Source organism: Lactuca serriola, chromosome 5 (assembly GCF_051521515.1).
Source record: "Lactuca serriola cultivar US96UC23 chromosome 5, Lser_US96UC23_V15, whole genome shotgun sequence".
Classification (NCBI taxonomy): domain Eukaryota; kingdom Viridiplantae; phylum Streptophyta; class Magnoliopsida; order Asterales; family Asteraceae; genus Lactuca; species Lactuca serriola.
Genome location: NC_136412.1, coordinates 324,509,285 through 324,581,373, shown reverse-complemented (window position 1 = coordinate 324,581,373; position 72,089 = coordinate 324,509,285). Strand labels below are relative to the sequence as shown.

General features: G+C 36.5%; 3 protein-coding genes across 3 annotated transcripts; 1 reads left to right on the top strand and 2 right to left on the bottom strand.

Moving 5' to 3' along the window:
- The first annotated feature begins 37,526 nt into the window (after positions 1-37,526).
- LOC145055136 (zinc ion binding protein) lies at positions 37,527-40,581 on the top strand. The gene is made up of 8 exons (XM_079003428.1): positions 37,527-37,659; positions 38,430-38,840; positions 38,931-39,174; positions 39,250-39,395; positions 39,497-39,584; positions 39,677-39,823; positions 39,891-40,040; positions 40,145-40,581. Exons 2-8 carry the CDS (start codon positions 38,443-38,445, stop codon positions 40,199-40,201), a joined length of 1,230 nt encoding a protein of 409 aa, XP_078859554.1. The 5' UTR covers positions 37,527-37,659; positions 38,430-38,442; the 3' UTR covers positions 40,202-40,581.
- A 1,071-nt stretch (positions 40,582-41,652) lies between these two features.
- NUDX23 (nudix hydrolase homolog 23) lies at positions 41,653-43,737 on the bottom strand. The gene is made up of 7 exons (XM_079003426.1): positions 43,316-43,737; positions 42,891-43,022; positions 42,715-42,791; positions 42,447-42,582; positions 42,186-42,326; positions 42,041-42,099; positions 41,653-41,906 (listed from the first exon to the last, which is right to left on the bottom strand). The coding sequence occupies exons 1-7, from the start codon at positions 43,568-43,570 to the stop codon at positions 41,846-41,848; spliced, it is 861 nt and encodes a 286-aa protein (XP_078859552.1). The 5' UTR covers positions 43,571-43,737; the 3' UTR covers positions 41,653-41,845.
- A 6,238-nt stretch (positions 43,738-49,975) lies between these two features.
- Positions 49,976-52,474, bottom strand: LOC145055134 (uncharacterized). The gene is made up of 7 exons (XM_079003425.1): positions 52,246-52,474; positions 51,666-51,695; positions 51,412-51,504; positions 51,202-51,325; positions 50,826-51,117; positions 50,636-50,690; positions 49,976-50,266 (listed from the first exon to the last, which is right to left on the bottom strand). Exons 1-7 carry the CDS (start codon positions 52,363-52,365, stop codon positions 50,192-50,194), a joined length of 789 nt encoding a protein of 262 aa, XP_078859551.1. The 5' UTR covers positions 52,366-52,474; the 3' UTR covers positions 49,976-50,191.
- Between the last annotated feature and the right edge of the window lie 19,615 nt (positions 52,475-72,089).

Sequence of the window (72,089 nt, the reverse complement as noted above, 5' to 3'; positions counted from 1 at the left end):
AAAATAAAGTAAAAAAGCCAATGGAGTCTAAATGATAGTTGTAGAGCATAATCTCACCTTCGCGTCGATATAAAGAACGTCGAAAACGGAATTCATATGCGAAAGATATGAATTTCTGAAGTTCGGGGCGCGAAACCCCAAAACTGTTAGAGACCACGACGTGGCAAGCAGTGCCACGACGTGGCAAGTCTCCTGACACCTCCGGGAGTCTCCCAGATGCAACTTGCGATGACGTATGCAGTGACGACCAAGCCCACCACGTGGAAAAAGGGTGCCATGACGTGGCAAGGGCCAAATTTGCCCTATAAATAGATTTGAAGGGTCAGCCGACTATGGTTGCTCCATCCCTTCTCTCCCACTCCCGATACACCCTCTAAGCCCTATTTTAACCCCCCAAAGCCCCGGTATCATCCCGAGACCCGAAGAGAGTCCCGAAGCACCGAAGATCCCGAGAAGAAAAGAGTTTCCGAGCCGAAGCTCTGCCCGCGAGAAGTCCGGTGTGTGAAGAGATCACAGTTTCACCGAAGGATACTACTTCTACAAGTCATAGTGCTACCCGGTTATCTTCTGATCAAGTGAGTGTGTGGTCACTTTCTTCTAACGCATAAATATTAAGTATTTGCTATGAAATACGTGCTATGTGTATAATATAAAGATGTTTATATGTGTGAGTGTGTGGTCACTTTCTTCTAACGCATAAATATTAAGTATTTGCTATGAAATACGTGCTATGTGTATAATATAAAGATGTTTATATGTGTGAGTGTGTGGTCACTTTCTTCTAACACATAAATATTAATTATTTGCTATGAAATACGTGTTATGTGTTTATATATTGTTGTTTATTTGAGATGTTGGTGGAATACATGAACTATATAGGTTTTAATGAGTTAAACTATATATGTATTTTGTAACTACAAATATGTTGGGTAGGACATGGGTAGATGAGATCCGTGAGTATGGATCAGATCAAGAGGTTAGTTTTAGATCCGTGAGTATAGATTAGATCAAGAGATTGGATTTAGATCCGAGAATATGGAATAGGAAAAGAGATAAACTTGTTATTAATCCGGGAGTATGGATTAAGACATAGTAAATTGTCCCTAGTCCGGGAGTATGGATTGGGCACAGTTTAGATCCGGGAGTATGGATCAGAACAGGATTTAGGTATAGTAGATTGTCCCTAGTCCGGGAGTATGGATTAGGCACAGTTGTAGATCCGGGAGTATGGATCAGACCAATAGGTAAACTTGTTATTAATCCGGGAGTATGGATTAAGACATAGTTAATTATCCCTAGTCTGGGAGTATGGATTGGGCACAGTTTTAGATCCGGGAATATGGATCAGACCAAGAGATTAGTTTAGATCCGGGAGTATGGATTAGACCAAGAGGTTAGTTTTAGGTCCGAGAGTATGGATCGGGTGGAGAGATTAGTTTAGATCTGTGAGTAGGGATCAGATAAAGAGGAAAAGTTTAGATACGAGAGTTTAGATCGTGGCGTTGTGACGATCGATGGGGTGGGATAAGAGTTGCTTTTATATGGTGAAATTGTATAATTTTGGATGTTCTATGTATATTTATATAATATAACATTGTGGGATGAAAACCCTATATGCTCACCAGGCTCCCAAGCCTGACCCACTCAGTTTCCTTTGTATCACAGGTATCGATACGAAGATATATTTCACGGAGAGATTAAAGGAGATGTAAAATCTTTAGTGTAAATAATGTAAGTTCTGTTTATGCTTATATGTCTGTATCGAAACACGACATCCCGAGGTTTTATTATTAAATGAAAATACATTCTCTTTGAGAAATGTTTTGATAAGTTATTATCATATCTTGTTTTGGGAACAAATTCTGCAACCGTTTTCTTTAAAAGATTACTCTGATTTTAAAAACAAAGCATAAACAAACCGGTCTTTTCTGGCTGTGAAATTGGGGATGTCACAACATTAGTTACCCTAGGACCTATTCCTGTTAAAAAGATACATATGAGAATATATATATATATATATATATATACACACACACACACACACATATGTGAAGGCAAATTGAGTTAACTTACCAACATGAATATGTATGTTAATGTGCCTTGGGATACTTCCAATTCCAATAGGACTATATGCCCCAGGATTTGCATTTGCATGACTATCAAAAACAGAATTGGTTTGTAGAGGAAAGGGTTGCAAGGAGATTGTGGAATCCGAATTTATTGTACAAAATCCTCACATTTTCCTCATGACCACGACTGTGTATAATAAAAGAATGCATAAGGTAAAACCACATAGTCACATACAATAATAGAATAAAGCAACTTTACAGAAAGAGAGAAGAACAAAAATAATGTACATGTGGAAAAGTCAACTTAACAACATTTGTAGGTTGATTAGTAGAAGCCAAAAGTCTAGCCCACATCCTATCTGTCAACTTAACAACATTTGTAGCCTCGGTAACACGCTGCAATTATAATTGTAAATTATAAATATTAATTAGCAATAATACTAATATAATTAATGGAAATATGAGAAAGTAAGAGTGTTTAATTACCTATATTGGAATATATGCATGTCTGCTATTGACAGATCCAACTATAAAACCAGAAAACCCTGCCATGGCCCCATGAACTGCACTTTGAGCAAGAAGTGTACAGGAGATGTTATCATATGCATTGCTTGGAATAGCCCGTAGCATGTATGTTGGATATCCAAGGGTACAATCTTCATTTCATCTCATTCACCCACTTTACCCATTCATTCAGTCATTTATATATTCAAGTGTACCTATATATTTCATGTTTATGGTTGTTTTCTTGACTGTTGCAAAATGGTTTTTAATTTTCTGGGTCAACCATTGACTAATATCAATAAGTAGTTTATTTCCAAATGCATCTCTCTCTCTCTCCCTCTCTCCCTCTCTTCAACTGCATTCACACTATCAGAAACATATTCTTGGCCTGTGCCTTCAGCCAACACAATCACCACATACCCGTTCTCTTTAAGTCTTTGTTGAATGAACTCAAAAAGACCACCTTGCCCTTCTAGATAGAATGGAGACTCTGGAATCAAGGAGCAATCATGTTTTACAATTACAATAACACCTATTAATTATTATTAACATATCTATCTTATTCTTACATTACAGATTAATAAAACTAATAATATTACAAATTTGTTATTTAGTTACCACATCTCGACTTGCCAATGTGGCAAACATGGAAATGAATCCTGAAAAAGGTCAAACAAGTTTGGAAGAATAAATAAGTGAGAAAAAATTCACTTTTTAACGATTTATTATTTCATGAGGAGATTGAAGATTGATACTTTCCACTGTATCGACCCATAAGTTTGACTATTGCAACTCCATTTTCAACACTTTCCACTTCCACATGCGCAACATTTATTTCTCTTTGAGCTTCCTCTACAACAATATCAAACCCAAAATATTTTTCGATTACCTGAAAACAATTAGGTATTATTAATATTATTATTAATGAAAAAAGTGTATGGCCTTAGCAAGAGGGGTGTTCATAGGTATAGACAAGATCATATCAATCACATCCACAATTTTATGAAGAGCAAGATGATCATCCCATTTGCTTAGAAGGTGACGAATCCGATTTTGGAGATTCATAATTGGATCCACCATCTTGGCCAACATGGAAGCATTTGAATCCTATATCACCAAGAGAAATTAACAACTAAAAAGTAAAAGATATAATCTAACAGAAAAAAATGAAATAGAACACAAGACCTTGTAGAAATTGTAAGAATTGTTTGGTAGATGAGAAGACACTGATTTCTGATCATGCTCCAAGGAAAGGCGTAGTATATGTTCTGGAATAAGCTTGGAGTCCAAATTCGAACATAATAAGCCCTCCATATCTGAAAATAGTAATAATAATATGAGGTTTGTAATTGTGTATCTTAAAAAGGAAACCCTAATAGCAGAGAAAATCACAAGAGACTCACGATAGTGAAAGAAGGTTTAAAATCAGAACTCAAAATCTGTGATTCTAAATTCATGATAGGCACTGTTTTATTTCCAATTCCATTTCCCCCCATATTGTCTGTGATAGTAGGAACTCACTGGAGGGAAGCTTATAATGCTTATGGAAGTCTTAACAGAACCTTTCGCCTCTTCACCATCATTTATGTTTTTCTCTTCTACTTATATGGACATCTATTTCATCATCATCACACCATGAGCAGCCCTAAAAAACCAAAAAAAATACAAAATTAGCAGACTAAGAAAAAATAACCTCAGCAAATGTTGTACCTGGGATTCAAAAACACAAACCCAATGTTTCGTTCTTTAATCTTGTGGTATGATGTGCTGGTGGTATAATGGTGCTTTATTGGTGGCGGTGGTCAACTAGAGAGAAGACGAAGGGTGGTGGGTGCATGGGTGGTTGTCGAGCAGTAGGGGGTAAAGAGAGAGAGAGAGAGAGAGAGAGAGAGAGAGAGAGCGAGAGAGAAAATGAGAGAAAGAGAGAAAGAGAAATAGACTTGTAGTTGGTCGTGTATTACCTGCATCAAATCGAAATTGAGGAAATGTTGATTTCATAAGATGACTTTGAAATCACAATATGTATATGGATGTCCACAAATCTGTTGCTAAAACCTAGCACAATTGTTTCAGCCAACATCGACTTCATCGTAGTCGCCGCCTCAGCGCCGTCGGCACTTTCAGGAACCGACGCATCTTTAACCTCGAAAACATCAGATTCACGCTTCCTAGGTTAAGAGAAACATCGAATTGAAGGCAATCTACGATTAAGTCGACGACTGTTGTTGAGAAGTGTCGAGATAAAGATAAAGTAGGGCTTGTAAACCAAAACATACCTTAATCGTAACTAGGGCTTGTAACGTTGAACGGTTGTTGCAGTCTTCGGTGAGGTGAGGTGAGCCCGAGCTCGCCGGTAAAAAGGGATGAGACGAAGTCACTGGTGGAAAGAGATGAGCCGAGGTCGCCGATGGAAATAGATGAGCTGAGTGTGACATCCTCATTTTCACGGCCAGAAAAGACCGATTTTGTTTATGCTTTATAAAAATCAGAGTACCTCTTTTAATAAAAATGTTGCGGAATTTGTTCCCAATAAAACGTGATAAATACGTTATCAAAGCATTTCCGAAGAAAAGTATTTTTATTCATTTTAAAACATTTGGGATGTCATCGTCAATACAGAAACATAAGCATAAACAGAACTTACATTCATTATCACTAGTGATTTATATCTCCTTAATCTCTCAGTGTAATGTGACTTCATATCAACACCTGTGATATAAATAAACTGAGTGGGTCAGGTTCGGAAACCTGGTGAGTACATAGGGATTTCAATCCTACAATGTTATACCATATATATAGTTTAAAACTCACAAAATATACAATTTCACCATGTATATAAACAACTCTTATCCCACCCCGTCGATCCTCACAACGAGACTATCCATACTCTCGGACCTATGATTAGCCGTTTTACCTAATCCATACTCCCGGATCATAAATGAACGACTTTACCTAATCCATACTCTCGGACTAGGGACGAATGACTAATCCATACTCTCGGATTAATGATGAATGATTATGTCTAATCCATACTCTCGGACTAGGGACAATGATTATGTCTAATCCATGCTCCCGGATCAATGACATATACTAAGGTTTTATTCTCTGAGTATAATTCACTCGTACTCGTAAGAAAACACTACCCAATATTCCTCATAATTAATTTAGGTTTACTCTTTATCCTAAATCAACATATATAATCATGTATGTTCTTTAACAAGTATTTCAGGCAACATCAAATAATTCGCACATAAACATATATTTAATACTTCAATCAATACTTGTATTAAAATCATGTTCATGAAAGGGACTATGCACTCACTTGAAAAGGTGGTGATTCCGAACTCAGACAACGCTTCGCTTCTTAAAAATAATTACCTTCGACGAAACCTAGTATTATTATCACTAGAGTTTAGTCTATTATTCGCCGAGACTAATTAATAGTCTAGCTATTATTACTATTATATAAGTATCAAACAATACTTATATAACCCATAATAATAGCCCAAGTACTTATTATAAGTTCCTAATAACGTTACTATAATTAAATAAACGATATATTAAAAATAGCGTAGGCGTAGCTCACTTACAGCGGGTTTTATAGAAAATCGGGTTTTGCTTGGAGCAGCGTTCCCGAGCTGAAAAGCTCTTCTTCTCGGAGCCGTCGAGCACTCCGGGGCTTCCGCCTCGTGCTAGGGAGGTTCCTTAGGCCTTTCGGGGGGTTTCGGGACTAGAGAGAGGTTCTAGAGAGAGAGTAAAGAGAAGAATGAATGAGAAATGTGTGAAGGAAATGAGGGTGGGAGAGGTTCTATTTATAGGGTGAAAATTGGCTGAACTTGGTGCCACATGTCACCATCTAGTGGCAAGACTTGGGGAGAAAGCAATGACCAAGATTGTGCCACATCACCCATTTTCGTACAGCACACTTCCGACTTCTAAAATTCGTAACTTTCACATACGACTTCCGTTTTTGACGTTCTTTATATCCACGCGTAGGTAAAAATAAGATCTACAACTTTGATTTTGACTACGTTGGCTAATTCTCGACCGATCTCAAATTTAACAGTACGAGGAGATTATACTGTTAAATGTCCGCGTAAAATTTATAACTGTACATACGAACTATGTTTTCATCTGTCTTTTTACCGTTGAGTGCCTATTAATGAGACCTTCAATTCTCATTTAGGTCGCGTAGGCCAAAAACCGCTCGAACTAAAATTCGAGTTTCGGACCGTGCACTCTTATGCCAAATTTTAGAAAATTCATAACTTCCTCATACGAAGTCAGATTTGGGCGTTCTTTTTTTTGTATGTTCTCGGTTTAACATATACTACAACTTTTATTTGGATCGATAAGGCTAAAATGCCCTTTATCAAAAATTCACTATTTACGTCTCCCGGTGCCGTGCCGATTTTGCCGTAAAACTTCGACGGGCCATAACTTCTTCGTTATAACTCGGATTTCGGCGTTCTTTATATGTACGGAACCCTTGAGACATATTATAAAACTTGGTTAAGATTATTTATTCTAAATGATCTTTTGTCGAAAAGTCCTTTTCGACCCCTATTATCTCTAAATTTTGACTAGCCCGGATCTACAGGCGTTACACTGAGGTCGCTGACAACAGGTGAGGTGAGGTAACGAATGTTACAAAGAGCACTCCTTGAAAAAGCCCTAGATAATGGTCCCTGCAATTTTATGATAAGAGAAATAGTCCGGACACGCGCGTTCATTTTAAAAATTATAAAGCGACATGCTCACACGACACACTATTTTTAAAAGGTGCCCTTCATGTTTTTTTTCCGTTTTGACACTAATTTTAGGGCACACAAAAATGTGTGACCTAAATTCTTCAAATTTTAGAGGAGATGACATTATTTTTAGGACGCAGACTTTTGCGTATCGTAAATCACTACGTGTCATGGTTTGCACGTCGTAAAAGACTGTTTTTCTAGTAGTGTTTTCACACCACCACCATAGCTAGGGTGTTTTCCTGAAATACGAATGGGAGACGGTCTAGTTACTTTATTATTAATGCATTACTCAATTGTCTAGGAGGCTTTCTTGACTCTTTCTTGCCATTAAACAATAAACTATCCCTCCATTTATGCTTTCTATGTAAGAATTGTCTATGACCAACATAAGCTATCTTGCTGGTTATAGAACATAAGAGTGTGTCTTTGTTATAAGTAGCACAAGCTTTATAACCTTGACCACTCCATCCAGACAAGCTGCTACTGGCAGGGTAATCATTAATAGTTTACAATAGTGTTGCATGCATTGTGAATACAGTGTTGGTTGATGCATCTCGCATTTGGACTCCATCCCCCCATAACATTTTCAACTCGTCCACCAAAGGCCTCAAGAAAACATCAATGTCCTTCACAGGTGCTTTAGGGCTAGGAATTAGCAAAGTCGACATGAAAAAAGATTCTTTCATACACAGCCATGGTGGTGTATTGTATGTTATCAATACTACCGACCACATACTATAAGGCTGATTCATGTTGTTGAATGGATTAAAGCCATCAGCAGCCAAACCCAAGCGGGCGTTTCTAGGTTCTTTGGCAAACTTTGGATATCTCTTATCAAATTCCTGTCATGCTTTCGCATCAACCGGATGATACATCTTACCATCATTTGAACACCCAGTAATATGCCAAATCATATCTTTTGTTGTGAATCTTGAACTATACCTTCGACGAAGCCTGGCAGTCAAAGGAAAATAATGTAACACTTTTTTTGGCATTTTCTTCCCTTTTGTGTTTTTGTCAACCCACCTGCTCTCCTTACAAACAGGATAATTTTGCGTTGAATCGTTCTCTTTCCAAATCAGAGCACAATCATTAACGCAAGAATGGATATATTGATATCCCAACCAAATCTTTCTCAACTTCGTTATAGCGTCATAGTATTAAGTTGGAATTTTCTTTCAAGAATGCAACTCTTAAAAACTCTAAAAGTTGGTCAAATGAACTGTCTATCCACCTGTTGATGACTTTAATGTGCATCAGTTTTTCTAGGAAGTTTAAGTAAGACATCTAACTACAACCAGGGTATAACTCGGTATTGGCTTCTTCAAACAATGCATGAAACTCTAGGTCATAACCAGTTGCTTCTTGGCTTATATTTTCTATATGTGGATATTCATCTTCCATAATATCATCCATTACATCAAACATCTCTTCATGTGGATTTTCCTCTGCCACAACTCTAGTAGTACGGAATCAATCCCGGAGGGAAAACATCATAGTAAAAGGTTGAAGAAGTAGACGAGGGAAACGGTGGGCAATAAACGATCGAATCTTACCTATCGCCTTACAGGTACCGGCGATTTCGCCTCAGCTCACGAGACGAACGGTGTTTCTGTGGGTGCGAGTGACTCATTTGGAAAGGGTTTTCAATTTGGCGAAACCCTATAGGGACGATAAGTCGTCCCTATAGTTGCCCATTAAAACGACGCCGCATGGGTTTTTGATATATACACATTAAATATATATATATATATATATATATATATATATATATATATATATATATATATATATATTAAATTTATGTATGTTTCGGACGATATGTCGTCCTTACATCTTTTTCGGATACCCGCGAATTATTTTTTGTTCCTGCTCAAACTACATAAACGATTTATCGTCGCTTTAGGTTTGGAAGTCAAACTAAATTTGTCAACTCTATAGTGACGACTTGTCAACCCTATATGCTCCTCTATGGCGACAAAATTTGTCTTCCGTATAACTTTCGTCGTTGTAGACTCATATTCTTGTAGTGGCATGATTTATCAAAAGGATATAAAGGAATTGAAAGGAAAACTATGGAATCAAGCTTTTCAATGTTTTTCAAGTATGGAATCATCAATTCCAACACTTGGAATGGATGGATGTATTACTTCAATATCAATTAAGATGTATAAGATGAGAATAAGAGTTGTTAAGTGGTTTACAATGATGTTTGATGAGAACCTTAGTCATTAAGATCTTAATGGCTAACTAGGATGCTTGGATGACATTTTTATTTTGAACGGTAGAAGATTGATAAAATAAAAACTATCAAGGAGCTAGAAAGAATCCATTACAACATAATAGAAGCTAAAACGGGATTATAGAGCCAGGGGCTCCAACCTAACTTAGCTTTACTACTTCTATTAAAAATCCAGAAAAACGATATATCAATAATATCATCAAAAAGAATGGATTTCCTAGGATTAGTCGTTCCAAAAACTATGGGATTACGAAAATTCGACAAACACCTGAAAGTCGTTAAAATAACCGCATCCAAATCCTTGCGTTGACCTTCCTTCATTTTAATCGAATCAACCCAAGAACAAAGAGAAGGAATAGTCAATTGATCAGGCAATTACACATTCCACCAAATAGAGATTCGTCTCTAAATATCATTTAGCTCCATACACCCAACGAAAATATGGTCAATCGTCTCCATGGCATCGTGAAAAACTGGACATCCACATCAATACCCCTATGCGATAATCTCTCCCATGTAGGAATACCAAGATGATTGATTCTCCATATAAGAATATTAATCTTAATAGGGACCCAATTATTCCATCTTGTCTCCAAACCAGTCACATCAAGCATACTACTGTCAATAAAATCTCGATCCGACGAAACAGAGAAAGTATCAGAAACATCACCGTTCCAACCCAATCTATCAGGTCTAGGTTGAAGCTGAAGATCCTGCATAATAAACATAAAATCTTCCCACCGAGTCTGTTCAATTCCTCCCCTAGGCAACCGGTGAAAGGTATCAGGACCCCAACCAATGGAAAAATGATCTCTAACAATCTCCAATTTATAGTTATCCAAAGCATAAATCCTCTAAAAGGTATCTGCAAGAGGTAAATCACTCACCCATCTATCCTTCCCGAAGGACGAATAAGCCCCATCCCCCACTCTAATAGGACACATAAACATTATGTCAATATCACGGTCACGCAAACTAGAAAGCATACGGATAATATTATTCCAAGGCCCATTGAAAGAACTGCGAGGATTTAAAGAAAAACAACCACCATCCGAACCATAAATAGCTTTAACTACTCTCACCCACAATGGATCTGGATGATGAAAGAATCTCCACCTCCATTTAAAAATCATAGCCCTGTTAAAAGCAAACAAGATACCAACTCCTAGGCCTCCAACACATTTAGAGGCCAAGATTTTATCCCATCTAATCCAATGCAACCGCCTCTCATCCAAATCAGCACCCCCCCCCCCCCAAAAAAAAATTGGCTCTAATAGACTCCAAGGATCTAAGAACTGTGATCTGAGTAGGAAAGACCGACATCAAATAACTACCTACAAAACCAAGAACTGACTTAATCAAGGTTAGACGACCACCCACCGAAAGACATTTAGCCTTCCACCCTGCTAATTTGGAACGAAATCTATCTACAATGGAAGACCACCCATTAACACATGACATATTTTGACCCACTAGAACCCCAAGATGTATAAAAGGAATAGACTCAGAAGCACAACCCATATAACTAGCCATATTCGAAATCTGGGAGGAAGAGACCCCAACTCCAACCAATTTGCTTTTTTGCAAATTAATTTTTAAGCCGGAAGCCATATAGAAACATCTCAAAATACGGGCCAAATGAGTCGCATTATCTAAACTCCAGGGAGAAAGCAAAACTACATCATCCGCATACAGGAGATGAGAAATCTCAATTCCACTAATAGAGATCCCTTTGAAAGCATTAGACATTCGATCCCTCTCTAAAGCCACATGTAAGCCCTCCATAGCTAAAATAAAAAGTAAAGGAGACAAAGGGTCTCCCTGCCTCAAGCCTCTCTGAATCTGGAACTCTTTAGTAGGGGAACCGATAACCAAAACCAAAGCTCATGCAGATCTCAATAACTCTAAAATCCACCCACACCATTTAGGACCAAAATCCATAATCTGCATGATCTCAATAAGATAGTCCCATGAAAGTGAATCATATGCCTTTTCAAAATCAACTTTAAAAACCATGAGAGGATTTTTCGAACCCTTGCACCAAGAAACCACCTCATTAAGAAAAAAAGGCCCATCTAAAATTTCTCTACCCTTAATGAAGGCAGACTGGTCCAAACTCACCACTGACCCGCTAACCTTAGCTAACCTATTAGCCAACAGTTTGCCAACAATTTTATAGTGGCAACATATTAAACTAATAGGTCTAAAATCTTTGACATTCTTCGGATCCCTGACTTTAGGGATGACAGTAAAGAAAGAGGCATTGCACCCCACCCCAATGGAATATCCGAATGGCAATAGAAATGAGTAACAAAATCCACCACATCATTCGCAATAAGATCCCATTACCTCTTAATGAACCCAAAAGAAAAACCATCAGGACCGGGAGCTTTCGAAGAGCCACAATCCCAAACCGTCCGTTTAATTTCCTCACAGGACAAAGGCGCAAGGATGAATTGAATCTGAGAATCCAAAAGAATAGAAAATGAGTAGCATCAGTCTTTGGTCTCAACCCTTGCTGACGAGAAAAAATATCTTTATAGTAAGACTGAAATTCCTCTTTAACCATAACCGGATCATCCACCCACACCCCATCAATAAACACACCCTGAATGGCCAACTAACGTCTCTTTCGATTAACCGTTCCATGAAAGAAACTTGAATTTTCAACACCCTCAATACCCCATTGGATATTAGCTTTTTGAGCTACGTCAACAAGAGCTAAGTGATCTAAATCCTTAATCTCTTTCTGTGTGAATTTTGTTGCTCTCGTAAAATAGTTGAGCCATTATCATTCATGAGCTGCATATTGATATCTTCTACTAAATCTTGTAACTCCCTTCGTTTTATACACCTCTGATCTCGGGAAGAGGAGTTCCAATCCCTGATGTTAGATTTAAGAAATTGAAGTTTTTTCTTGAAAATAACCCAGGGATTAGAAGAATCAATCCCCCTCAACCAAGAATAAAAAACTAGCAGGTCAAACCCATCCAAATCAAATCAAGAGTGAAAAATACGAAAAAGGTAAGGGCCATAATCGACTCTGTGCTCCAGAAGAAGAATAGGGCGATGATCAGGAATCTTTTTTTCCAAAACCATACCGGAAATATATGGAAAAGCATTCATAACACCATCACTAACCAAAAATCTATCCAACTTTCTAAACTTAGAACCCCCTTGTGACTCCATGTAAATCTAGGCCCTCCCATCGAAATATCAATCAAATCAAGTTGATCAATGAATTGGTTAAAAGATCTAGCCGTGACGAGATTGAACTGGAACCCCAATCTCTCCGAATCATCCCGAACAACATTAAAGTCTCCCATTAAGACACACTCTCCCTGAAATGAATTAATCATATGATGAAGACGATCCCAAAGAATTCTCTTAAATTCGGCATCTTGAGGAGCATACACCAAAGAAAACATAACCTCCAAATTTTTTCTCAACCACCTGGCTTCAACTGCAACAAAATAACCAGAAATAATCACCCTTTTCTTAGAAATGTAATCGGGATCCCAAATAGAAATGATGCCACCCGAGGCTCCCCGAGAAGGAGAGAAAGCATGAGAAAATGACACGTTGTCCCAAAAAGACCGAATCGCAACCAAGTCCACCACCTCCATTTTAGATTCTTGTATAGCTAAAAAGTTAACCTTATGTTTTTGACATAGAGATTTAACCCACACCCATTTATCACCACAACCCGCTCCTTGTAAATTTATAGAAAGACAATTCATGGATTAACTTGTCTTTGCACGTATCCTTCAACTATTTCTTTCACTCGATCTAAACAACCATCCATATTATACCCCATTGCTCTTCCAATATCAAATGTTTTTTTAAATCTCATCAAGAAACGAATTATTGTTAATTGATCCTTCGGAGACCCCACCTTTACCCACCAAATTAGAAAAACCCAGAGGATGTGTTAACTCGTCTTCCGAATCCATAACCCCCGACATGCGGCCAAACCCACCCGAGAAACCAATCGGAATTGCACCATTTCGTTTTTATGTTTTTTGACCTCCTGTATGTGATGAGGTTGAGTGAACCGAGGCTGAAGAATTAACGTGACCAGCAGCAACAAAAGTTGAATCAACAACATCAACGACAGTAGCAGGAAAGGCTGCTGGTGCTGGAATTTTCATGACAGCACATGCTTTAGCGACATCAGGGGCTGTTATGGGAGGAGGTACACAACTCACATTAGCATCATACAACTCATCAAAATTATTGGAATTTGGATTTTGTGAAGAAAAATTCCCATTATGCCCCTCCAAGGTATTGTTTTTTATTTCCCCATCTTTATATCCATTAACATCAAGATTTCTCTCATCTTTTTCTAAATTTTTCATAGTGTCATAAATGCCAAACGGGTCTTCCGAGATGTCATCTTTATCTTGCATAGGATTTATTTCATCATCTTCTTCAAACGGGCCATGTATCTCACGATTTTTAGAGGTGGTCTTCGGGAATTCAGATGTAATAGACAGGATCCACCCTGGAGCCTCTTTGATACGAATCATAAAGATACGGTCATCAATTCGAACCTTAATCACATCCGCAATGATATCTTGGCAAGAGGTCAAGATACAAATCTAGTTCTTATAAATATCTTCGCCAAGGTCGTCTTCTAGATGAGCAATTGTACCCCCACTTAGCAACAATTTTTCTGAAAGCATCTTTACTCCATGCACGTAAAGGCAATCCTTCAACATCAACCCAAACAAGTCTTTCCGGTGGCATGAAATCCCTATCCCATTTTCTTTTTTCCACGAACCATTGATACAATAATTTACTAGCCAAGAAATTTTTACATGCTTCTCTATTTTTGAATTCAAACATTACCCATAAACTGCCAACATGACGGATATCAAAGTCCTCAAATCCTTCATCAAAACAAAGCATTCGAATAATCGGAAAAGTGGAATAATCTCTAACTTTAACAAAGCATGCACATTTATTATTTTCCACAACAAAGTCCCCTGAAGTGAGAGTCAATACCTCCTTATTTACAATCTTATTTTGTTGTGAATTGACTGAACCTTTAACTATACTAGCATATGAGTTATCCGGGGAATGTCGTTTTTCAGATATAGGAGGAACTTGTTGCGAGGAAGGAGCAAATTTAATATGCCTCGGGGTTCTAGGAATTACAGCAAATAGTTTATGGTATCCAAAGCAAATGTCACAAAGTTATTTGATCATCAATTCATTGTTACACTCACCCAAAAATCTAACAAAGCCAAAACATTTACCCAATTGTGACCTATTATTTGAAATAAACACATCAACCACTTTTCCAATGCGATTACAGGCACGCCACAAATTAGAAGAAATTATATAGTCTAGAAAATTGGTCACGTAAAAGGAAGTTGCATTAGGGCTTACATGATAATTTCTCACAGTAGGGTTTCTGTCATGCGTTCTTGATTCAATTTTTCTGTTAAAGGTAGATCGACTTTTGCTCCAGGAATCATTAGGCTGCCAACGATTGGCATACACAGTGAAGATCAATTGGTCGGCGCTTAGATGACATTTTAAGTTTTCTTATAGATTTTATGATATCTATGGATCTTAATGTTAAGTCATAATGAAGAAATGACTTAATTTAGTATTCAAGAGGTTAATAACCTTTATTAAGTCCATAATAACTTTGTGGTGAAGTTTGGTGGCCATTTGAGGTCTAGAAAACATTTTACAAAGCTTTTAACAAAAAATTTACAAAATATATGTATAGCAAGGCTGACACGAGGAGTGTCAAAATAGGCATAATTGACATGGGGTCGTGTCAAGTATCCTATTAAGAGTAATTCTTTCATGGAAAACCTAGTAAATGACCTCCAATTTCCCTCAAACTTTATATATAAGCTATTAGGGAGTAAATAAGCTTGTGGAGAAGGCCTAAAGGATAAAAACCTTAAAAGGGTATTATGGTCTTTTGACAACCTCATGATGTTGATATTAGGTGATTGAATTGGGTAGAGATCAAGTGGTTAAACTTAAGTAAAGAATATCTTTGGTGCTTCAAGTTTAGGACTTAAGGTGAGTACACTTACATTGAAACATTTGTCCCCACAATATGAGTATCTTATATGTGTTTCCCTTTTTCGTGAAATATGTATAAAATATGTTATTTGCTTGATATTATGGTTTATTATTCGGGGGCGTCCTTTTGAGCTAAAGACATGCTTTTGAAAATGGATTTCCATTGTAGGGGTTAAACTCACTCTTACGTATAATGGCTATAACTGCCCTTATGGTTTTCATTGTAAATTACCGGGAGTATACATCCTTTATTATTGATTTTGTATTTTGAAACTGTCTAGCATATACTTGATTGCTAGCTGCCTGTATGTAAATTATTTGTGCATTCATGAAATTATATTTTCAAAAATGCTTTTGGTTGATATAAAGCTAAAAATGCTTATTTTGAGAAAAGAGATTTTGGCATCTGACTTGTTCCATACATGTATATCATTTTAGGATGGGTGTGACTTTGAGGTCCCGGGTACCCAATGGACAACTGTTTTGTGACAACCCGAAACTTTTCCCGTTATCTTGAACCAAACTCCGTTAATAAAATTTGAATTTTATCGGATTTCCGTCAAATTCCTTGGTTTGGAAAAGTTATTACATTATATATATATAAGATTAGGTACAAGTCGGAACCAGAAATCACACGAAAACTCGAATTTTTCTCGAAAAATCATCATGTTTGCGGCCAGAATGAGTTTACGGCCATAAACCCGTGTACGGTTGGCGTCAGGTGGACCCCACCACCGACCATACCCCCAGTCTATAAATACATGACCCCCCACCTTCATTTGAAACTTCTTGGCCGAAAACTCTCTCATTCTCTCTCTAGAACTTCCGACCGTAAACACCAAAAACGCCTCTTTTCTTATGAAAATCATCAAAAATCGTCCTTTGGGGTCGATTGGTAGCATCTGGCACACATTTTCTTCGAAATCAAACACCTTTGTTCTTGAGTTTATGACCATACACACTTCAAACCTTCAAAGGCCGTAAACTCTTCGGAAAAACAGTTCAAGGCCGTAAACCCTGTTCACGACCGTAAACCCCCCATTCACGGTCGTACACATCTCCTAAGTGGTGAAAAACCTGTTTCCTCGATTCAGTCAAGTCCCGGTAACATTCCTTAACTGAAAGCAAGTATTTTTCTAACACTTTAACTAATGAAATCGCTAATTTAGATACATATATGTATTTAATTGTTATTAGGATTCCGTTAAGCGCCACGTACAACAACTCGAGGGTCTTCGTTTCCAGTTCAGCGCTTGCACACGACGAACAGTGAGTTCATACCGCTACGCTTTTATGGTTTTTATACGTTTTCAGGGGGAATACAAGCCAAACACAAATGATTTTGTGAACGGAAACAAAAAGGTTTTCAACCAGTTTAAAACTTATGCAATTGATTCAGTCCAACGATTTTCATAAAATATACAAATATTTTATTCCCTTTTGTATTATGCGGAGCATAAGGGACACTTTCAAATCATAATTGCATGATTTTCAGAACAAATCACGAACTAAGAACATAACTTTTCAGACAAAATATAATAGGTATAGTTTGGGGAATACATTACCAGTTTTACCAATACGAACTACTTACTTGGTCAATTACATAAACTATGACAGATTTAGTTTACGATATTCATTACTACGTTCAGATAACAAGAGTATAACCCTAAATAATTATTTTACGTATATTTATTTATACTCTACTAAGTATACAAACGATTTCATATATGAGAAGACGATACATAACAACATGTAAACTAGTTAATATAGGATTGTGAGACATCTCTTCAATTGTACCCTTCGAGGTACTGGTTAAATCCTAAACATTTAGTATATCCAGAGTCTCCTAGAGGGAGAGCGTGAGATTTGTGAATAGATCTATTCGGGACAGACAATCTCACACCAAAACTGCTGGCTACAGTTAGGCAGGCATGCATGGGGTGACAAATATCATACCATACGACACCTGAAGAAACGTCGCTGAGGTCACCAGTCATATCAAGCATGGTTATACTTTGTTTACGGGATTTCATTCTTCACTGGTTTTATTTTAAATAATAGAACTACTACACATGACACTGGAGGGTTTCTAGGGATACAATACATGGTTTTATTTTAAGTAATAAAGCTACTATACATACTGGTGGTAGCCAGGGTTTTCAAATAGAACATACACTACATACTGGTGGTAGCTAGGGTTTTCAAACAGAACATACTATACATATAGTAACAAACAAACATGTTAGAAAATATTGGATTTTCTTGGGAAACATGCATACATTTTTTAGATTTATTAACAGGTTTTCACTACAAAACATGCTTATGAACTCACTAGCTTTATGCTGATACTCTTTCAAAACTGCTTGTATTCTCAGAAAATCAGTAGACAGGTACCTCGTGGAGTTTTGGGAAGACGAAGCGTGTAGAGTCACATCTTTTTCTTTTGATTATACTTTTGATGTATAAAAACAAGAATAAAAAAGATGTAAATATTCATATTATATTGTAATGGTTGTGTTTACTTTGATTACTATGATGCAATTATTGTGATACTATACATGACGTCCTCCACCCCCGAACGTTTCCGCCGTTTCGGTTTGGGGGTGTGACATGTTTGTCGCTTGTTATTTGTTTGTGAGTAAATTTCTAGATAATCCCCACGTTCACAAGTAGAGGCCCACTACCCCTCGTGTGGCCTAGGTTGGATGCCCCCCCAGTGCCTTGTTTGTGGGTGTAAGGGCGACTTGACAATTTCTTTTGTCGTGCGTTCTTCACACCCGACCATCATTATTTTGTTGTCGGATGTGAGTACAAAAGTTGGCTATCTATCATGAGTAATTTGCATCCGATATTTGTTGTGAGCTGGAATTTGAGATTGACAAGGGGTTGGAAATAGTTGCATGCATTACATCTTACATATTGTGATTGATCTTGTTTTAACCATTTGAATATTATGGGACTTATTTGTCTCTTTTTGGAAACTAAATTGTTTAAAATATATCTCTTGGGAAATTAAGACCATTATTTTGGTTTTGAGCTAATATACTCAAATTGTATATACTTTGATAGTTTAAAAACCTAGAACTTTTGTAAACCGGATTTTTACCTCTGTTATAGCTCACATGAGTAGTTATTGGTTTATTTGATTTCTTTTGGATCTTGATTATTGTAAGGTGCTACCCAAGGTACACTCACTTGGTATGGTTTATTTGACAGTGACGTTTGTATGGAAATTATCATAAATGACAATACACTTTGTTAAAAGTTAAATTTTGCCCCAAATTGAATATTGATGTTTTGTTGTTTTGAGAAGGTATGAGTTTGTACATTTGTGTATGAGTTGAGTGTTCACTCATACCCAGTCGATATAATGTCAAATCCCGAGATTGTACTCATCAGGCTCCACATAGCCTAACCAACTTGTTGATAAATCTTTACAGATTAGTAGATATTTTCAGAAGCTTAGGAGACTCATAAGCTTTTGATATTTAGAAGACCTTTGGTTTGTAATGTTTTCTTAAACGTTGTTTTGATATCTGTTGTGACACTATCGCAAGAAATGTTTTTATTAAACCAATAAATGTTTTGTTGGAAATTTTTAATTGGGACCGTTATCCGCGTTTGAACTCTATAAAATATTTTAAATTAAACTTTGGGATCGTTTTTCCACAAACTAAAACTCTGATATTATTTTGAAATATTTTATTAAATATTATTTCAAATAGACCCATGTGAGGGGTGTTATACTTACAAAGGGCATTATTGTATTGTATTTTCTCTATTTAACATATATATGGTATTATCCTATTATAATCTTATTATATATTTTCTTTGTGTGGCTTATGATCTTGTATTATAATAATATTATTATATTATCTCTATCTAATGTTATCTAACTATAATTTTACTATATTCTTTATATAATCTTATTATATTTTATTTACTAGATTAAGTATATTATTTTACTAATAACCATAATGTTTTAATTTTTGTCTAGTAGAGGGTCTTGTTTTATTATTAATTTTATTGTATTCTTTTTGTTTGACATATAATATTATCTTACCGTAATCTTATTCTACCCTCTCTATCTAAAATGTGGTATTATCTTATTATAATATTAATTTATTATCTCTATCTCACAGAGAGTATTAGTGTATTATCTCTTTCTAAGTCTCTAATAGTGAGTATTATCTTGATGTAATTATATTGTGTTTTGGAAAAAGGTATTTTCTTATTGTTATCTTATTATATTCTCTTTGTTAAATAGATTATATTATCTTATTGTGATATATTTGTATGGAAAAACGTATTTTTATAAATGTAACCATACTTTATTATATCTGTTCTTTTATGTTAAAAAACAATGACTTCATTATTAATATAACTAAAAATATAAGGACTAACTTGAAGATTATATGCTAAAATTCAATATTATTGTCTAAAATCCCAAATGTGTAAACGATTGTTGAGTGTTTTTTTTTTGGCTTTTCATGTAAAGAATTGTTGGTTATTGGAGTTTCTCATATTAACCTCAACTATTTTTTTATAAGCCATTACATTTTTTTTATTTGGCTCTTTTAATTAGCATGCATGCCCGTAATCTTCAAGTTTTATATAACTTTTTCGAAAAAAACCTCAAAAAAAATTGAAAAAAAACCGATTCCTCACATTTAAAGGATGCTTGGAGATTATAGCATGTGAAAAACAATGGTCGAAGCTGCCTTGATATTGTAGAGCGTTTAGAGTTCGAAAGCTGGCTGTTTGATGCTTAATTAAAACAAACTTATATGCCAAGCCAACTTAGACAAATGATCTTCTCTATAATTTCCAAGCATCTTATAAATAAATTTTGATATATATTTTGCTAACAAGAATCAAACATATGAATTATTATGCAATTTACCAACAAGAATTCAGTGACTAAAAGCAACCTTAGGATTTTACATAAAGATTTTCCTAATTGACTTTCATATAGAAAAATGATCATAGTATCCAATCAAAGATTATTAGTTTTACAATGAAGGTAACCTACTTCGGATGCTTCGAAGCTCCCATAGACAAAGTAAATTGTATGTGTTCGGCTACTAATTATTGGTTTCACCGAGATATATATGCTAAGTATAACGAGCACCTCTAAAGGCCACCGGGGCTTCCAAGAAAACCGCAATACTTGCATTCAAGTGAATTCGGCCGGCTTCTTCAACGTTGCGAAAACAAATTAGAGAAAGAAAACATTCTCATTTGATTAGATGGATCCATACCCATTATTCATTAAACACGGTAGAAATTTAATACACGAGTTGCACAAACACGAACGAAACTCACCAAATAAAATTCAAATAGAAAGAAATGGTTCTAATATTAATTTGATTTACGAACTCATTCCTTCGAAAACCGCCTGTATTATTTCCTGCGTCACACTACCGACTAAACCTTCAACGGCATGCCCAGCCATGTTATTGACTAAACCAGTTTGCCTTGAAGGCTGCACATACTGAGGAACACCCATTGTTGGTGTAGCTTGGTAGTGGCTCACTTGTGGTTGAGGATGTTGATATTGTGGTGTCTGGGAGTAATATGGTTGACTATGTGCATGTGGCTGTGGCGGCGGAGTTGGGTGTTGTGGTGGTGATGAGAAGTACTGGTGAGTGTCATAAGAAGGTAGACTTGTAGACTTCAGTAGTACTTGAGGATACTGTGCCGGCGACGGAGATGAGTAAAATATTTGGATGGGTGGTGGTGCCGGAGTTGGGGATGGTGGTGGACGTGGTGTTGAGGAATGGTGAGGAAGACTAGTGGACTTTGGTAGTACTGATCGAGAAGTGGTTGTTCTAGCTTTGGCACACTTCATATGAGCATCAAACTCACATAAACCACATCGGTAGAGCCACTGGTTCGAGCCAGGTTCCTTACAGATATCACAACTGAACGCTTGGTTTTCGTAAGGTGGTTTAAAACAAAGGCTAAGTTTGTGATCATCATGGGCGACATGGTCTATCAAGAGCGGCATAGAAGCACAAACGACATGCAAATCAAGTTGACAATCGGGGCAATGGTACGAGAACCCTTTCCCTTGAGATCCACATGCGTTACATTTGAAAACGCCTTCTGGATATGCGGGAGAAGATAAAAGAGCAAGATTATGTTGTTGATCGCTCTTGTGTTTTAATGTTCGAGGAAGATTTGAACATGTTTTATGAAGGTAGAAATTGCATGAGACACAAGAATAAACCGATCCACAAACGCTCTGATTACATGCTTGACATGTGGTTTGACTTGCGATCTGAGCTTGCACTTGTTGAAGTTTCAAGGGGTGTTCGTGGCTGAAATGGTTTATCATGGAATCATTCTCGAGCTTTCCCATTTTTTATGAAAGTTTATTGCCTAATTGTATGAATAGAAACTAGATATAAACACCTCATGGCAATTCTTTCAGCGAAGTTTGCTTCCTTATCAGATTTGTATTTTTATATAAAACAGATTTGTATAATTTCTTGGAAAGTTAAGATGATGTGACATGTATAATATTTCCTATAGCTAGTTGTGAGAAGTTTTCATATGGTCAAATAGATAAGTTAACTATATCAATTTATGATATCAATAATTATCGTATTTTTGTGGATTTATTAAGCAATGCAGATTCGAATTCAAGATCATTCGGCTATTTTTTAACGCTCATGTAAACTAATTGAATTGAATTAATTTCCATCAAGGTATCCGCGTTATATAATGGAAACATATCTAAACGACGCATATTAAAACTTTAGATCATATTTTTGTGGCTATTTTTTGGGAGTTGATACGTATACAACAATTTTTCTCAATACACAACAATTTGTGCTTTAAAATGTTGTATTATACAACTATATAATGCATGAATTGTTGTGTATGACAAAAAACTGTTGTGTACGAATCATTTCCTATTTTTAACGCTAATGTAAACTAATTGAATTGAATTAATTTACATCAACGTATCCACATTACATAGTGAAACATATGTAACCGACGCATATTAAAACTTTAGATCATCTCTCTCTCGTTACATATTCAACACTTGGGGTTACTTGTGATATTATGTGTTGTCAAATTTTGAAAAATCATGCTACTCGTTGTGGTTACAACCTATCACGGTGCCACATCAACATCAATGTTTTTTTTTTCTCCACGCTCCTAAAGAAGATGGTGTTGCTCCATGACCACTCCGTTGTGAGATCAAGAAAGAAGAAAAAATACAGAAAAAATGAGAGAAGATATAAAGTCCCAAAAATAAGACTAAAAAATTTCATTTTTAAATTAATAAAACCAGTATTCCATAAACATTATCATAAAAATCCAAATGAAACAAATGTATCAATCATCATATCATGTCAGAGTAAGTCAAGAAAATGCGGAACGAGGTGGGTGTGTGTTCTGCAATCATCCCGAGCGCTTCCATTTGAAAACCGAAGTACCTGAAACATAAACTGAAAATCGTAAGCACAAAGATTAGTGAGTTTTCCAAATACCACATATCCTACATATATTTGTCATGGGCTACCCACATGGTCTTTTAGTTGAAATGTCATGGGCTACCCCTATGGTCTTTTAGTTGAAATGTCAAGGGCTACCCCCATGGTCTTTTACTTGAAATGTCATAGGCTACCCCCATGGTCTGACATCCAAGTATCATAGGTTACCCCCACAGTCTTTCCTTAAAATGCCATGGACTATCCCCATGGTCTGACATCCAAGTGTCATGGGCTACCCCCATGGTCTTTCATACAAATGGCACGGGCTACCCCCGACGTCTTCCAAGCAAGTATCACAAAGATAACTAGCATTACACAAAACAAGTAATGGGCTGACATTGGTGCCTTCGACCCAATGATATAGTGAGAAAACTCACCTCATATAGCTAAAACCCACAGATACTCTCTGACTACAGATCCGCTAATAATCACGTGCTATCAATTATCCAAAATAACATCAAATTAATAATTGGGTCACGACTCAGAGTCCCAACTAGAGTAAAAGACCTTTTTACCCTTCCTTACGCTTTGCCCAAGGCCCAAGCCCAAAACAATAATCCAAAGGCCCAACTTCCATATAAACGCCCAAGGAGTCTAATAGCCCAACAAGGCCCAAACTATAAAAACCCAACAATGGCCCAAGCCTCAAAAGCCCAAAACGACTCTCTGGGGAGTACGTATAGCGTACTAGAAATGTACGCCCCGGGTACTTGAACATAAAGCACGATGTACAACAGCCTAATGCAGAATCCTCAAATTACATTGAGCGTACCTCCTCGTACTCCCATCGTACTAGTTAGGAGTCTAAAAACCCATATTTTGCTCTTAATGGGTTAAGTCAAGATGTCCCAAAACATAGATTTGGTCCATATCCAAGGTCTTAACCAATAGAGTTTCCAACTTTACTCACAAACACGACTTAATGGGACTCAACACTTAAAGAATGAACTAAATAAGAGCTTAATACATGCATGGACCAAAGTCTTTCATAAAGTTTCCATTTGTATGAACAAAGGACCTTATTGAAGCTTAGATCTAACATCCACTACTTCTGGAGTAGATCAAAAGCTCACCTTTTCATCAAGGGACTCAACAATGCCAAAGAACTCCATAAAATAGTTCCAACCACAAAGATCATCAAGGTCAAAGCTTTTTACCTTTGGAAGCTTGCAAATGGAAAGATACTCCTAAATCTAGAAGCTCAAGCCACACCTCCAAATGATTTTCTTCTTCTTCTTCTCAAGACACCCATCAAGCACATACCAAGCTCAAAATCACCAAATTGCACTTAGGGTTCGGTTCTAGGGTTAAAATGGGTGGAGACTGAAGGTATTAAGATTTTGTGAAGAGGAAATGAGCTTAAATAGGGTCCAAAATCCTAAAATAGGGTTTGCATGAACCTGGAGTATGCCCTGCGTACTCCCAGTATGCTTAGTATACTCCTCTCAATGATCGCGATCCATCTCCTTCGTACGCCTAACGTACACCGAGGTATGCCCAACATACTTACCTTCACATCAGCACGCCCCGCGTACTCCCTATGTACGCCCTGCATACTAGGGTTTTGCCTTAAACCTTGCAACCTTCCAAAGACCATCACTCCTTCGTTATAAGCCCGATTTTGACGATCGTTATATTCACGAAGAGGTTATGAGATGCTTTACACTTCTATCAACTCATATTTGCTTTAAGATTTCCTAAACAAAAATCCAATTTCCATAAAGGCCCGAGCTGACACTTTACCAAAATGCTCCATGGCTCCAAAACATAAACCGAACACCCGGATCATCTAAATAATGTCACCCACACCCAACTGGGAAACGGTTCGGGATAGGGCGTTATAGAATAAGGGTGCACGTTGAGGGATTGTGAAATAAGTATTGACTATCTATCTTTTGACTAAAAAAAGATAAGGAGTCATTTGTTTTAGGATCGAGAATATAGCCTTCAAAACACCATAAACATACTCAATAGCATAAGATAAGGAGTCATTTGCCAAGGATCGAGAATCTTGTCTTCAAAACACCATAAACATACTCAATAACATTTTTGAGTTGTGTGTGAGCATGATTGAATCTCCCTTACTTAGTTAACATAAGACGTCATCGAAAATTGGATAACTGATACCTCGTGTTACGATAAGGAGTCATAAATCCACAGGCGTTGGTGTATGTAGCATCACAATTCATAAAGGTGATATTTATATTTAAACGTGAGTGTCATAACTATTATATAAAGGAAATAGATAAATACAAGGTTAAATGCAACTTCTTCCAAAGCTCTTAAATCATGTGTTATTCCCTTCTAACCGGCCTATATCACAGTCACAAATTTCTAATACATTTTAAAACCATTCATCTTTTCCTATTCCTTTATAACGAGTATGTTGATCAACGGACATGACTAAATATACAATAGCTCCATCTAATACACATATATCTTCGGAAAATATTTTTTGAAATCATTTACCCTTTTATTTGGTTCCTTGTTCTTTTAAACGACGAATGACTTTAAACTTACACCTGCGGGGCTCTTGAATTTCAAGGTTCCTTTTGAATGCGGTCAATTTCGTCAAAGTCATTTAAAGTATAGGGATGCAAATCCTGATAAAGATGAAAGTGTAGAAGTTAGACCCAACCATCAAAGCTAGTCAAAGTCCCCCCATCGAATAATTGAGTGCAAATATTAGGGTATGGTAATGAAAATTTTCTCAAAGCTTTAACATATTTATGCAACTACCTAGAAAAATTATATAATTTTATTAAAACATAATAATAATTTTTGTTTATAATGAAACTATCTTTATTTCTACTTTCCTCTATTCTTCGTCCAGATTAAAGGTGCTTATATTTCAGTTTTGTTTTTTAACTTCACCCAAGATCCAAACTTTGGTGTTAAGTAGCAACGACGGTTCTTCATTTGTTTTTTTTTATCCGTAATAAAATTATTTTTATTATTCAATACTAGGTTAGAGACTGTTTATAAGATAGATAATGAAAGTAAATTGATAAAATAAAAAATTTAAAAATTTTAATACTAGACTATATTGAAGTATGATTGTAAATATAAGATAGGACTAACATCATAAAAGTCCTAAGTTTTTAACGCGTAATTAAAAAAAGCTTTGTTTTTCATTATTGTTATGACCACAACTTTTTTGTAGAATTATCACTCTAGCTCACTTAACAGTTTCATGGTTAACTCTGTTATCTTTTTTTTTTTTTTTTTTTTTGCAAAATCAATCCTAAAATTGATTTTAAAATTCAAATTTGGTACCTATAGTTTGCAAAAAAAATTGCACCACATGTTTTTTTAACTTTTTTTTCTTTTTTATATACTTTTTTTATACATATACTTTTTTTTTATTTTCGTTATTTTTATACATACTTTTTTTATTTTCGTTTTTTAACTTTATTTTTCAAGAATTTGATTTTTTATTTTTTACCTTTTGTTTTCTATATTTTTTTTTCAAATTTAGTTATTTATGATTTTTCTAATGTTCTTATTTATTTTGATTCAAGTAAATAAACTTGAAATCAGTTTAAAATATTATAACAAGTTTTTTTTATAGAGACCAACTATTATTATATCTTTTATTCTTTCTTTTAGTCTGTTATCAAATTGAAAAATATTATCTTGAATTTAAACTATTGGTATCACATATAAAACCATTATTTATTTTACAAGTTCTATCACACACTGAAGCATTAGTTCTCAATAAACAAGCTGTTTTTTTTTAACTTTTATATTTTTGCAACATAAATATATTAACACTAAAGAACAAAAAAAATAAAAAGAAAATACATTGGAATGACTTTTCTTCACTTGAATAAAAATAAAAAAATTACAAAAACTATAAATTACCAAAATTGTAATATACTCTATTATATTAATATATATTATATTTTTGAAAAAGATCAAGAAAAAGTTAAAAATACGAAAAAATGAAAACAAATAATACGAAAAAAATGCATAATTTAAATGTATGAAAAAAATTAAAATATAATACGAAAACAAATATGGAAAACACTAAAAAATACTAAAAGTGTAAAATATATGAATATATTAGAGTAAATAAAAAAATAGAAATAAAGAAAGTATATATATATATATATATATATATATATATATATATATATATATATATTAAACGAAAATAAATAAAATATAAAAAAAACAAAAAATAAAGTTAAAAAACCATGTAGTGTAATTTTTTGTAAACTACAGAGACCAAATTTAAACTTTAAACTCAATTTTATGATTGATTTTTCAAAAAAAAAAGATAATGAAGTTAACTATGAAGCTCGTTAAGTAAGCTAGAATGATAATTTTGCGAAAAAGTTATGGTCATAACAATAATAAAAAAATGATAACGCTTTTTCTAATTACGCGTTAAAAACTTAGAACTTTTATGATATTAGTCCATATAAGATACTATTGTACTTTAATAAATGAGATTTCAATAATTTATAATTTTATTTTATTTTATTTATTTTTTAACAGAAGATAGTTAAGATGATTGTAAAATAATATGATAAAAAAATATCTTCTGATTAATAGATCTAAAAAAATAATTAGTTACTTCAACAAATTATTTTATATGATTTGGGTAGAATTATGTCTTCTAAGTGTAGCAAGAGATCAATATGGTTTTGTAAAAAAAATTTTGTGTCATTTTAATGGTATAAAATTGCAATAAGATGCATATGAGACTATATCTTTTTATCAACGATGCCCCTAAATGTTAATGATTATCGATTTGCATACTCTTAAATATATGTCGCTTTATTTAATTTCATAACAAATATTTAATGATCTAGTGATGGAAAAGAAATAACAGAGATGAAGAATAAACAATAAAATTGGAAGAAAATGACCTTCATTCGATCGAAAAGAAATAATAGCAAAATTTTCAAAAAGGATATAAATCATTAAAAAATACATGCAAAACCTAATATCATATCTCAATTAATCCTTCATTATTTTTAGTATTTAATATTTTTTTTTTTCTGTATCACAAAGCCAACTCAAGGTTATGAGAGAAAATCAAAGAATATAAGGAGTATAGAGAAGAAAGTAGAAAAAGATGTACAATACATTTTAAAATTTTAATTAATTGTTTTTATATTTATATATTTTTAAAATATTAAATGTGAATAAATTTTTAAGAATGTCACCTGAAATCATTAGAATCATATTCTAAAAAGATGTCACTTGGTACTTAGGACCCGTTTGATAGTTGCTGATTGAGAAAGTGCTGACTGGGAAAGATCTGTTTGGGTAAAAAATCATGATTGAGTAAGAAATCATGATGTTTGATTGTACATCTGACTAAATGTGTTGACTGATTAAAATGATCATTTTACCCTGCTACTCTACACTGTGATGGAAGAAATGGTTGAAGAGTTATAAAAACATACATTTTTAAGCACAAATTTGATTTAACGTTTAGAACAAAACATACATATAATATTTTTGTACCCAAAATACCTCTTCTACCTTTTGACGGTGTTTAAACGTGGATCTAGCTAATCCCACTACGTGTGTAATCATGATAACAAATGGGGAAGCAATCAAAGTTTATGAAAATTTGTCTTTTCAAAGTTCATATGATATGGCAGTTTATATCATACCATGGTCAAAAATATGGAATCCCATTAAGTGAAACATACTCTTTAAACATCTCAGACCACCCAAAAACAAGTTCAATGGCAATTTTAATTTCTGTTTGTGTTAAACCGAAGATGTATAGGATACACATTGATTTAAAACTGCAGTCCAAATACACAAATGGACAAAAAATATCATCTACATTTTAATTTCTGTTTTTATCAAATACACATATTGGGAATATGTTGACCTTTTATGGTCAAATAAGACCTTTTTCAAAGAACATAAATGTAGTGGGTTAAATTACCAAACAGCTTTAACAAAAACAAAGCTTTAATCTTAAAAAAGAACATAAATGTATGACCCATTTCATTGCTAAATTCATAATTAAAGAAAACATTAACCCATGAACAAAATACAAGTTAAAACCTGAGAGAAATATGTTGTTTTGGAAATTGAAGCGGTCGCCGGTTTCAGAAGTTGTGTCTTCAGAAGCCCTGTGCCTTACCTCAATTTCATGAAATCGATTTTATGAATCCAATCCATACAATCGATTAAAGAAGAAGACGATTGTTGGTGTTAGAAGGAACTGATCAATCAGTTGAAGAAGATAGCGAACATGGGTCAAGGGGGCAAGGGTAAACTGCGTCTATTTTTTTTTCTAGCGGACCGAATCAGATGCCGAGTTAGATGCCGAAATTTGGATCAACAAACACTTTTTGCTGACCGAGTCAGCCAAAAACATCTGACCGATTCGGGTCAGACGCATATCAAACAGGGTGATTTTTATTTATTAAGTAATATATATTTTACCTTTACTTTTCCGAGAGTTTGATTTCAAATTATTGTCTTATTGTCTATTAATTATAACTTCATACAAACATGCTTAAATAAAGTTTTTTTTTTCTACACCTTCTAGCTGAAAACTAATCATAAACCTCTTTTGTGTGATTCAATAATATATATAGTTATATACCAATAATTTCAAAAACATTTTAGCAAACTCAAAAGCATTTTAGCAACATTTTAACAAAATTAGAAGCATTTCAACAAATTCAACAACATTTCATAGCTTGCCAAATAAGAGGATGCTGAGTCATTTAGATGTGTGAAAAATGTTAAAGCAAACACTGTGAATCGATCATCTAATCGTTTCAAAGCCTATCTCTTAAAGGAACCATTAAGAGGGTACTAAGCATCCCCTTATAGTTTAAAAAGGAAGGAAAAAGAACCCACTCCAACCATCTCTCTCTTACTACCACTAATACCATGAACACCACCTCCTCGACATGTTTTCGACAACCACTAAAACCAAAACTAGTTTTTTCCCCTTTTGTATGCTTTCTGTTCAACGATAGTATTTTTTATTTCAGTTTAAACAACTAGGTAGTTTTTAATTGGTAAGAGACGATGAGTGTTTACCTTTCTTTATATTACATCCCACCATACAAACAAACAACATGAGTAAGTATCTGCTTCATAAAATCAAAATTCATAAGAAGTTGGAGGCAGGTGCAAACTCCATTACATTAAAAGAAACCTCAAACGAAGTTCCAATTTCATTAAACACCAAAAACTATGATGAACAGTATTAAAAAGTGAATTACGATGAATAATTTGATCCGCGATAGTTGTGTCTTCTACAAAGTCTTTTACAATTATCAAATCAACAACCATGGATTGAAAATAGCTCTAATATCATGTGAAAAAACATATACAAACAAAGTAAATACATCGATTTATAAAAAAAATTGTATAAAAAAACCAAGGTTGTAAAAATCGTTCGACGTTAGCTAGTCGGTGGACTGGAGTCAAGGGATTAATCGGCTAGGCGGAGATTAATCGAGGGATTAATCGGGACCATTAATTGCTAACTTGTTAGATTTTAACAAATTAAAAATGACTAATATCATATAAAAGTTCATAAATATCACTAATATCATAACAAAATAAGTTAATATGATAAATACAACACTAATCGTATCTCAAATAGTTTCTATTGAGATATAATGTGACATCCCCATTTCACGGCCAGAAAAGACCGATTTTGTTTATGCTTTATGAAAATCAGAGTACCTCTTTTAATAAAAATGTTGCAGAATTTATTCCCAGAAAAACACGATAAATACGTTATCAAAGCATTTCCAAAGAAACGTATTTTATTCATTTTAAAACATTTGGGATGTCATCGTCAATACAGAAACATAAGCATAAACAGAACTTACATTCATTTACACTATTGATCTATATCTCCTTAATCTCTCAGTGTAATGTCACTTCATATCGACAACTGTGATATAAATAAACTGAGTGGGTCAGGTTGGGAAACCTGGTGAGTACATATGGTTTTCAACCCACAATAATATAATTATTATGTTTAAACAATCAAACAGTCAACCCAATTACACATCCCCATTATCTTCTTTAGTCTTAAGGATCTACCCTAAGAATTAGCTATTCCTCGTTCATTCATTCCTAAGGATCATCCTAAGGAATCAGCACGAAGTCCATCGTTGCCACGGTTTACACAACGGGTACTAAGTCTGCATAGTCGTCAGGGCTTAGGCACTAAGTCTGCATAGTCGCCAGGGTTTAGGCACTAAGTCTGCATAGTCGCCAGGGTTTAGGCATCAAGTTTGCATGATCACCAAGGTTTAGGTATCAAGTATGCATGATCACCAAGGTTTAGGCATCAAGTCTGCATGATCACCAAGGTTTAGGTACCAAGTCTGCATAGACGCCAGGGTTTAGAGTACACCGGGTGAACACATCGTTCACAACACCTACAGGTTGCGAGTCTGCTAGTGTTCCACTGGACTGTCTAGAATAGTCTGTGGTTGTCATCCATACTCTGCTGAATGATGGGGCCATCATTTGGGAAAGGCTTCTCACATCGTCCACCTCTCACCCTCACCTCGTGGTCTATAACACATCTCAACTCATCATCCAACTCATATTCCATCTATTACATCTACTCATGTTTTACCCCAACATTATCATAGATATAAAATACATATACAGTTTAAATCATTTAAAACATGTATAAATTCGTTCATCTAGCATAGACAGCAAGTACTCAGTTATTTTGCACACATAGCACGTAATTTATACAAAATACTTCATATTTATGTGTAAGATGAAAGTAACTATGCACTCACCTGAGAAGGTGGTGACTCGGTACTCGGAAAGCGCTTCGTTTACTTTAAAATAATTTCTTTCGACGAAACCTAGTATTATTATCGCTAGATTTTAGTCTAATATTTACCGTAACTAATTATTAGTCTTATTATTATTATTATTATATAAGCGTTTAAACAATACTTTCCAACCACTATGTACAGACAAGAGCAGACATAAAACACCGGAGGGCAGGACCATTTTGGCATATAGCACTTCTGAAATCCAACAACCCTATGCGGCCCTTTAAACCAGATTCCTCATACCGCGAGTAGTTAAAAAGATATTATAACGACACTTACATAAGTCATAATAATAGCTCAAATATTTATTATAAATTCATAATAACAATTCTAATTTTAAAAATAAACTATATTTAAAATAGGGTAAGCATAACTTATTTACAAAGGGATTTTAGCTAGGAGTCGGGCTTTGCAGGGGCAGAATTTCGTCACTGAATCTTTCTAAGAAAGATTCGTGCAGCGCTTTGACGCTCACCTTACTATACTAAAACTACAGAAAGAGAAGTCGAATTACGAGGGACATAAATGCTCGGGGGATAAGAAGAGAAAGATTCTTGAATCAAGAGAATGGTGCAAGAAATATGAGAGCCCAAGCCTCTTATTTATAGTAATTGAATTTACAAAAACTACCCTCCATAATTACTAATGTCCTTATAGTTATATAAACGACTAAACACCCCTTCATAATACTATTTTAAATAGATTTAACGATATTTGTACTAAACTAATGTCGAAATAACTCAACATTAGTCTTATAATGACCACATCGTTGATACCTTTCTAATGATATATACATATGTGTATATATATATATATATATATATATATATATATATATATATATATATATATGTACGTATATATGATTTATACTTTATTTTAATACGTAAATATGCTATTATAATTTTTAACTCGTTCATACGAACTCCGTTTTTGACATTATTTATATCCACGTATAGGTGGAGACGTACTCTACAACTTTCATTTAGACTCCGTCGGCTAATTTTGACTTTATTTTTAAAGTTATATTTTTAATAGGCCGGGACATGATTGGTCCGTTAAAATCTCATAACTTCTTCATCCGATGTCTGTTTTCGTCTGTCTTTTTATTGTTACACTACTAATAACGAGATCTTCAATTCTCGTTTAGGTTGTGTCGGCTAAAAACCGCTCAATCTAATACTCGAACTTCGGGTTGTACACCGCTAAAGCGAAACTTCGAAAAATCATAACTTTCTCATACGAAATCAGATTTGGGTGTTCTTTTTATGGACGCTCTCAGATTAACATATTCTACGGCTTTCATCTAGATTACTAAGGCTAAAAGTACTCTATCGTAAATTCACTATTTACGTCTCCTGATGTCGTGCCGGTTCCGTCGCGAAACTTCGACGGGTCATAACTTCTTCGTTATAACTCGGATTTCGGCGCTCTTTATATGTACGGAACCCTTGAGACATATTCTACAACTTGGTCAAGATTATTTATTCTAAATAATCTTTTGTCAAAAAGTCGTTTTCGACCCCTATTATCTCTAAATTGATTAGTCCGGATCTACGGGCGTTACATATAACTTCATCAAAGTGTTAAAATTTCATCGGGTTCTACTGTTCCAGTCATATTATATGTATGGATTAATAGCTAGGCACTCTCTAATCGATCAAGTAGCGCCTATGATTAATCGGAGATTAATAAGGACCTAATCGGGATTTTTACAACACTAAAAAAAACATATAAAAACGAAGAAAAAAATAAAGTTCTAAAAACGGATTTTGAAAAGAAAAAATAATGAAACTGTAAATGGAATTATGAAAATGTTTAGTAAGTAATTATAGGCCAAAAAACTTGAATAACCCTAAATAACTAAAAAATTCAATGACTTTAGCTAATAATAAAATTATATAAAAATATATTGTTGTTAGTTATAGTTTTGGCAAAAGTTAATAACTCAGATAACTTTTAGACAAAACTTCAAAATGGTCCCTATGGTTTTTAAAAATATCAAGTTTAATCCTTAAGTTCAAAAAACATTACAGATGGTCAATGTGGTTTCAAAAATTTTAACATTTCGTCCTTCCGGCTCACTCCGTTAAGTGTTGGCTGTTAACTGAAGGGTATTTTCGTCATTTTACTATGACCAGGACCATTTATGAAACTTTGTCTTATTTATAAAAAAAAAGGAAAAAAGAAAATATAATTTTTTAACATAAAAGGTCTCTTTCTTTCTTTCTTTCTTTCTCTCTCTCTCTCTCTCTCTCTCTCTCTCTCTCTTTTTTTTTTCTCTCTCTCTCTATAACAATCCTCCATCTCCCTCGTTAGTAAAACCACCATTGAGTTGCTGCTATGGGAATGGAATTCCGATTACCAACCACCTTCTTCCTTCCGGTTTTGCCAAGAGAACACCCTCTGCCGCCCACAGCCTCGCCACTACCCTCCTTCCCACTATGGCTGCGTGAAAAACGAGTAAGGAAGAAATTATTGAGTGCACCTCGACTATTACCATGTTTCTCAGTTCCTTTTCACCTCCGACCACCGCCTCACCACTGCAGCTGCCCACCACCCTCTACTCCGTCACTGCCTTCATCGATCAAACCCAACCCAACCCAACTCCCTTCCTTTTTCTTCGTTCTCGTCGACAGGAAAGTAAAATAGGAGGCCTGCGTGAAATAAGACCAAACAACCCATATGTTCGTCATTTCTTCAACGTTTTTTTTTCTTACCCACTTTCAATGACTAGAGCCACTATTAATCATTTTTGTTCTCTTCCCCTGAACAGTTTCAAAAAAGGGATGGTTTGTTGATTTTCTAGTAGCTGTTAACATTTTCTTTTGCAAGAACATAACAGAGGATGCAAATCTGGAACCCCACATCTCCTTTATCCAGCAAAACAAAATTAGAACTCTCGATCTCCATCTACCATCGATTTGGAATGCGCATTCTTCATCAGTTATGTGTGTTTTTGTTATATGGGTCCATCATGTGTGATTTTGTTCATGAAATAAATTTGAAACCTAGATTAGGAAACAATCAATTTACCCATGTTTGGAAACAGTCTCGGAAACAAATGATTTGGAAACAATCGATTTGTTCTCAAAATTAAAACATCAATCTTTATTGATATAGCTGAAAGCACCTAAAACAAGGAAGTGGTAAGGTTGGGGTAGCAGCCAGAAGCAAAGGAGGTATATGAACGCCACTAAAATTAGGCGAGAATATGAATTTTTGGGTTAATCGTGTTTAAAAAGTTAAACAAAAACAAGGAGTTGGGGATGATGGTTTAAAGGTATCAGTTGCAAGAAATATGGAAGTGAATCGGAAAGTTAAGAAGCAGCTCCGTTGCAACTCAAAGTCAAACAATTATTCTTTTGTATTTATGTATTTTCCTTTGGGTTGCAGGCTTGTTAAAGGATAATGGTGGGGGTTTTGAGAGAGAGAGAGAACCTCATAAATGGTCCATGGGTATTGAAATGACGAAAATACCCCTCACTTAACGGTGAAATGTTGACGGAGTGAGTCGGAAGGACCAAATGTTAAAAGTTTTGAAACCACAGGGACCATCTGTGAGGTTTTTTGAGCTTAGGGATTAAACTTGATATTTTTAAAAACTATAGGGACCATTTTTGAAGTTTTGTCTAACTTTTAAAACTTAAAATAAGTCAGATGACTAATTGATCCAAAACTTAAATGATAATAATAACATGACAAAACTTCAAAAATGGTCCCTGTGGTTTCCGAAAATATCAAGTTTAGTCCCTAAGTTCAAAAAACCTCACAAATGGTCCCTGTTGTTTCAAAACTTTTAACAAATGGTCCTTTTCGCTAACTCCGTTAGCTTTTGGCCGTTAAGTAAGGGGTATTTTTGTCATTTCACTACCCAGGGACCATTTATGAGGTTTTGTATAATTTTTTTAAAATAAATAAATAAATAAATAAAATTTAATATGCAAGGGTCCCACCTCCTTCTCTCTCTCTCTCTCTCTCTCTCTCTCTCTCTCTCTTCTTCAAAACTCAAGAACACACATAGTTATGAAAAAAACACACACTTTAACAAAAATCGAAATCATTCAATTCATTCTTAGAGAACTGTATGCGCGTTGAAGAACAAAATATGTTTGAATCCATGATTATATCCAAAAACACACTCAAATCGGTGCAATCAACTTTCCTTCTCAAATGGACCAGGGGCGGATCTCAAGTCCGGTTTATCCACACAAATGGAGCAGCGAATCTACCAACACCCCCCAACACCATCGCTACTTCTTCATCTCCGGTCATGTCTCAGCTTCAAGCTCAGGTCATGACTTCTCGAGCAACTAACATTGACGCCGACAATAGCTTCAAGCTCAGGTCATGAATTCTCGAGCAACTGACATTGAAGCCGACAACGATGACCTTGACTTCCGATTTGCTCATCCCTCTATAAACAGGAGGCCTCCTATTAATGTTTACATCATCGCACATAAACAACCTTATTCTTCAAAATAAGAACCGATGCCTGAACCTCTCTTTCCCTTTCACACAATTTCAAGAACAAAAGTACTTCTCCAAACGCCACCGCCTAACAATCAACCGTTGTCTTCATTCCGATGAATGCTAGGGTTTTAAATGGTGAGGTCGTCGGAGAGTAAGAGAGACGAATTGATTGGTTTCTTGTTCGTCGAGGTGTGGTTTGCAGAGGCGAAGTGGGGTGATTTCCGATCTTTGGTTGAAGTTCGCTTAGGGGTTTGTTTCTTTGAGCTCTATGGTTGGGGTAACAGTGCAGTTGATTTTAGGAGGGTGGAGGTGTTGGATCGATAATACAAGAAAGATCAAATATAAATACACACATTAAATCACACACATAAACCTAGAAAAGACATTCCTCACTTGAATGGGTATTCACATCTCTTTCTGATTCTCAAATAGAGTTGAGTTTACTCAATGTTTATAGGAGCTCTTTCTGATTCTATTTGAAGTTTAGTTTACTCGATGTTTATAGGAGAGAGAGAGAGAGAGAGAGAGAGAGAGAGAGAGAGAGAGAGAGAGAGAGAGAGAGAGAGAGAGAGAGAGAGAGAGAGAGGTGGGACCCTTGCATATTAAATTTTATTTATTTATTTATTTTAAAAAAATTAATACAAAACCTTATAAATGGTCCCTGGGTAGTAAAATGACAAAAATATCCCTTACTTAACGGCCAAAAGCTAACGGAGTTAGCGAAAAAGACCATTTGTTAAAGGTTTTGAAACTACAGGGATCATCTATGAGGTTTTTTGAACTTAGGGACTAAACTTGATATTTTCGAAAACCACAGAAACCATTTTTGAAGTTTTGTCTAATAACATTAAATTGAGCTCGGACCGATGAGCATCACCATTCCCGATTTTTAGTTTTTAGTTTGGAGATTCTTCATCCACATCCTTATCCCAATCATTAGTCAACTTGAGTGTTCCGTATTGGATTCCGTTAGGCATGTTTTTATTTATTTATTTATTTTTTTGCCATCTCCACACACGAGAAGGACCTAAATGTTAAAGTTGGTAGTTTATGGGCTACTTTTGAAGTTTTGTTTAACAAAGGTCATCCATTATACATTATAGAGACGTCGACGTGTTTCCTCTCTCCTATCTTCAAATCCGAAATCGTCTACAAGCTTCACTCTCGTGATTCCATCAATAGCTTGACGAAAAGGCAAATTTCCTGTTCATCACCTCATCAAACGTTGAAATCCCTTTACGCTTGCAGGTTTAATCGCAATCCCTTATCTCCCTTTTGGATTTATAACTTCTTCTTTCTTATCTAATTTAATTGAATCGAAATCAATCTCATGAGAAATCTGTGTAATTGGGGTTTTCAGTTTTAGCTTCAAAATCGATAATTTCTTTTCCAAGTATCTCAATTACGCCTTATCTTTTAGAGTTTCTGCAATTTAACTCAGATTCAATTCACGATACCTAACCTTTTTGGTTAAAGAATTCGTTTTACGGAGATCACATTCGTAATAAACTAGGAGGTTTTTGGGTTTTACCTTTTTCGTTTTGTTTTTGATAAGGCCAATTTAGGAGCTGAAAATTAAGGGTTTATGACAGTTTTGTGAGTGGCGAAAGTTCATGTAATTGTACTTGTATTTAGTTGTTTAAGCCTCTTAGACATTTGCAGTTTACCATGTTGTGAGGAGAAGGAGGTAGGACACTAGGATGTGCGATCAAACAATCACAATAGTCAGTTTTGAGATTTTGGATAAAAATAGATTATGATTATGATCTTTGATTATTTAGAGATAATGCCTCAAGAAAAAATGTAAAATTATATGCCTAGCTTTGATCAACCAATACTATCTTTCAGGATACCAAAAAAGGAGCTGGTTTTCTTATGTCAAGCTAGTACTTTGAGCTTAAGAAGAGAATTAAATTCTGTCACTAATTCACCACCAGAAACAAATCCACAATATACCATTAATCGAATGTGTTTATATTCTTGAATCTTGAGCAATTTCTAATTTTCTTTGTTTACAGAGTTTTGACTAAGATGACACCTGTTGGCCCTTTTGTGAAAGCTGCTCGACCTGATGATGCATCTTCAAAAAAATCCAGTGAAATCCAAAGCAAACATCAGGGAGGATGTCCAATGAGTAAAGAATCCCAAAATAAGCATCAGGGAGGATGCCCAATGAGTAAAGAATCCCAAAATAAGCAGCAGGGATGCCCAATGAGCAAGGAAAACCAAAACAAACAGCAGGGACAAGGATGTCCAATGAGTAAAGTCAAGCAAGATTCCGAAGAGTCTAAATCTAATGTGATTTCCCCAAAATGCCCCTTTGGATATGATTCTCAAACTTTCAAAATCGGCCCATTCAGTTGCCTGATATGCCAAGCCCTACTCTTTGAATGTAGCAGATGTGTTCCTTGTACTCACGTGTTTTGCAAGTAAACATACACCATATACTTTTTCTACAATTTCATGCACGTATATATAGTTAAATACTTATAATTACATTCTTGTTTTGTGTAAAACAGAGCATGCATATCAAAGTTCAATGATTGTCCTCTATGTGGAGCTGACATTGAGAAGATAGAAGCTGATGCAAATCTTCAAAGTGTAGTCGACCGATTTATCGATGGTCATGCTAGAATTAAAAGGTCTCCTGTGGATACAGATGAAAAGGAAAAGGAAAAAGAAATAATTGGTGAGAAGAAAACAGTGATATATGAAGATGTCTCATTGGAAAGAGGTGCTTTCCTTGTTCAACATGCAATGAGAGTAAGTTATTAACTTATTAATTATTACATCTTGTTACTAGTTTCTGTTAAAATTTACATTTTTCTCCTTGTGTAGGCATTTCGTGCTAATAATGTAGAAAGTGCAAAATCAAGACTTAGTTTATGTGCACAAGATATAAGAGAACAACTTGAAGTAGCAGGGAATACATCTGAGTTATGCTCACAGTTAGGAGCTGTTCTTGGTATGCTTGGTGACTGTTGGTATGTGTTATATTATATCTCCAATCTGTTGATTTTTGTCTCTGTTGACCAGTCAAAGTCAAAAGTCAAAGTTATAATGATGATTATATTGAAAACTGTAGTCGTGCAATGGGAGATGGTAATTCTGCAGTTGGATATTTTGATGAGAGTGTGAATTTCCTTTCGAAAGTGGGAACAGATGATCTAGAGGTATAAACAATTTCTTGAATCTGTTTTTTTTTAATGAAGGTAAAATTACGTTTATAACCTTAGTTGAATATATATATATATATGTAATGCAGGTTACACATACACTTTCGGTTTCTTTGAATAAAATTGGGGATCTGAAATATTATGAAGGGGATTTGAAAGCTGCAAGGGATCATTACTTTCGGGCTCTTGATGTTCGTCGAAATGCTATAAAAGATTCTTCAAAAGCTCCATCACAGGTGAGTCCATTAATTATATAATTATATTTGATTCCATTCCGTTTGTTGATTCCAATTCCGATTCCAGGTTCTAGATGTGGCTGTGTCCCTTGCGAAAGTTGCTGATGTGGATAGAAATCTTGATGCTGAGGATACAGCAATTGAAGGGTTTCAAGAAGCCATAAATTTGTTGGAATCTTTGAATATAAAGTCTGAAGAAACTGCACTGGAACAACGGGTAAGTTGTTTCTTTTTAATTTAATGGAAAGTCTTTATATATGTATATATATCATGAAACATGATTTTGATTTTGATCTGATTCTTTGTTTTTAATTATTGCAGCGTGTTTCTGTATTGGAATTCCTAAATGGTCAACTCTCCAAGAAGCAATCCAACTGAGATTGGAATCAGAATGATGCTCCATTTTGCACATCTGAAGAAGCTTTTAAGTGAGTTGATGAATGATGATATGATATGATATGGGTTCTTTTGGACCCTAATACTAATAGTAATATATATGGAGCTAAGTCGGACATTGCCCAATAATAATATCTAGCTCCTCGTTGCTATGCTCTTTTTCTTTTTCTTTTTTTTCTTTTTTTTATAAAAGTGCACTTAAAATGCGTGATGTTTGTTCTTTTGGTCCCTAATATGTTTTAGTGTGATTGCTCATGTAAATAAGCCTGTATAATTGTAAGTTTTCCAAGCTTTTTTGAAACTCAACAACCATATATAGATATATATAAACATATGTAATGTATTAGTTATCTTACTCGTCACATGTCGTGTTTATGTCTACTTATGTGTGATCTAATTTAATGGGGTAAAGATTTAGGGTTTTTTTTTTTTTTAATCCTCGTGAAAATGCTCTGTGGGTAAAATAAAATGTTGGATGGATAAATGTATGTTTGGAGTAAATAATAAATGATATAGAAACAAAAACTTTTCTTGTAGAGCATTTCCAATGGTGGTATTTTTTGTTTTTTAAGTTTTTTGAATTATTTGTAAAAGATTTTTAGAAGTTTTTTACCATTGTAATAATGTTTAAATTACTGCTGGGTTCACCTGTTAATCATTTTTTTGTCCAACCCAATCTAATAAATAAGTTTGCATGTATTGACCTATGTAAATAAAAGAGAATATCATAAAAGCTTTCTAGTTCTAGTTAAGACAACCTTTATGCCACTATAAATTGTTCCATGGTCGTAGTATTTTAGAAATTAGATTTATGATTATGTTTTTCTGATACAATGAATATAATAATATCATAATTAAAAATATTATATATAACGGGAGTTGATAAAATGTTGATAATTGAATCTAACTCAACTCATTTAACTAAATGAGTTGGTCAATCCATATCTTTATAGTAGCCATTTTTTTTATATTTCGGGTAACTTATCGATTAGTTTTACTAAAATTGTGTTTGGCGCGTCACAATTAGCTGATAAGTTAACTTATTTTTCGAATTTTTTTAAGCAATCATGTCTGCAAGATAAAAAATAGCTTATAAGCTATTTTTTTTGGAACTTTTTTAAAATTTTCCAAATATACCTCTTAATTAATTACTATAAAAACACATTTATTTTGAATGTCCTTTTACATCATTTTATATCTTTCAGCTAATTTTTCATCTAGTTTTATCAAACGTCATTTTTTATCAGCTAGCTTTTAAGTTATTAGCTAGTTTTTTATTTAACATCTAGCTTTTTAGCTATCACCTAACTTTTCAGCTAATAGACCAAACATAGCCTAAATATTATCTTTTATCGGCTAGTAGCTAGTTTTCAAGTTATCAGCTAATCCCCCAAACATAACCTTAACAATTAAAAAGTAACTTTGCCAAGAAATTTGAGAAATGGAACTTTACCAATAAAAAGTTTTTAACTTTTTACAATGAACAACACAAGTTTGAAAGAACTTTCAAACTCATAAAATACAGCTTTACATCAAGGGCATCATCATAAACTGAAGACCCAAATCACAATTAGCAACAAAAAAAAAACGAAAATGTTGATCATCTAAATTGCCCTGTGCCTTTCATCAAATCCGTATATGATAATCGATAGTATACGCATGAATTTCCGAAGGACTAGTCCCAGGCCTGTGAAACAACCAAAATCTTAAAATAACATAAAAAGTATTTGTATACACACATAACATGCCAAAAAGATTTTAAAAATTGCTATCTTCCATATATACAATTTCAATAACAAAATCGCAAAATTCAAAAAGTACCTCTTGTTGATGATCCCATAGTGAAACTTCGGTTTTCCAACCTTAATATCTTCAATGTACTACATAAACAGTATGAAAGAAAGAAACCATTGAAGTTACCTAAGTGAAAACAAAAAACACAAACAACAACAACAAGAAAACATACCAAATTTAAGGTAACGAGCATTGATGAAAAGGAAAGAGATTCATAAGGGATATCATCAAGTGCAAAAAGCCGGCATTCTGATGATTCGGGACCCGGTGAAAAATGTGGGGTCAACAACTTCGCCAAGAATATTATATAAGTCTGTCCCAAAAAAAAAAATGTAATCATAGCATTGTACTTTGCAATAATCAATAATGTGTTTTTTTTTTTTTGGTATTTTTGAAAGTTAAAAAAAAAAGGTCATAAAAATTGATGACTCACTTGGCCTATGAGAGGGATGTCTAATTGAGCAAAAGGGGAAAGAACTTCAACTTTAGCTCTGGCTTCTTCCCATGTCTCCCTCACTGCACCCTCAGATGCTGACTCACCATTCTCCATGTACCCAGCTGGAAGTGTCCTGTGGCGCCACATGGCTTAATTTGGTAAGCTATATACGCGTGTTTCTTTTTTGACTTAATACAGAAAGTCAAGGAAATGAGACTTTCCCAATTAAGCCCTAACCTTTTACATCATAAGAAGAAATACGTACCAAAGACCATAAGATGGTTGGATGTTCCTCTTGCATAGCAAAATTTTGTTATCATGCTCAATCAAACAACCTACCACCTGAAAAAAGTTATCATTTTTTGGATTTTAGACAAAGTGTTAAGGTGAATAACGGAAGATAGAAGGTAGTTTTGTGTTTGATTAATATAAGAAGCTTGCCATTTTTGGATTTTCATATGAAATTCTTCCACAAAGGGTGCAAATAGCTCTCTCTTTCTCCTCCCCATCTGGTATATCATATTTTGTTGATCCTCCACACGATTGACAGAAATTTATCTTACGGGAACTGCCCTGCAAAACAACCATGGAAGCTTATGAATTCAAATATGATCATTGAGCAATAAATCAAGATTCTTGAATGATTGAATTGTTTGCTATTGAAACAAGGTAGTGGTTATATGGTTTGATACCCAAATCTATGGATAGAATATGCCAATAAACAATCAAAAACTGTTGGGAAGATGATTAAGACACAATGCACCTTACAATATGCCGACCCAAATTTATGCAACAGGAATTTGTTCAATATTCAAGAGATGATTACCCCCAAAACTGTATTGAAATTCTATGAAAAGAAAACTTACAGTTGATCGGAAAATGGGGGATGAAGATGATGAAGAAGAAGGTGAGGTTACATCTGGGTTTGACTCGGAACGAATTGGAGATGCCCGAAATTGTCGAAAACAACGAGGCGTTCTTGAAGTTGTTAATAAAGGTCTTCTTGAACATGGTTTCGCAGAAATGGAAATGAAAGAGAGCCCAGAATGATTTCCATGAAGTTTTAATCTATGAAAAAGGAACCCTGAAGAGGAACCAAGAAATTGTATGCTTCTGAGCATTATTCAATTGGATGAAAGGTGTTCACATGAAATTTTACGAATTCTTGGGAAGATTGAAGGGGAAATTAAAGAAGTCGATCGTTATGATCGGATTTTAAGCAAGTGCTGAATCCCCTGAATGGATTTTGTTTATCCTTTTGGTGTGTGATTTCCCCCAAATCCAGTTATGGTGAACATTAAATCCCATTTCTGTCCAAAAATTTCGCACTTCAAAGAGTGAACAACAAAATTGGTCCTCGTACTATGCTTCAGTTTTCATGTTTGGTCGTTTTGCCCATCAACTAACATTTAGATCATACAATCTTTATGCCGCAATCGCAACTAGAATAAAAGGTCGAAGAAAATGCAAAGTATTAAAATGTATAAATTTTTATTAATTATTTGTTTTTTAAGGATTAAAATCTACAAAAAAAAATGTTGAAAGTATATAAACCGACGACAACCGGTTGTGTTAATAAAATTGTTTATTTGTAAAAATACAAAAAATATATATGGGTCGAATCTCTATATAAGTTTGAGGGATCTAATGGGGTATTTTTGGTTGACAGAAAATAAAGGAATTTTAATATGAAAGAATGCTTGCAATATGTTATGTCTTTGGTTCCCAGAATTTTTTTTTTTGTTGACATAAGATGAAATTGTTTTCTTATAGGTTTGAAGATTTGTCAAATAAATTGAAAAATAAATTATATAATAAAACTAACATACCTTTTTGTTTACTTTTTTGCAACTTAAATTAGCATTTAAACATATGTTTTTCTTTATTGTGCACATAAGGTAGGTGGAAATGGTGTCACACTTGTCACAATCCACTTAAACGCCAACTAGGATTTGCCACATTGTCTTAATTTTTTGTCGGCGTAGGTTGTCATTCTTGACACATTCCTTTTTCTCGAAAATTATTTAAATTATATTTTAAAATTTCAAACATATTATTTTTAGACAAAACTGCAAATTTAGTCCTTGTGGTTTGCAAAAAACTTTGGATAGGGTCCAAAAAGTTTCCGACTTGCATGGAAGGTCCAAAATCAAGGTTTTTCTGAGTTTTTGGTCCAAAAAAACTTGAAATGACGGTTATACCCTTTTAATTTCTTTTTTATATTTTTTTTATTTTTCAAATACTATTTTAATTTACAAATAAAAAGAAAAGAAATTAATTATCCCCAACACACACATACTCTCTCTCTCTCTCTCTCTCTCTCTCTCTCTCTCTCTCTCTCTCTCTCTCTCTCTCTCTCTCTCTCTCTCTCTCTCTCTCTCTCTCTCTCGGAAACGCAAAGTGAAAGGGGACATCCTTCTTAGTTCTTCATTCATCCCCCATCTGATGCGAACCCTAAACCTTAAATCGATCTATGTATATATACGACTAACTAGATGAAATCCTTTTCATATCTTCATCTCAAACCAAAATTATACAGATAGATATAGCGATATGTATTTAAATCGAATTTCTTTTGATCTGGAAAAAGAAAAGGATGATCAATATGTATGAACAACAACAAGAATGAAGACAAAAAAATACATTAAATCCAGAAATCGACATCAATCCACATTCAACGAATCCACACATATATGGGTTGCTCTGATGAATGCTTTGAGGATAGTTTGATGGGCGGTTGATGCTCCTCCACCACCAGGATCACCGAAGCTTGGATCTGAAGTTGTTGATGTGTCGTCGGTGGTGCTCGTCGATACAACATGTCCAGGTGCCTTAAATCGCTTGATGGACAGATCAAACCAGAAAGCCCTAAAGGAAGAACGATGAAGAAGACCCGATTTTCAATCTCAGAATTGATATTGATTTGAAGTTTTTAAGAACCAAGATGTGCCCCCCTTTCTTTCCCCTCCACACAGGTCCAATAACAATGTTTATTCTCCAAGAAACGTGAAGAACCGATGAATTGGGTCTTCTCCACCTGCAATTTGTGTTCATGTTGAAGGTGGATGAAGATCTGTTATGTTTTTCGGAAAAACCCTAGCATCCGACGCCACCAACCTTTGATCTGTAAGGAATCGGGTCTTCTTCATCTCATGTTTTCCCTTTTTCTTTTCCTAATTGTCAAGTTAAATATAGAAGGGGAAAAAGACGTTGAAGAAGGGAAACAAAGAACGATAAAACCATGGTGCAGAGAGAGAGAGAGAGAGAGAGAGAGAGAGAGAGAGAGAGAGAGAGAGAGAGAGAGAGAGAGAGAGAGAGAGAGAGAGAGAGAGAGAGAATGTGTGTGTTGGGGATAATTAATTTCTTTTCTTTTTATTTGTAAATTAAAATAGTATTTGAAAAAATTTTAAAAATATAAAAAAGAAATTAAAAGGGTATAACCGTCATTTCAAGTTTTTTTGGACCAAAAAAACAGAAAAACCTTGATTTTGGACCTTCCATGCAAGTCGGAAACTTTTTGGACCCTATCCAAAGTTTTTTGAAAACCACAAGGACTAAATTTGTAGTTTTGTCTTATTTTTATAAAACCTAAGGATTCATTAAACTGGAAAATAAACTTACAACAAATAAAAAACAAACATACTATATATTTTAAAAACAGAAGACTAAAAATTAAAAACATCACAAGACCACTAGAAATTCAAAAACAATCATACTGGAAACTTCAACACGTAACCCATTAGAAATTAGAAGACAATGAATTTAAATTTGAACAAATTTTGGTCATTGCCTCACAATTTGCCAAAATTCAACAGACTTGAAACCGTTATTATTTTTAACATGGTAAGCCTTAAGAGCATTCTTTACCAAAGTATTTTTATTTTCACAATTTTCAATTCCATGCATCACCCTATGAAACACGTTAACCCGAGTTGCAAGTGTGTTTGCTTGCCTCCATTTGACATACATTTATTCTTTACGGCGAGATATATGGGCTTGGTGATTGTATATGTTGATGATTCGCATCCAAAAAATAGTCGGAAGGGTGTTATTATGGATTGGATCTTTTGTTACATCAACCCATGAATGAACAAGTAACATCTCTTCTTCATGAGACCAAACATGAGCCATTTTAGTGATGATGTTTTGAAGAAGATGAAAACTAAAAAGGTTAAGAGAATTGAATTAAGAATATTTGAATATGGTGGAGAATGAATAAGGATCATGCTATTCATAGTTGAAGATTGAGGGCTTAAAATTTGAAATTTTGAAAAAAAAAAACGTTTATTTTTTAAATTGGGTATTTTTTGGAAAGAATGTAAATTTTGAAAAATGAATTTGAGTAATAAACGGGTAAACAAAAAAATATATATACCAGCGCTTCACTCTCTCATCGGTAAACCATCGATGAGTTGCTGAGTCGAGCTCGGCATGCCGATGCCTCGGCCCGGTGTTCGCTGAGATCGCCGAGCTCTTTCCCGAGCACACATCGAGCAATCTACTATATAAAGCAAAAAATTTGTATTACAACAGAAGAAATATAAAATGTGCATATGTGCGTGACCCTTTGTGGGCTTGAGTGTATGGGTGTGTGTGGGGATGTATGATTAAAAAAAATGTGCATGTTTTAAGTAAGTAATTTTGAAGGTTGTTTGTGATTATGCACATTTTGGGTCTTCTTAGACTGGAATGAGTGGGAGGGAAGCTTCCCTCACTTTTGGCGGGCCATACCCCTCTTTCACTCACTCTTCTTTCTCTCACCTAAAAGCCAATGAGTGGGTGGGAAGCCCTTCCCTCACTTTTTTTCTAAATAAAATTAATTTTTTTGTTATGAATTATAATTTTTAAATTAATACTAAACATAAAATTTAATTAAAAATAAAAAGCATTTCATTAATTAAAATAAAACTTACATTAAACCTAAAATATAAAAAAGTAGAAAATAAAAAAAAAACACACGTAAACTAAAAATCAAACAAACCACCAACGACCTACGGAAAATATTTTTTCAGAATTTTTTCCCTCTTCTTCATTACGAGCTCGAGAGCAGGTCCCGAGAGATGATCGACGTTTTCCATCAAAAACTTCATATCTTCCATTTCTTGCCTCTCCGCCCGCTCCTTTTTTTTGTTTCTTTTTTTTTTTTTGTCAAAAGTCAAGCGTTCGGAGAAATTTAGATTATATCGATCAAACGACGATGCTATCTTCCGCATTTCGTCAATGTGCATGCTGAAATCAGATGCACTCGAAGAAGTCACTTTTCCCTTTCTCTTCACTTTGTCCCTACCTATTGGGCGTTCAATTTCTTCTAGCTCGAGTTCGTCGTCCTGATTTAAATCTAGACCGACCCGAGCATCGGAGCAGGTTGTGTAACCACTAGAGCCCGTTTTCGTTCGCTTTGATTGTTGGACTCCAAAAATAAAATCCCGCTCGTATTTTTTCCACCTAGGACTTCGGACCAATAATTTCCAACAATCGTGCCACTTGAATGGTTTTCCGACTTCCTCAATGTAAAACTGCAACGCTTCTTGAAGTATTTCTTCGTCGCCTTGGCCGCTTTTTCGTTGGGTTTTTAGGTTCTTGTACAACCCGTTAATTTTTGAAACCCCCTTTGCTATTTCTCGAAACTTCGAATTAAGTTGATGTTTCGTACGGTAGTCGTCACATTTTCCTAGCTCCTCTCGAAATCGCTCTACAATGCGAAACCAAAAATGTTCTCCCAGTTGTGCGTTTCCCTGAATCGAATCTTCAGAAATATCAACCCAAGCTTTGACCAAAACTAGCTCTTCGTGTGGAACCCATGTTGTCGGCTTTTGTCTTCCCGGTTGTGCGACACCATCGCGCACTTGTTTTTTCCCTTTACGTCTTTGTGGTGGTGGTGTTGGTTGAGTTTCGGGAACCATGTCTTCTTTTTCCGCGTCATCCGATTCATCGACAAGTTGGTGGTGGTGTTGGGTTTGGGTTTGAGTTTCAGTTTGAGTTTGGGGTTAGGTTGATTTGGCGATTGGTGATCCGGAAACACAACAAAGTTTGAAAACATTTGCGACGGAATATTTGGAACTTGCATCGGGTAATATTGGCCAACATTTTGGTATTGGAATTGTAGTGGGGATTGAAAGGGAGCACCGAGTTGGGGGCGGTAAACTCTTTGTGGGGATGAATCGATAGCAAAAATGTTTTGAGGAGGGATGTTTATACTCGAACCATGGCTTTTTTCCGTCGATCGGAACTTGGGGTTTGTTTGTCGGGATTCATTTTTTTTTTTGTTGTTGATATAAAGCAGAGAGAATAGAGAATAGTGTGATGTTTTTAAGTTATATGTATATATTTATAGTAGTGGTAAAAGGATTAAAAAAAATAAGAAATAAAAAGAAAAGTAGCGGTTACAGCCACAGAAGAAGAAAAAAAAAACTTTTTACCGTTATTCAACGGTAGTTTTTTCAAAAAAAAAAATTAAAAATGTCGGCCAATCGCAACAAGAGAGAGAGAGAGAGAGAGAGAGAGAGAGAGAGAGTGGGAGAGGCTCCCCTCTCCGTTTCCCGCACACAGCATTCCCGCGCCGACAGTGCGGTGTTCCGCCGGACGGGAAGTTTCCCGCTTCCTTTCCCTGCACCCGCTCCGTCCGGCCTTAGCTAATTTCTTTTTGCTATTGTACTCATTTGGTAATATAAAATCATTTAGCAAAGATCTACAAGAAAAAGTTATTAAAGAAAAGGAAAAAAAATCAAAACGACCATTGAACCAACACCTAATACGCAAACATAACAAAGTCATTACCTAAACGAGAAAAAACCATAGCTAGAAGTGCACAAAAGAACTTTTTCTTTTTTAAATGGATAATACATTGAAGGGTCTTTTAATCACCCAATCAATACAAATTGGTTTGTACGTGATCTATTAGAAATCCATAAGTAGGATAGAGAAACAATGTTTTAAAAAATATCATTATTTCTTGGCTTCTTCGAATGAAAACAAAGTGCATTACGAAATTACAGAGGACAAATCTATCAAACTGAAATTGTTTAATAAAATACTCAAAACCTGTTCAAATATTTCAACCATTTATTATAATTTACAAGACAAAAAAACATGGAATGCATCTGTTATGCATCAACTTATGTCACATAGGCTAGGTAAGGGCAATATGGGAAATGCAATAAATAAAGAGAATCTCATTAGTTCAGGGGCAATTTAGGTATTTTATAGTTTGTTAGGTCAGTTACTCAGTTAGTATAAGAGGGTAGTGAGTATGCGGAGTGAGGTATCAATCTTCTGTGTTAAAATCTGGAATTTATTCCTTGGGAGAGTAGCTATCTCGAATCAGCTAAACTATCATTTGTTCTTGTAATCTTTTGGGTATATTTGAGGTTATCAATCAATATTTGAAGCTGTTGTTGCTTTTTGTGTTATTGAATCTGTTGTTATAACTCAGTTCATAACAGCATCAACATATCTCACAAATGTGTTCTTCAAGCATTGATTAAAAAAGATACATACTACAGATGTTAGGAGACAAATAAAGAGACTTGAGTAACATTCTGCTTTATTTTATTCAGCAATCTTAACAATTGCTAACACAAAAAACTATAATAAATTGTTCAGGGAGAAATTAGTAAATTGTACAATCAACCAAAAGCATATTGTTTGGTGTACAAAAATGAAACACACTAAATAACTAAAAATCAAATGACCACTAAGTGGCATTGGTAATAGAAAAAGTTATTTTTTTATTTTATTTTATTTTAATTAATCGCCAATTTGTCGCATAAAGATTGATATGCAGCACTGCAGACCTTGAATTTCTCTTCTGCAATTGCCTGTTCATGTACACCATTTTTTTTTTATTTAAAAAAAAAAAAAAAAAAAAAAAAAAAAAAAAAAAAAAACTGATTAAAATGGATGTTATAAATATAAATGTAATAAAAGCAACTATGTAAATGTCTTAAACTATTAATTCAAATCCGGGCATGAAATTAATGATAGTTTCTTTGCATCTTGTTATACTGAAAAGTAATTTTCACAAGTTGTATATAAATAAATATCCGTCATAAAAATATATATTCGATTTCATATTTGGAGAGTAAAATGTTTTACATAAAAGACCCTGAAAATTGGGTTTTTTTCGGATTAAATCTCAACTTTATTTATTTTTTCTTAAAAAGCCCTAAAACTAGAATGCATCATACCTTGGAAGAACCCTCATGACGATCTGGATGCCATTTCAATGCACAAACTCGGTATCTGTAAAATTAAAAAAAAAAAAAAAAAAAAAAAAAAAAAAAAAAAATTATAACCTTCTACTTTGGACATTATTCTAATATATGTGATGATAATAAATCTTTATAAAAAAAAGAGGGAGAAGATTGAAAAGCTTACGCATTTTTAACATCTTCAAGGTTTAAAGGGCCAGAACGAGTCAAACCAAGGGTAATCCTGTCTTTTGTCAAATCAGTTTCTAATCTGTTTGACTCAGATGAATACCCATCTTCATCTTCATCTTCAAACTGATGTCTAAAATTCCATGAAGCCCCATGATTATTATAGAAGCCTGATGAGTTTCTTGGTGATTCATCATTTATAAAAGACCAAAAATAGAATCCATTTCCACCAAAAGCAGATCGGAAAATCGTCTCAACATCTTCACCATCTTCATAAAACTGAAACCTTTCTGAAAATTCAAGTAAAAACAACAACTTCAAAGGATATTTTCAATCATGAGGATGACAAGGGCATATATGTCTTTCCCACTTACTTTTGCGGGCCCTAGCCTGGGCTCCCTTACTGTTACCTCGGGTCCCACCGGGTCCACTATGACCTCTAAACCATGAGCTTCCTTGACTTGAAGATGGGTCAAATTCATCATCATCATTCAATCCCTAAATGTATGGAAATGAATCCACAACAACTTTTTAACTGATATTCATGAACTTTATATAAATGTGGGATTTACATTTACAATTACCTGGAAAATGTTTTCTGCAAAAGCACTAGCATTCCTCAGCATTTCATGTTTAGCATAAAACTTTCTTTGTCTTCTTGAATTGAAGTTGGGTCTCTGTAAGTATTTACAAGTATGGAATTTTAACATAGAAGAAAAAAAAAATAAGAGTTTATGATTTAAAAGCGGGTGTTTTGTGCTAAATTCAATAGATGAAAAGGTTACTTAACTCACTAGTGAAATCTAAAAAAAGAAAGGACTATGAACAAAATTCTCACCCTTGAGGAACTTCTATAAAAACTTCCAGCCTGCTCAAATTAGAAAGAAAAAGATGAGAAATAAGTAACCAATAATTCAAATTTACAGTGCTGATTAAAGATGCTTCCTTTATTGACAAGTTTGATGTTAATAAGGGAACAACTCACGCCAAATTAGGTTTAATGAAATTTGAAACTCAATTTCGTATCGCATTTTCCCCCAATATGGCAATCTAGTTGAACAAAACCAATACAATTTCTGATTATATGCAAATAGTTTCCCTATTCTTATGTGGGCGTTGAGAATTAGTTTAATATATCTTCGCATTGACCAATATGCTTAGTTTCCCTATTCTTTTGGTTCTCTAAATGAAGTCAATAATTGTGTATTTTCTCTATTCTTATTTAGGTATCGCAAGATTAGCTTGTTTGCTATTTTTCAAAACCAAATTCACTTATCCCCAAGTTGTATTCAATTCCCTGATTCTTTTACTCCTAAGAAAAACAAAAATTTCGCCAAATAACAAGTAATCCTTGTAATCAAGCAATGTAAATTCAAGCACAGGATATAAATTAAAGAAAGTGAAAGAGAGGGGCTTACAGATTCCCAGTGGGTGCGTCGTCGACGATCGAGGACAGGAGTTGAATGAAAGAAAGCTGTTCTCAGATGTAAATTGGAGTTGTTTAAGTTGATTAGGGCTATTTTCGTTGCCCTGTTCATGTCTGCAATTACATGTACACGGAAAAATGGAGAAGAAAGAAAGAAAGGCGGTGTGTGTATAGGAGGTTAAGGGGGCACAATCGATACTTACCTCGTAATTCTATGGAGGAAAAAAATGGAGCCTAAACTTCAACCATTTGGAAGGCAACCAAAATTACTTCATAGGTTTCTTTTTTACTTTTTAACTTGAAAAGGTATTGTTTATTTATTTTAACTAGATACTTTTAAAATTAAAAATAATCTAAAAATATTTTTATTTTATTTTTGGGATAATAACTTTAACGAACTTTCGATTTTGTTTACATTTAGTCACTAATTTTTTTTTCGTTATTTATTTACCACTGAACTATTGAAACTGTTCACATTTTACCCTTATGACCGGTTGTTACCGGTCATAACGGTAAAATGTGAACATTTTCAGTAGTTCAATGGCAAATAGATAAAAAAAAAATTAGTGACTAAATGTGAATAAAATCGAAAGTTCGTTTCCCTCTAAAATAGTTCAATGACTAAATGGGAACAAATTTCCTCTTGTATTATGTTTTAACAAATTATTTATTTTTGTTAAATTCTAACAACATTTGTTGACGAAGAAATCTATGAAATAAAAAAAAACAAATTCTAGCAACGTTGTATTTTGAAAAAAAAATTAAAATCCTTATTTTTGTAAAATAGTTATTTAAATATGAATTGTTTTTTCTAAAACCTTTTAAAATTATGAGTGACTTTTTTGAAAGAAAAAAAATAGCGCCGTTTAACTATTGAATATGTAGCTGTTTTTTACTAAAAAAATATTTTTGTAAAGGTAATATGGATGGGATGGTTTTGGCGCAACACTTCATAAAACATGTTAACATTTTTACTTAACTTTATATGTCTAGTTAAATAATCATAAATTTCAATAATTATTCAAACTTTTTAAGAAAGTACAATCTCAAATATAAATCAATTATTCGGGTAAATTAAAAATGTCTAAATTCTAAACAAGTTAACTTTCATTTTCGATATCCTTTTTAATAGTAAATATATTAATATAATGTATGTCAATACATGAAGTATGACAACATATATAATGTATCAATCTATGTATGTATTCTTTTTTAAACAACGTATATGGTTTAATGTAGTCAATTTATATGTTGCATAATTTTATAACACAAAATTCATACATATAATATTAGGATAATTTTTAAACATATAATATTGCATAGTTTTATAACATAAAACTTATACATATAATATTGGTTTCATTTTTTGTTTTTTATACCTTTTAGGGGTTTTGTTTTGTTTTTTTATAGATTTCTTCATCAACAAATATTGTTTAAATTTAACAAAAATACATAATTTGCTAAACCATAATACAAGAAGAAAGTTTGTTCACATTTAGTCATTAAACTTTTTTGAGAAGGAAACGAACTTTCGATTTTGTTCACATTTACTCACTAAACTTTTTTTTCTTTATCTATTTGTCACTGAACTATTGAAACTGTTCCTATTTTTCCGTTATGACCAGTAACAACCGGTAATAAGGGTAAAATGTGAACAGTTTCAATAATTCAGTGGCAAATAGATAATGAAAAAAAGTTTAGTGACTAAATGTGAACAAATTCGAAAGTTCGTTACCCTTTCAAGTCATTATCCCTTTATTTTTTGATAAAGAAAAAAGACGGTATCTCATTAAAAAATTATTATAGAAAAAAAATCCAAATTAAAGGCTTCTCCTAGATAAGTGTCCATATAAAGTGTCTACATACACTAGACAGGCCCATGAGCCAAATAAGCAAAAGAAAAAAAAAAGACCAGCACAAGCTCGGAGCCTCGATACAACTAATAAAATCATAAATAACATAAACAAAGACATAACTATAAAGACAAAAGGGATAGACAACGTTCGAAAGACAGTTAGGCTACCCGGAGTGGGTGTCCTTGAAGACGCGTAATGCTGAGGTGGCGTGACTGAAGACACATGAACACCGCCCCAAGGGCCCGTGTTCTGCAGGTGACGTGACTCGGAAGAAGGAAGAAGACAACAAATGGGAGATGAGTAAATTGCCAACGGTCATTTTGAGCATTTCGTAGTTGTATCTGTTGCACATTAAAAAATATATGTCGTTCTATATCTCCATGAATCTAGGAACTTTTGCTTGCATTGTCATATTCGGTCTACGTACCGGAACGGAGAACATTCGAGATTATGCAGGACTATACACGAAAGATCCTTTTTTGGCTCTCTTTAGCCCTATGTCTCTTATCCCTAGGAGGTCTTCCTCCACTAGCAGGTTTTTTCGGAAAACTCTATTTATTCTGGTGTAGATGGCAGGCAGGGCTATATTTCTTGGTTTTAATAGGACTCCTTACAAGCGTTGTTTCTATCTACTATTATCTAAAAATAATCAAGTTATTAATGACCGGACGAAACCAAAAATAACCCCTACGTGCGAAATTATAGAAGATCCACTTTAAGATCAAACAATTCCATCGAATTGAGTATGATTGTATGTGTGATAACATCTACTATACCAGGAATATCAATGAATCTGATTATTGCAATTGCTCAGGATACCCTTTTTTAGTTTATAGGGTCTATTTCTTAGTTCAAGATCCCTACTACTAAGTGGAATCAAAGAATTAGTAGATCCGTTTTGCCCAAAATGGTAATGGGCTTGGGTTATGAAAAATTATTTTTCAATTCAAACATCAATTCCACTACAACTATAAATATCCCATATATTCAACACATACCTTGTATCAACACAAACACATATATTCAAAAAAAATTCTTTCTCAAATATTCTTATGGATCCAAACCAAAATACCCCACCCACCCCGAATACCCCAAACACTCCAAATGATCTGTTAGCGAATATTGGCTACATGCAATTGTTATTATCCCCCGTTCAACAACAACATCTATTAACTAATCTTTCATACCACCCACACTATTACCAACAACAACAACCACCACAATTCATTCAACCATAACTTCAAGCATTTCAACAACAACATTCTCCGCAATTTCAATCCCAAACTTCACAACCATCTCAAATTCCATTATCTCAAGCTCAACCTGTAAACATCAACAATGACGACGATGACGAATGGGTTGAAGAAACACAACCAGGTCGTAGAAGGAAAAAAAACCAAAAGATCGAACGAAAAAGAAAAATACGCAATGGACTGAGGAGGCGGAGGAAACTTTAGCTAAAGCTTGGATTTTCATATCACTAGACGGGGATGTCGGCAATGCGCGATCGGGTCAAAGCTTTTGGAATCGTGTTTTAAACCATTTCCACGCGTTATTAGGAAGGCAAACAAGTCGGACATAAGATTCGGTCAATGCAAAATGGTGTGACCTTCGAGGGGCTTGCACCAAATTTAACAGTGTATTTGACAATTTTAAAAATATGGATCGAAGTGGTAGCAACGATTTCAACATTTTTATCAACTGTATTGTACCAATACAAAATTACGAACAATGGTAAACCGTTTGCCAACCAAAAAGCATGGAAAGTTTGTCGCAATTGTCCAAAATGGGTCCTTCATCCGAAAACGGCGCATTCAGGATCTACCACCGGTTCCAACAAAAGGCCGAGAACGTCCGAGTCGGACATTGATGTTAACCTCAACCTCAATGATGAGTTCGACGCCACCGAGGGGGAGGGTCCACCGGACGTCCAACTTTGTCGACCACCGAGAAGGGACAAAACGAGAAAGAGGGCGTCTTCTAGCGGAAAATCAACCAACGGGGACGTACTAGCGGAGAAAATCGACAAAACTCTAAATTTTTTAGAAAAAAATTGATTCAACAGAGGAACAATGTCGGCGACAATTGGCACTCACCGATCTTCAAATTATAAACACGGTGCCGCAACCGAATCTCGACCCGGAAATTTAAGGGTATTTTTGAAAATCCAACAAGAAGTTCTCGACAAATATCGCAACTAGATTCTATGTTTTTTAGTAATTTAGGTTTAATTTTCTATGTTATTTTTATGTTTTTTTTAGTATTTTAATTTTCATTTTCTATGTGTTTTTATGCTTTTTTAGTAATTTAGGTTTAATTTTCTATTTTTTATGTTTAATTTTCTATGTTTTTTAATTAATGTAATGTGGTTTCAATTAATATAAAATATTTTATTATGTTTTAAATTATGTTTTTATTTGATTTAATCATAAAAAAATAAAAAATAAAAAATAAAAAAGATAACTGTGGGGTGATGACCATTTCTTATGTCTAGTGGATTGGTGGTGAAGCTGACATGGCGCAGAGGTGACACCATTTTTTCGAAGGGTTGGTGGTGACCACTCCCCAGAGCCTTAGGTCAGGTGTTTAGTGGTGATATCTTCATTCTGTTAGAGACATTTTTGAATGTCCTTGGCATGATATTTTGGGAGGACTTTTAGAGTCACTCAATAGTTTCGAACGAACATTATTAGTAATAGTTTTTTATTTCCTAGTCCTTCAACCGTTGAAAATAACACTTTTTCAAGTTTTATCCAACAAAATTTCATCAACTTCGCTACCTCAAAAGAACCAACAATATAAATTATACAAAAGGATTGAGGCCAAGGAACATATTGTTACCAACCGAAACAACGGATTGAAGTCGAGGAATAACAAAGGGCCAATATTGCTTGCTCATTTCACCACCCCTTGCCTAGACCCATCTATCCTCATAAGATGACTTTTTATATATTTATTTTTAGAATTTACATAGGATCAATCTTGGTGATTTCTATCATCAATACTATTTAAGTGTATTAGGATTAATTTGTTGATCAATGTTGCCTTGAAAAAAATTTAAACAAATTAAGGTGGTGCGGAGTGCACATTTGTTTAAGTTTGTCTTGGTTGAAACTAGATTTCTATTTAGAGACAAAGCCCCTGAACTGACGGGAGTCCGAGAACAACACTCCTGGAAACAGGGTCCAAGGGGCAATTTTCAGAAAATGAACCCCGTTTTGTGATCATGATTCTAGACCCACATGCTTTGTTAAAAATGCATGAAAAATTGAATTTAAGAAAATGAATCCGGTTTTATGATACTAATTCTAGACCCGATTTTAAGGTGGTTAGTGACAGTTTTCAAACATAAAGTTACTTTCCTGTAACTATCTTTTGGCAGCTTTTGGACAGGAAGTTATCTCATGTTAATTGATCAATTTCAGAACTTTTTTGGTACACAAAACATACAAGACATAACTTTTTTGGTACACAAAACATACAAGACATAACTTTATCTTCTTCATTCTTTGTTCTTGAATATTGAGTTTTATCCGATTAGAGATTTTCGAATGTACCCTTAAAATACTTTAATCTGAAAATGAATATCACAATTCTTAGTAATTCAAGCATTCTAATACCCCGGTTTTCTAACAATCAATGTAATATCTATTTTGTTATTGGTAGATTAAAAGATACAAAAAGAAATTTTATTTTTTTAAAAATAGGTAAAAGTCGTTCAAATATTTTTCATAAACTAAGTCATTTAAGCATGCTTTGTTTATAAGCATGCTTTGTTTATAACATTTAAATAGATAGATATCTAAGTTAAAATGAAATTATTACACAAATATAACAGCAAAAATAAGAATAAGTTTTAATTCAAATTATAAATATATTTCCATTAAATATACATTAAAAATGTTGTCGGTTTAGTTTAAAATACTTCACAAAGGATATGTTTGTCGGTTTAGTTTAAAATACTTCACAAAGGATATGTTTTTATGAACGTAACTTTAAATTTTTTTATTTTCTTTTTCCATAAAAAATTATTCATCAAATGCTCATATAACACCTATATATGTGGGGTGTTATCAGGAAATAATATGTTGTAACAAGCGAATAAGTTGTTATCAGGAAATAATATGTTTATGTTGTTGTAACAAGTGAATAAGGAACTTGCATGATTAAGTTTTTTAGCTTATCGAAACAACTGAAAAGAAAATAGTTGTTTTTAAAAAACTTGATTGCTTGTACAACCAATACATATTTGTACGATAACACTTATGATTTTAGGTTAGAACAAGATGTTTGCAATGTATTTGACAAATGATGAGTTGTATGTGTTAAACATATGCAAAATATTTAGCAAGCATGTAGCAACTATACAGAAAGTTACATAGAACAAATTTACGAAAATGACAATGTTATAAAAAGCAAGGACCAAAAATGACAACAACCAAAACATAAGGACTAAATCCGGACAAAAGGAAGTGGGCTGACACTTCAATTTAGATAAACACACACACACAGGAAGGTGCACACAAAATTTAAGTCGGAACATAAAGAAACTCAAATTTATATCGACATGTACATAAATATAAGTAATTGAGATTATTTTTTCAAGTTAACAAGCAGAAGTTCAAATAATCAAAAACGTATTATATGTTATTTGATTCATATGTAACAAACGTACATAAAAATAAGCACGAAAATATATAAATAAATTTACATCAAAACTTAGAAAAAACTTGAATTTATACTAATACGTACATAAAAAACTAAGTAATTTTTTTAAATGAACGAACGAAAGTTCTAAATTTACGTTGGATACATCGAAACACTAACCACATTGAATTTATACCGACACATACATAAAAACATATAAAAGTTAGTTTTTTTAAGTTAACGAACGAAATTTATTTAGGAAAATCAAATTATATATAATATGGGGGATAAAACAAGATTGAAAGTGATATTTTACAAAGTTCAAAGTGAAGGGGGGTCAAAATGACATTTTAAAAAGTAGATGAGTGGAAATATCATTTTACAAAGTAGATGAAGGATAAACACAAAAGTTTAAAAAATGGAGGGGTGAAAGTGACTATAAAGTTTAAAGGGGAAGGATCAAAGTGATATCTTAAAAAATAGCAGGGTGAAAATTGTCATTTTACAGAGTAGAAGGGTTGAAAATATTGGTTTTACAGAATATAGGGTTGAAAGTGTCGATGGACACATCGCCAACACTTCAACTTAGTATATATAAATATTCTTAACAAAATCTTTCTTGATTAAATAATTATAATTAATTTGGAATAATTATCTGAAAGGTTAGGGTTATAGTCTTAATAGTTGAAGTTATTTTGACAGTTCAAAACTTGAAGTTTAGGTATGTAATTTGACTTAACCTATTGGGCTTTAATTATAAAAATATTTAATGTTATGGGCTAATCTAAAAGCTTAAGGATTTGAATTCTTAGGGAAATCCTAGATGTGAAGGGGGTCAAAATGACATTTTAAAAAGTAGATGAGTGGAAATATCATTTTACAAAGTAGGTGAAGGTTAAACACGAAAGTTTAAAAAATGGAAGGGTGAAAGTGACTATAAAGTTTAAAGGGGAAGGATCAAAGTGATATCTTAAAAAATAGCAGGGTGAAATTTATCATTTTACAGAGTAGAAGAGTTGAAAATATCAGATTTTACAGAATATAGGGTTGAAAGTGTCGATGGACACATCGCCAACACTTCAACTTAGTATATATGAATATTCTTAACAAAATCTTTCTTGATTAAATAATTATAATTAATTTGGAATTATTATCTGAAAGGTTAGGGTTATAGTCTTAATAGTTGAAGTTATTTTGACAGTTCAAAACTTGAAGTTGAGGTATGTAGTTTGACTTAACCTATTGGGATTTAATTATAAAAATATTTAATGTTGTGGGCTAATCTAGAAGCTTAAGGATTTGAATTCTTAGGGAAATCCTAGATGTGATACTTTGTGTAAAAAGATTAAGTTGAAGGAATAGTTTGACAAATAAGGAGGGTTTAGAAGTATTAAGCCCTAACATACACACACACACACACACACTCTCTCTCTCTCTCTCTCATTTAGACAATTTCAAATAGGGTTGAGCAAATGGACTGGAAAAAACAGAACTCAATGGGTACCAGTACCACACCAAAACAAGTACACAAAACAGTTCGCGTTTCAATATTATATTTACATGTAACATCCCGATGATAAGGTACTTCTAAATTTAACCCTATAATTTTATTATGTTGCATTTGGTCCCTAAGTTCAAGAAAATGTGCAAAAAGAGCCCTAGTGGCATTTTCATAAATAAGTCTTGTGTAACGGTTGGAATGCAGGTATTTACCCTTTCTACCCTTGGATTAATAATTCTTTTGCATGAAGGGTCCTAAAGTAAGTTGGGCGTACATATGTATACGCTTAGCATATTCGGGAGGTTTGGATGCAGGCATGTACCACGTACGCGGGGCGTATGTGGCTTAAGACCCAAACCCTAATTTCAGGGCGAGGACCCTATTTAAACACTCTCATGTCATTTGGACCTCGCCCTAATCAGCCTCCATTGCATCTTATCATCCCAAAACCCTAGTTTTGCAAAGAATGTGATCCTTGAGTTTAAAGAGTGTTCTTCGTGGCCAGTTTAAAGAGTCTTCATCGTACTGACATCCTGTGTTTTGAGAAATCCGTTCGTCTTAATCTACCAAATAGCGAAACCCTAGTTATCTATGGCGACAAACCAGACACGAACCTTCGAATCATCTCGAGTATTCAAGCCCATAAGTACTTGCGAAAGGAATATCATGCGTTCCTTGCTCACGTGGTTGATGTGAGCCAAAAGGTGAATGACTAAAAGAACATCCCAGCAATCCGCGACTTTCCCGAAGATCTTCCAGGATTACCACCACAACGTCAAGTCGAGTTCAAAATCAACTTAATTTCAGGAGCTACCCCTATAACCAAATCATCTTACCGATTAGCACCAGCTGAGATGCAGGAACTATCTAGTCAACTGAACGAACTTCTCAGCAAAGGATTTATTAGACCAAGCTTCTCACCCTGCGGAGCACCAGTCATGTTCGTGAAGAACAAGGATGGATCGTTATGTATGTGCATCGACTATCGCGAGCAAAAGAATCTTACCGTTAAGAACCGATACCCTCTACCACGGATAGACGACTTGTTCGACCAACTTCAAGGAGCAAACTACTTTTCAAAGGTTGACTTAAGATCCGGGTATCACCAGTTACGAGTTTTAGAGGAAAATGTTCCCAAAACAGCCTTCCGAACTCGTTATGGTCACTACGAGTTTGTAGTGATGCCTTTCGGATTAACCAATGCACCCATGATGTTCATGGACTTAATGAATCGGGTGTGTCGTCCTTACTTAGATAAGTCTGTGATAGTATTCATCGATAACATACTTATCTACTCACGCAGTAAGGAGGAACATAGTCAACACTTACGACAGTTCTTGGAAACACTACGAGCAGAGAAGCTTTATGCGAAGTTCTATAATGCGAATTTTGGATTCAAAGAGTCGAATTCTTGGGTCACATGGTTAGCGAAGAGGGAATTCACGTGGACCCTTCCAAAATCAAGGTCATCGAGAACTGGTCGGCACCAAGGACGCCTACAAAAATCTGTCAATTCTTAGGCCTCGCTGGATACTATCGCAAATTCATTCAGAACTTGTCACAGATTGAGAAACCTCTTACCACATTGACCTAGAAAGGGGTAACCTTTTACTGGGAAGAGAAACAAGAAAAAGCATTCCAAACGCTGAAGCAAGCCTTATGCAGCGCACCGATATTGTCCCTCCCATAAGGGATAGAAGATTTTGTGGTATACTACGATGCATCCACCTAAGGGCTTGGTTGTGTTCATATGCAACAAGGAATGGTCATCGCCTACGCCTCAAGACAACTTAAGACACACAAAGTCAACTACACTACTCATGATATGGAGTTAGGAGCAGTAGTTTTTGCTTTGAAAATCTGGAGACACTACCTGTATGGTACGAAGAGCACTATCTTTACAGACCACAAAAGTCTCCAACATATATTTGACCATAAGGAGCTCAACATGAGACAACGACGGTGGGTCGAGCTACTAAATGACTACGAATGCAAAATTCGTTATCATCCTGGTAAAGCCAATGAAGTAGCTGACGCCCTAAGTCGGAAATAGTACTTAGGACATAAAGTCAAGGATAAGAACTTAGAAGTCAACAGAAAGCCTTAAAGCCTGAAAATGTGGCAAATGAAACCCTGAGAGGGATGAATAAGAACTTAGAAGTCAAGGGTGACAGAGTGTTATACCTCATGGATCGGATCTGGACACCGAAACTCGGTGGTTCCAGAAACGTTGTCATGAACGAAGCACACAATACTCGATACTATGTTCGTCCAGGTTCAGAAAAGATGTGTCTGGATCTCAAAAAGTTATATTGGTGGCCTAACATGAAAGCAGAGATTGCTAACTTCGTAGGCAAGTCTTACTTGCGCCAAGGTTAAGGTAGAATACCAAAAGCCCTTAGGTTTACTACAACGACCAGAGATACCTGAGTGGAAGTGGGAGCGGATTACAATGGATTTCATAACCAAGTTGCCCAAGACAACGGTTGGTCTCGATACCATTTGGGTTATCGTTGAACGGTTAACTAAGTTCGGGCACTTCCTACCAATCAAAGAAACCGACAAGATGGAGAAAATGACCAGAACATACATTAGAGAGATCGTACGACTGCATGGTGTTCCCATATCTATTATCTCCGATAGAGACAGTAGATTCACCTCAAGATTCTGTTAGTCGCTACAAAAATCCCTGGGAACTTGGTTGGACATGAGTACAACCTACCACCCATAAACTGATGGACAGAGTGACAGGACTATACAAACGTTGGAAGACATGCTAACAGCTTGTGTGACCGACTTTGGTAAAGCATGGGATATCCATTTACCATTGGTCGAGTTTTCATACAACAACAACTACTATACTAGTATCAAAGTTGCTCCATTCGAAGCCTTCTATGGTCGGAAGTGCAGATCCCCTCTATGTTGGGTTGAGGTGGGTGACACACAACTAGCTAAAGGACAAATTCCTGACAACACTCTCACTCGTCCAGAAATCATCAGAGAGACAACAGAAAAGATTTTGAAAACTTGCGAGCGATTGAAAGCCTCTAGAGACCGACAGAAAAACTACACAGACAAAAGACGGAAACCCTTGGAATTTCAGGCTGGTGACCTTGTTCTATTGAAGGTCTTTGTAGCACTTGGTTCCTGGTACGTAAATCTTATTTGAGTATTCTCTTTTTGTAGCCTTGGACTCGGCGAGTCATAGGTCCGACTCGCCGAGTAGATACGGGACCCGGGACACGTTTAAGTTGGCGACTCGGCGAGTCCATATCCTGGACTCGGCGAGTCACCGCTGTTGGATGAAACCCTAAGTTTCAGGGGTTTTCACCCTATTTAAACAACATATCCGCCCCAAGCCAGCCCCAATTCACCCCCCAGAGCTTCCAACCCTCGTTCTAAGTTGTTCATTGAGAGTTTGAAGCAATTGTTGTGTGATATTGAAGGTTTTGAGGCAAAAGGGAAGTAGATCAAGAGGAAGGGAAGGAATCCAAGCATATTTGTGCTCTCTCAGTAGTTCCTTTGAGGTATAACCCGTTTTCCCCATGTTTTTATGCTTATTACTTCATTTAAGTCATTCTTGAGCTAATCCCCAAGCTTGTATGTGCAATATAAGTCGTAATAAGTTGATTGGCCTTTAGATCTAGGCAAGATTGAACTCCAGGAGCTCATATATGTTACCTTTATGGACCCATGTTGCTTGTTCACCCTAGATCTACCCTTTTGAGGCATTTTGAGCCCTAAATCCCTCATTGGTGAGTATCTACACGTAAAGTTGGAAACTTTACGTGTCATTCATGCTCTAGGAACCCAGATCTGTAAATGGCATGGACTGGAATCGAGCAAAATCGCATATATAAAGAATGCATGGCGACGACTCGGCGAGTCGTTCATCAAACTCGGCGAGTCGGTTCGCGAGTCTCCGAGTTTGTCCCCTTTTCGTAGTGTCGAGTGAGCAGTGAGTCACGGGGTGTGACTCAGTGAGTTGGAAGCCAAACTCATCCATGGAGGAACTCGGCGAGTCCATGCCCTAACTCGGCGAGTTCAAGGCAATCTCCTTAGATCAAGAACAGACTCGGTGAGTTGTTCATACAACTCGACGAGTCACAGCATAAAGTGTTCTTCGGATGAAGATGAACTCGGCGAGTTGTTCATACAACTCGGCGAGTAGGATGAAGGACTTGAACCTCAGTAGGAAGAAGAACTCGTCGAGGCAACGCCTAACTCGACGAGTAGGGTCGGGATCCAGGACAGTCGTTTGGTTAGGGACTCGGCGAGTTGGAGAGCCAACTCGGCGAGTCGGAGAGCCAACTCGGCGAGTCGGGTCAACTGAAAGTTGACTCTGACTTTGACTTATGACATGATTAGGGGTAAAATGGTCATTTTACCCAATGGACAGTTAGCAGTGTTTGATTGAGTATGTTGTGGGATTTGCAGTCGGAGGATTTCCGGAGCAGCAGCAGCAGTAGACAGTTAGTTCCCGATCAGATCAGCAGCTACTTCGAGGTGAGTTACCTTCCAGTAGCGGTGGGTCTACGGCCACAATGCCGTCCCACCGGTAGGAGACGTATGTTAGATGATTGTCTTTGTGATAACATCTAGGTTTGCTACTACATCATATGTTATATGCTAGCATGATATGTTTTATGAGATAGAAGTAGAGATCGGTTGGTAGGAGCGAAGGGTAGCTCAGACACCCCAGAAATGTCTGACAGTACGTGATGATATATTTGCATGTTGGCTTGTTATGTTATATGCAATAGAGGTAGTGGGAGGGGACTAGTCCCCGAGGATCGGTTGTTAGGACCGATGGGTAGTCAGCACCCCAGAATGGCTTGACACGGGTAGTCAGCGCCTCAGAATGGCTTGACACGGGTAGTCAGCACCCCAGAATGGCTTGACGCGGGTAGTCGGCACCCCAGAATGGCCGTACCGGGTAGTCAGGTACCCCATAATAGCCTGGCAGTATGTATGTTATGTGTTTGTATGGTATGTGGTACAGTGGGGGAACTCACTAAGCTTGGTGCTTACGGTTTTCAGTTTTGGTTTCAGGTACCTCCTCAGATAGGGGAAAGGAGCCGGCGCGGTAGCAGCATGTCACACACACTCACTCTCTTATTTCCGCAGTTACGAGTTTATTATGGGATTGATACTCTGATATTTGATTGATCGAACGTGGTGGTTTTCAATTTGATTTTCGATGAGAGTGGTTTAATCAAACAATGTTTTAACTTTTAATGCTCTTATGTAATGTTTATAACGAAATTTTTGGACGTGAAAATTGGGTCGTTACAAGTTGGTATCAGAGCCCTGGTTTGAGGGATTCGGACACACCTTCGGGGGTGTCTGAACTCAAATCGAGGGATTAAAAGATTTTCCAAAAGAAAATGTTTTCTAAAGATTGAGAAAAGAGTTTTGAGAAAGAACGAAGTGTGTGATGTGCGCGACCGGCCGAGCTCAAGTAAGTATTCCCCAAAGTACCCATACAAGTTTATGTTATGTTTATCAGCTTTTGTAGAACAGCATGCTAGAATAGGACTAAGGATCTAGGAGTGATGCCTTATGTGCCTACTTTATGTGTTTCAGTTGTATGAGAATTGTATGCTAGTATTGAGTAGACAGCGAGTAAGATAGCCTGATTAGGTTATGCCTGGTAATATGAGCTTAGCATTTTATGCTAGTATAGTTCATGTAAGCAGATAGAGTTGATTGAGATTGTTACCCTTGTCTGAATGTTGCTTGCTTCGTGCTATGTGCGACTCTGAATAATGGGAGTTAGCCATTAGGCGAAGACGTCACGTCACATGTGATCATTGTTGAATAATCTTAGAGTGTCGGATTTGATCCTACTGCGCAGATCTTGTTTGAGTCCAACCGTTGTAGGGACGATTCGGGTACTCGAAGGATTATCTGAGCCTCGTCACATGTGATGGTATCCGGGTAATGGCTAATTGGCATTACAAGGAGGCTTGCAGCAGCTGAGGACTGGATAGAGTAGAATCAGAGATTTCCCTAGGGCAAGCCTAGGATGAGTATAGCAGTGATCAGCAATAGTGAAAGGGATCTAGTGGAGTCGAGGCATTCCTTGAAGAAGGTACAGATAGATGTGGAAGGTAGTATGGGCCCGTACTACTGAAAGCAGAGGATCCGTACCCAAACCAAGGAAGGCCAAGATAAGACCAGGGAACTTGTAAGTAGCAGTGATCCCTCAGGAAGTATCAGTATCACTAATGATTGTATTATGTATTGCATAATGGTGGTACTTCGATCGAGGCCGGTAGATGGCGGTTCAGGAGAGGGGTCGGGTTCGGGATCAGGTTCCGAGCCGGTAGATGAGGGACTACGCGAGTTCATCGCGTCAGAGATCACCAGAGGTATCCTTGAGTCGACTCCCATTATCTTCGGGTCGATCAAGGAAGGGATCATCGAGTTGATGGAGGATCGCCTCAGGGCGTTCAGGAGCGACATGGCATCTGGCCAGTCGGGTCCTCGCACACTGTCCTTTAAGGACTTCAGGGGCAGTGGTGCGCCGGATTTCCACGGGGTGAAAGACCCCATTGCTGCCAAGCGATGGATTGCAGACATTGAGTCTGCACAGTTGACTAGCTTCTGCCCCGAGGGGTCGAAGGTGAGGTATGCAACAGGATATTTACGAGACCGAGCTCGAGATTGGTGGGAGTCAGTGGGTGACTCGTTGGGAGCCTCAGCTATCGAGGCTATGACCTGGTCGGACTTTGTGAACAGGTTCAGGGCAGAGTTTGCGCCGGCTGTCGAGCTTCAGCAGCTGGCCAGGGAGTTTTTGGACATGAGATAGACGACGGAGACTGTGGCGGAGATCACCGCCAAGTTCCGGGAGAGGGCACTGTTGGTGCCCCAGTATGCGGGCGATGAGGACATGAGGAGGACCCGCTATCATGACATGCTCCAGGCTGATATCCGGGAGCACAATAGTTTTTCAGCTTGCCCCACCTTGGACTCCATGATTGCCAGGGCGAGGGAGAGGGAGATAGATTTGGAGCACATCAGGAAACGGAAATCAGAGGAGGGATAGACAGGAGGGGCTTCGGGGAAGAAGCCCAAGGGATCAGATGGTAGGCCGAAAGGCCAGTCAGGACCGAGCCGCTGCAGGAAATGCGGCAGGCCGCACGAGGGGGCGTGCAGGTTGGAATCATCAGGCTGCTACAAGTGCGGCCAGTCTGGGCACATCAGCAGGGATTGCACTGCTCCGGCGGCAGTTATTCAGACATCAGAGTTGTTGTGTTTCCACTGCAACCAGAGGGGCCACAAGAAGGCCAATTGCCCCCAGTTGACAGTTTCAGCGCCGGTGAAGGCGCTAGCTCCAGTGACCCTGCGGATCACGGATGGCCGACAGGGCAAGGCAGAGACTCCAATGGTGAGGAGCCGAGCATTTCAGTTGACTACCGAGGAGGAACGCGCCGCACCCGATGTGGTGACGGGTATGATTCTTTCCCTCTTTTATTTTTATGATGTTATGATATTGATATGTGCTCCGTATGTATATGCATGCATTAGGATCGTTCCATGTGAACGGTATCCCAGTTCAGGTGCTATTCGACTCGGGTGCATCCCGATCATTTGTGTCCCTTGCACTTAGCAAGAAGTTTCATGAGTCATCGGGCATGTTGGATTGCCCTTTGGAGGTAGAGATTGCTGATGATCGATCGGTGCGGGAATCGATGGTATTTCGAGATTGTGTACTGCGTTTGTTTGAGGAGCGTTACTTGGTGGACTTGGTTCCCATTTCGTTGCGTGGGAACAAGGTGATTATAGGCATGGATTGGTTGAGCCCTAATGGGGCAGTGATAGATTACGCGCAGCAGCTAGTGCGAGTCAGGACCCCAGGTGGGGGAGAGTTAGTGATTCATGGCGAGAGTCCACATGGTGGACCCATTATATGTTCAGCAGCGAGGGCTAGGCGCTATCTTCAGCAGGGATGCGCAGGATATGTCGCGTATGTGATGGATACCCGGGAGGTGGGTAAGGCGACAGTGAGCGAGGTTCTGTTGGTTCGAGACTTTGCAGATGTTTTCCCGGAGGAGCTTCCTGGGATACCTTCGGAGCGACAGGTGGAGTTCAGGATTGACCTTGTTCCTGGTGCGGCTCCGATAGCCAAGGCGCCGTATCGGTTGGCTCCTCCCGAGATGCAGGAGTTGTCTACACAGCTGCAAGAGCTGCTAGACAAGGGATTTATTCGTCCGAGTAGTTCACCCTGGGGAGCCCCGATCCTGTTTGTGAAGAAGAAGGATGGGTCGCACCGGATGTGCATAGATTATCGGGAGCTGAATAAGGTAACGGTGAAGAACCGTTACCCACTCCCGAGGATTGATGATCTCTTTGACCAGCTTCAGGGAGCGTCTTGGTTTTCCAAGATCGATTTGCGTTCGAGTTATCATCAGTTGAGGGTCAGGGAGGAGGATACGCAGAAGACCGCGTTTTGGACGCGCTATGGCCATTATGAGTTCATGGTGATGCCGTTTGGGCTCACCAATGCTCCTGCCGCGTTCATGGACCTCATGAACCGCGTATGCAGACCGATGCTGGATCGGTCTGTGATAGTCTTTATCGATGACATCTTGGTTTATTCCAAGACTCAGGAGGAGCATGAGGAACATCTGAGGGAGGTGTTGGAGACCCTGAGGAGGGAGAGCTTGTATGCCAAGTTCTCCAAGTGTGAGTTCTGGTTGCGCGAGGTGCAATTTCTTGGACACCTCGTCAACCAGAACGGGATTCTGGTCGATCCGGCCAAGGTCGAGGCCGTGATGAGATGGGAGGTTCCGAAGTCTCCATCTGAGATTCGGAGTTTCCTGGGATTAGCAGGCTACTATCGGAGATTTATTCAGGATTTCTCCAAGATAGCCGTTCCCCTGACGCGGCTGACGAAGAAAGTCGTGGTCTTTTGGTGGGGACCCGAGCAACAGGCTGCATTTGAGACACTGAGACAGAGATTGTGCGAGGCGCCGATCTTAGACCTGCCAGAGGGTGTAGAGGATTTTGTGGTTTATTGTGACGCGTCCATTTCAGGGTTGGGCGGTATTGATGCAGAGGGGGCATGTCATTGCCTACGCCTCGAGGCAGCTCAAGCCTTACGAGGCGAACTACCCGACGCATGATTTGGAGTTGGGGGCGGTGGTTTTTGCCCTCAAGATTTGGCGACATTACCTCTACGGGGTTCGATGTACCATTTACACGGACCACAAGAGTTTGAGGTACCTCATGGATCAGCCGAATCTGAACATGAGGCAGCGTCGGTGGTTGGACGTGGTGAAGGATTATGATTGCGAGATCCTCTACCACCCGGGGAAGGCCAATGTGGTGGCCGATGCGCTTAGCCGCAAGGCGGCGCCGATCAGGGACGCATGCCTGAGGATGACCGTGGTGACTCCCCTGTTGGAGCGAATTCGGGAGGCTCAATAGGAGGCTATCAAGGAGGAGCATCGGAAGAGAGAGCGTGTGGTGGGTCAGGTTTCCTCCTTTGATTATGATAGCCGAGGACTATTGACACTACACCGTAGGGTGTGGGTGCCATATCACAGAGGCGTGAGCCAGAATTTGTTGGAGGAGACGCACAAGTCTCGATTCTCTATTCATCCTGGGGCGACGAAGATGTATAGGGATCTTCGTCTAGATTATTCGTGGCCCTGCATGAAGCGGGATGTGGCATGGTACGTTGAGCGGTGCTTGACCTGCCGGAAGGTCAAGGCCGAACATCAGAGACCGCATGGCAAGATGCAGCCGTTGGATATTCCACTGTGGAAATGGGAAGATATCACGATGAATTTTATCACGAAGCTTCCCAGGACCGCGCGTGGAGTGGATTCGATTTGGGTCATCGTGGATTGATTAACCAAGAGTGCTCACTTTATCCCGATTCAGGAGAGCATATCGGCCGAGAAATTGGCCGACATCTATATCAGGGAGATCGTGGCGCGGCACGGGGTGCTAGTATCGGTTATCTCGGACAGGGATGTGCGTTTTACTTCCAGATTTTGGAAGAGATTTCATGACGAGTTGGGCACTCGTTTGCATTTTAGCACCGCCTTTCACCCGCAGACGGATGGTCAGAGCGAGCGGACCATCCAGAACTTGGAGGATATGTTGCGGGCGTGCGTGTTGGACTTCGGTGGTAGCTGGGATACCTATCTTCCCTTGGCCGAGTTCTCCTACAACAACAACTACCACGTGAGTATCGACCGCCCTCCATTCGAGATGTTGTATGGACGGAGGTGCAGGACCCCGATATGCTGGGGTGAAGTTGGCCAGAGAGTCATGGGAAGCACCGAAGTGGTGCTCAAGACGACCGAGAGGATCCAGCAGGTTCGGAGCAGGCTGCAGACTGCTCAGAGTCGACAGAAGAGTTACACCGACAAGCGTCGATCCGACTTGGAGTTTCGAGTCGGGGATATGGTTCTCCTGAAGGTGTCGCCTTGGAAAAGCGTCATTCGATTCAGGAAGCGGGGCAAGTTGGGCCCAAGATTCATCGGACCGTTCAGGGTTGTAGCCCGGGTGGGCAAGGTGGCGTATAGGCTGGATCTGCCAGCCAAGCTCAACCAGATCCACAACACTTTCCATGTTTCTCAGCTGCGGAAGTGCCTAGTGGACGATTCAACGGTGGTGCCGCTAGAGGATATACAGGTTGATGACAGCCTGAATTACATTGAGCGCCTAGTCGCAATCCTCGACAGGAAGTCGAAGGATTTGAGGAACAAGAAGGTGGAGCTAGTGAAGGTGCAATGGCAGAACCGAAAGGGTTCGGAATGGACTGGGGAGCCGGTGGATGAGATGATGGAGCATTATCCCGAGCTGTTTCAGGATCGAGCAACAGACTTCGAGGACGAAGTCTAAAATAAGTGGGGGAGATTTGTAGCACCTGGTTCCTGGTACGTAAATCTTATTTGAGTATTCTCTTTTTGTAGCCTTGGACTCGGCAAGTCATAGGTCCGACTCGCCGAGTAGATACGGGACCCGGGACACGTTTAAGTTGGCGACTCAGCGAGTCCATATCCTGGACTCGGCGAGTCACCGCTGTTGGATGAAACCATAAGTTTCAGGGGTTTGCACCCTATTTAAACAACATATCCGCCCCAAGCCAGCCCCCATTCACCCCCCCAGAGCTTCCAACCCTCGTTCTAAGTTGTTCATTGAGAGTTTGAAGCAATTGTTGTGTGATCTTGAAGGTTTTGAGGCAAAAGGGAAGTAGATCAAGAGGAAGGGAAGGAATCCAAGCATCTTTGTGCTCTCTCAGCAGTTCCTTTGAGGTATAACCCGTTTTCCCCATGTTTCTATGCTTATTACTTCATTTAAGTCATTCTTGAGCCAATCCCCAAGCTTGTATGTGCAATATAAGTCGTAATAAGTTGATTGGCCTTTAGATCTAGGCAAGATTGAACTCCAGGAGCTCATATCTGTTACCTTTATGGACCCATGTTGCTTGTTCACCCTAGATCTACCCTTTTGAGGCATTTTGAGCCCTAAATCCCTCATTGGTGAGTATCTACACGTAAAGTTGGAAACTTTACGTGTCATTCATGCTCTAGGAACCCATATCTGTAAATGGCATGGACTGGAATCGAGCAAAATCACATATATAGTGAATGCATGGCGACGACTCGGCGAGTCGTTCATTAGACTCGGCGAGTCGGTTCGCGAGTCTCCAAGTTTGTCCCTTTTTCGTAGTGTCGAGTGAGCAGTGAGTTGCGGGGTGTGACTCAGTGAGTTGGAAGCCAAACTCATCCATGGAGGAACTCGGCGAGTCCATGCCCTAACTCGGCGAGTTCAAGGCAATCTCCTTAGATCAAGAACAGACTCGGCGAG

Coding starts and splice junctions, on each gene's coding strand:
- LOC145055136 (XM_079003428.1), top strand. CDS start 38,443: ATGACACCTGTTGGCCCTTTTGTGAAAGCTGCTCGACCTGATGATGCA. Junction 39,396..39,496: donor GGTATGCTTGGTGACTGTTG/GTATGTGTTATA, acceptor TGAAAACTGTAG/TCGTGCAATGGGAGATGGTA. Junction 39,585..39,676: donor TGGGAACAGATGATCTAGAG/GTATAAACAATT, acceptor TATGTAATGCAG/GTTACACATACACTTTCGGT.
- LOC145055134 (XM_079003425.1), bottom strand. CDS start 52,365: ATGAACAGGGCAACGAAAATAGCCCTAATCAACTTAAACAACTCCAAT. Junction 51,696..52,245: donor GACGCACCCACTGGGAATCT/GTAAGCCCCTCT, acceptor TAATTTGAGCAG/GCTGGAAGTTTTTATAGAAG. Junction 51,118..51,201: donor CCAGGCTAGGGCCCGCAAAA/GTAAGTGGGAAA, acceptor TTGAATTTTCAG/AAAGGTTTCAGTTTTATGAA.
- NUDX23 (XM_079003426.1), bottom strand. CDS start 43,570: ATGCTCAGAAGCATACAATTTCTTGGTTCCTCTTCAGGGTTCCTTTTT. Junction 42,792..42,890: donor CATATGAAAATCCAAAAATG/GCAAGCTTCTTA, acceptor AACTTTTTTCAG/GTGGTAGGTTGTTTGATTGA. Junction 41,907..42,040: donor TATGGGATCATCAACAAGAG/GTACTTTTTGAA, acceptor GTTGTTTCACAG/GCCTGGGACTAGTCCTTCGG.